This window comes from Martes martes (assembly GCF_963455335.1).
Source record: "Martes martes genome assembly, chromosome: 6".
In the NCBI taxonomy this organism is placed as follows: Eukaryota; Metazoa; Chordata; class Mammalia; order Carnivora; family Mustelidae; genus Martes; species Martes martes.
The window spans coordinates 127,232,649-127,304,737 of record NC_137893.1 but is presented as its reverse complement, the minus strand read 5'-3'; positions in this window follow the sequence as shown (position 1 = coordinate 127,304,737).

The following is a 72,089-nucleotide window of genomic DNA, read 5'->3' as shown; positions in this document are numbered from 1 at the left end:
CCCACCAGAATAGTCTGGTTTTTAAGCTTTTTCTTTGGGAAATGAAATACGTATAAACTTCGTACTTTGAGCCATCTATAGTGCTGTATTCCATGAGGCTGGAGAGAACGGAGGGAAAGCAGGAGGACGTTGGCCTGACTCAGTAAGGAGCTGGGTGGTTTTCTTATTCTGTGAGATTCACCATGCTCTTTCCCAGGCTGGGCTTCTGTATTACTTGCTCTTATACTTTCTTTTCCTTTTTTAAAAGATTTTATTTATTTATTTATTTGGGAGAGAGATAGAGAGACAGAGACAGTGAGTGAGTGGGAGAGAGAATCTGAGGCTAACTCTGAGCAGAGTGTAGAGATAGACAGTGGGGAGTGGTTGGAGGGGCTGGATCCCATGACCAAGAGATCATGACCCGAGCAGAAACCAGGAGTCGGCTTCTCAACAAACTGAGCCACCCAGGCACCCCTCTTTATACTTTATTTTCAAATTGACCAGTCTTCCTTCTCAGTGGGACAGTAGAACATTTTCCCTTAATATATGGTTCTCCTTTGCTTTCCCTCCTGAGTTCAAGAACTTGGCTAGGACAAGGGTTTTTTGGGATTAAGCTTTAAACACCAGAATTGCTATGGTCCTGTTGGGTAGAACAGATTTCTCCACTTGGCAAGACCCAAGTGGGGCAAGATCCACCTGGATGTGAGAACATGCAGGACTGAGAGGTCAGGGTCACCTCTCTGCTAGGCCCGTTGGCAGAATTCCCAAAGCACAAGGTTTCTTTGCTTCTTGTCTTTCTCCCCTAAAGGGAAGAGGACACTCTTCTGAAGAAGTTAGAGTCCCTGAAGGAAAACATGGCTACCTTTGGGCATCTTGTTCATAAGGACAACATCTTCTTCATTCAGCTTTCCCCTACTAGGACTTCCCTTTGATTTTCTACAGCCTATCACTCACTCAATGATTAAAGAGTTCATTCTTGTATATTTGAGGTTCTAAAAATAAGGACCCTGATGTTTAGGTTTCTGTGAAAGATTTTAATATGTAATTGTGGGAGACCTTAATTGAAAACTTGCATCTTTCCACTTTCAAGGAGGTTTAGGTCGTTTTTCCTTGCGTTTTTCAAGGAAACATTATTGGAGATAGTAAACCCACTCCTACCTTGTCACCTTTCAGTGGACCACCTGAACTAATAGGAAAATCCATTTTTGATTTGATTTCCTGGCAAGCTGCCCGTTTTTCTTAACATATACATATACACATCTCTCAGTCAATGTGCATGCTCTATGCTCATACATATGGTCTCCCTTTGGCTATTAAGTCTTTACTTATTTTACATATCCTAAGGCAGAATTAATCATCTCTGGTTTATCTGGAAGTCAAGATTGGTTTATTTATTCATTTAACAAGTGTCTATGATGTTTCCACTATGAGCAATACCTGAACACCATCAGAAAATGAGTGAATCACTTCCCTATGAATAATTCCCTTAGAGGTGAATATACTAGCTTGATGGAAAATTTCTCTCTGCACCTAAAGGACAGCAAATATATTCAGCCCCTTTGCCAGTGCCCAGAGTTTCATTGTTCTCCATGTACGTGGACCCAACCAGTCAGACCCCTTCAGAGGGTAACTCTCATTACACTCATTGAATATGACAGCAAAATGCCTTGCATTGGGCACTGGATGTGTGTTTGTCAAATAAATGTGTATCCCTCACTAAAAAGAGTTCACTTTCCTTCTAGAAATTGTGTTCAGTACTTTCCATAGCACTTATCCTAGATTATAGGTCAGCAATATTTCAAAAATGAGATGCCAAGTTGGAGACACACTGGGAGTGTGTGGAGGTACGTGCACAATGAGTCTCTAAATTGCTAGAGATTAGAAAGGGAGGAAAGGAAATAATGTGTTCACCTTACCAGCAGGATATGGAGGGCGGATAGTGACTTGCCAAGACAGCAGAAAGGATCTTTAGTATGGTGGCAGCTGCCTTGCACACTGCTAAGGAAATGATCCCACACGCTGCCTTTGAGGCATGTGCTAAAGTCTTCAAACCCTGAATTAGAGAGATGATCTCGCCTAGTAGCACCCATGATGCCAATGACCTGAACAGACTTTTTTCTAGGTGATAGAAAGTGCCATGTTTGGGGTCTCTATATGCTGCTTCTGCCAGCTCAGCTTCATGCCCTGTAAAAGCAGGGCACCCAAGAACCCTCTTCAGAATGTCTGCTCTTAAAATAATTCCTATGCAACTTGACTCTGTATTTTCTCTAACTTTCCTTTCTCTTCCTTTACTTCTGCTCTCTGCAAGATATGCCATTGAGCAAAGTAGGTCTCTATGAATAGTCTGGTGCTATTATTATCCAAAAGTAGTGGTGTGCTGATAAATGTTTAACAATCACCTCTCCAGGAAAAAAAATAAAAATAAAAAAAAGCCCTGGTTGGCAGTGCTTTGCTGATTTCCATAGTGTAAATATTCCCACCATGGCCATTTTCAAGCTACCCACCTCCATCACTGAGTTGGGAAGGGATGTGAACGGGCTGAAGCACAGCTATGACTAGGACCTGTCATTAGAGGAGCCCCTAGCCGGAAAGCTGGAGACCATGGGTCATATTGGAACTCTTCAGGGTTACAGAGTGGGTTCTGTGGAAGCAGGCTCAGGATGGGGTTTGGGGAGGAAGCTTGGGGCAGAGGGAGACGCCAAAGTATGACATGCGCCCTCCCAAGTTGTCCTGTGTGGGACTGAGACAGCCAGGCCTTAAACCCCTGCCTGGTTCAGTCTCAGAATAGACCCCAAAGAGCTGACAAGTGGGCTGACACACTGCCCACAGCTCAGTAGCAAGTCGTCCCTCAGAGGGGGACCTGGGAAGCGCATCTCAGTGACAACCACACCCAGGTACACCTAAGTCGGAGTTTGGAGCCCCTGCCACAAGGGTGGGTTTAGAACTTTCAGCAGGGGCCCCGGACATCCCCTTCCTGTCTTCAGAGAAACAGCTGAAGCATTCTTGTCCCTTACCTGGTCCTGGAACTCAGCTTTGCCTATAGTTTCCATCTGTGGGCTCATCCCGTCCCCCGTGGAAGGTCCCCGCAGTCTCCTTCCTGAATCCCAGGCAAGTTCAACTCTGCTTCGCCTTTGTAGCCCAGGCCTAGATGGTTCCTTGGGAGCCTGGCCTGCTTTGGGTTTCTGGCCTTGCTCCTTGGCGCTGGCTGCTGGTGGGGAACCTACACTCCTGGGCAGACAGGACAGGCCCTGGGCTCCCCGTTCTGGGTGGGACTCTGGCCCACGGGCAGGAAGCAGAGCTGCCTTGTGCTCTGGTGGGGCAGGCAAAGGTAGCCAGCCCGGTGAGAGGAAAATGAGCAGATCTGGCCCAGCGCGGTAGCAGCTGAGAGCGACCATGGAGCTCCTGTGGTTTATTCTCCTCGTTTACTTCTGAGGACACTGTGACACGTAGTAAATAACTGACTTGCCCAGAGTCCCACCGCTGGTTAGGGACGAGCTGGGACTAGAATCCTGCCTAGTGCCATTTTTACATGTCCTTCTTCCTGAAGTCTTATTTGTTCATTGAATTACAGTCCTTTCCCTCTCTCCAAGATAGTTTGTGTGTTTAGAAATGGCCTCATTAGCAGATTTTATATTCTCCTTGGTTAGCTCCTCTGAGCACTCACCCCGTTCTGGCAGGTGGCATGTCTGTTTGAGGAGGAATTAATCTGCCTGCCAATTGGGTGTTGGATTTACGTGCTAGCTGGGCCGCAGGGAAATCATCTGGAATAGTTAAGGGGGGTCCTCAGACTTCTCAGTGTACAAGGCAGAGGCATGGTTGGTGGCTTCTTTTTATCCCAAGCAAGTAGTCCTGGGCCTCAGGCTTTGTCCCTGAGGGACACAGGCCTGCAGCTTCCCCGCTCCCCTCCCAGCTGCTCTTCTGGACCCAGGCCCCTTGTTGCCAGGGCTCCCTCTTATATCTGTCACTTCACCCTCTTTCAGTGGATGCTGCTAGCAACCTCGAATCTAAAAGAACTAAATAATCCTGTTTCACTCCTTTAATGAGACTCTTTAGCCTATAACATTTATTATTTACTTTTAAAACTTTTTAGCTTTCTTTAAAGATTTATTTATTTGTTTTAGAGAGAGAGGGAGAGAGAACATGGGGTGGGAGCAGAGGGAGAGGGAGAGGGAGAGAATCTCAAGGAGACTCCGCACTGGGCACCAATCCCCAGGTGGGGCCCCATGCCAGATTGTTAGATCATGACCTGAGCTGAACCAAGAGTGGGTCAATTAATTGCACCACCCAGGCACCCCAAAACTTTCTTTTATCCGTAATTGTTCATTTCATCCCGCTTTCCATTATTTCATAATGTATTTGCTCTCTGTCTAATGTATTCTTTTTATTTACATTAATTTTTTTATTTAACCAACGTCTCCCCCTAAATGACAAACAAGAGGTCTAAGCTTTGTGGTGGATGGGGGTGGGGGGGTGGATCCCGGCTGCCAGTGGATGTCCTGAGCAGGGAGGCTGTGGGGCCCTGAGGATCCCGGAACTGTGCCATGCCCGTCTGGCCTGCTTTCATAGAATTCTCCTCTGCTTTGATTAAAAAACCACCAGAGAGGAAGAGTTGGCAAAGCTCCCAGAGCTACACATCGTGGGTATAAAATAGTTAAAGACCCAAGTTGAGAAGTGGATAGGAGGTGTGGTGTGATATTGTCAAATAAGAAGTATCACTTGAGTCAAGGAAGTCTGAGGAATGATGGGAAGTTGTTTTATTGGTAACAGTATCCAAATAGGAAGTTTCTTTCTTTCCAGCATAATCTCAGGGTCCTGTATCCATTACCCCCTGCCCCCCAAACACAGGACAAAGCAAAGAGCATGAACAGAGAAGCCCTTTCCCAGATCACATTCAGCTGCTGCCAGAACACCAAGGAGCCCGTGCCTGGGAGGAAGGGAAAGCATTGTGCATTTTAGCATCGTATAGGTCTTGCTTTCACCAGAGTCTAGAAATAGAGTTGATGGAAACTGCACTTAAAAACGGGGCTTTGAAGAATAGCAGACGATGAGATAAAAGGCTCTCTGCGACTGGTATTAAAAATCCAGAATCAAAGAAAGACCAGGCAGAAGGAGAGGATCGATGTATTCCAGCCAAACTAAGGCAGAGGCATTTACCCTAGGCAGGTCCGATTTCCCAGTGAGAGGGATTAAAAGTTAGTAATGACTTCACTGGTGTGTAAATTGTAGCTTGATATGTGAACATTATGCTTAAGTTAACTCTTCAGTCAATGGCATGGTTTTCTCATTCTTTCATGTTAAGTTCAATCATTCTTAGTGATTTCTTTTGTGAAAGAACTCTTATTAGTTTCCTAGGGCTGCTGTAAAGAATACCACAGACCAGGCAGATAGAACAGCCAACAGCCATTTCCTCTCAGTCCTGGAGGCTGGAAGTCTGTGACCAGGGTGTCGGCAGGGCTAGTTTCTTCTGTGGTCTCTCTCCTTGGCTTGGGGATGGCTGACCTCTCCCTGCTCCTCACACAGTCTTCCCTCTGCATGTGTCTGTGACCTCATTTCTTCCTCTTATAAGGATACTAGTCATGTTGGATTAAGACCCACCCTAATGACTTCATTTTAACTTAATTACCTCTTTTAAAGAACCTGTCTCCAAACACAGTCCCATATGAAGTACTGAGGGTCAGGATTTCAACATCTGAATTTTGGGGATATGATTCAACCCATAACAGGATATTTCCAGATATTGTTAAGGATGGATATCTGGTTGGCCTGTACCCAAGGAAAAATTTCTGCCAGGATTCTGGAGTCAGGGCTACATAGAGCAGATAAGCAATGCCCCTTGAAGAATACAGCCTTATCAAGGCTTATTCCTTTTAGAACCTAATCCAGTAAACTGGACACATCCATGGACATGAAGGCCCAAATTCCTCAAAGTTGAGTCATGGTCCTGACCTAGTGATAGGACATGACGGTGGTTCTAACCCTTCCCTCTACTCAGTCCCTTCATCAGGACATGCATGGTTGAAAGTCCATTGTCTCCATTCTCCAATGAAATCCATATTCTCTACAAATATTTCTTGGATTTAGTATGAAATTCTCTGGTCAGAGGCTGAGTTTTTTGTGCCTGGGGCTGATGGCACTTGGGTTGGCACTTGGCCGTTGAGTTTCCAGGCACAGTTGGGTCACTGAGATAAGGTGACAGAGCTTTCTCTGTTGATCTCTGTGCCCTTCCCTCCTGCTCACTACTACAGAACCCCAATTTAGTTTGGGTTTAGTAATATGCCCTTCCTGTCCTCTGATTTTAGGTAAGAATGAGGATGGAATATGGTTATGACCAATGAGGTATAAATGGAGGAGACCAGGTGTGTTTCCAAGGTTTCAGAAAAACAGTGTAAAGGGAGCTGATTCAGACAGTCTGTTCCTTTTGCTTTTTGCCATTCCTGCTTCTTCCTATCTAAAACATGGATGTGATGGCTGGAGTCCCAGCACCCATCATGCAAGCATGAGCATGAAGATGATAGAATGAAAATCTAGGCAGAACCTGGGTTCTTCATGATTTGGGGGACTGCCATACCAGTCCTGGCCTGTCCTTCTCTGATTTCTCATCACAAGGGAGAAAAAGAAGCCCCAAGGGCTGCTCGTGTCTCTAATGGCTTCTCCTGGAGCACAGTGTGAAGTGTCCTCCCAGGCATAGGCCACCCATGGTTTTATAAATCCCTACCTTATTTAAGACACCATTTTAGAGTTTCTGTCACCTACTGCCACATATTATTACTAACTGGTACAGGTGTTTTGCAGTCATTGGAATCATTCCTTTATTTTTCCCTGGATGCATGTATCGCATCTTCTGGAAACCTCCGCAAAAGGCTTAGATAGGAATCCCCCTGGAAAACACTGAGGGAACTCAGGTAAAACTGGGTTCACATATGCCTCCATCATTTATTAGTTGTGTGACCTTGGGGAAATTACCTCTCTGAGTCTCACTTTCTTAAGTGCTATCGTACAGGGTCATTGTGAGGATTGGCAAGATAATGTATGTAAAGCACATGGCTGCATCCTTGCCCCCAGGTGCTCAGCAGATGGCCCTCCTGTTACTATTGCATTACTTGTCCTCTCTAGAGGAAGACGCATATCATGTGTCCAGGTCTTTTCCCTTGGGCTCTCTTCCTGCATCTCTCTCTAGCTGCCTACAGGACACTTCTGCAGTCCATCCTATATCTGGGCCTCCTGCATATTGATTCAACTTGTCATTCCATGCCATGCCACCCAGACCACACCACACCACACCATGACACACCAGATTGTCCCACACACTGCCATGCCATTCTTGACTACACTGTACCATGCCTCACCATACCACACCACACTATATCCCATTACACAAAGCCAGACTGTACCACATTATACCACGTCATGCCATCCCAAACTATGCCACATCACACAATACCATATCACACCATATTACAACATGCCATGTCATGTGCTTATCAACGAGCTCCAGAGCTTGTCCCAGACTTATCCCTACTCATTTCAGGGGCCCATTCTGTGTTCCCCAGCATCCATTCCAGCTTTGTGCCCTTTGGTTGGGTGAACCTGGGTGATTTCCTTTTCTGATTTCTAAGGTCAGCTCCCACTCTGCCTTCTCCTTGCACTTTAGAATCCACTCCAACCTCAGGGAGACAACCCCTTCCCCCTCCCTTGCAGGGGATCTCTCCTCCACCCCCCCACCAGTGTTGGGACAACTGCTACTTTTTATAGGAAAAGATTTCCTTCTGTGTTAACATAAGTCTTCAATATTTAAATGTGATTTGTTATAGTTCAATGTTTAATTTTAAAAATCCAATGAATTATCTTAAGATTTATTAATGAGAGTTCATTTATATCTATAAACTTATATGTGTTTATACATACATATATGTATGTATATAAACATTTTTGAGAATTAGGGTTATATATATTCATATATGTAGAACAGTTAATTTCTTTATATAAGTCATGTTTATTTCCTGTACATATTTTTTTTCTCATTAAATAAATAGAAAAATAAATTCTATAAGAAAATTCACTCCATTCACTGTGTTCTTGTAACATTTTATACTTCTAGTTCTCTTCTCACTCTTCATATCTATAATGTTATGACCCGGACAATGTCCATGAGTGAATATACTCCATGAGAGTGACATTGTAATTTTTTAAAATTTAATTTAATTTTTTCAGTGTTCAAGATTCATTGTTTATGCACCACACCCAGTGCTCCATGCAATACGTGCTCTCCTTAATACCCACCACCAAGCTCACCCATCCCCCCACACTGTACCCCTCCAAAACCCTCAGTTTGTTTCTCAGAGTCCACAGTCTCTCATGACTTGTCTCCCCCTCCAATTTCCCCCAACTCACTTCACCTCTCCTTCTCCCAATGTCCTCTGTACTTTCCTTATGCCCCACAAGTAAGTGAAACCATATGATAATTGACTCTCTCTGCTTGACTTATTTCACTCAGCATAATCTCCTCCAGTCCCATCCATGTTGTTACAAAAGTTGGTATTCATCCTTTCTGATGGAGGCATAATATTCCATTGTTTATATGGACCATATCTTCTTTATCCATTTGTCTGTTGAAGGGCATCTTGGCTCTTTCCACAGTTTGGTGATTGTGGACATTGTTGCTATGAACATTGGGGTACAGATGGCCCTTCTTTTCACTACATCTGCATCTTTGGGGTAAATACCCAGTAGTGCAATTGCAGGGTCATAGGGAAGCTCTATTTTTAATTTCTTAAGGAATCTCCACACTGTTTTCCAAAAAGGCTGCACCAACTTGCATTCCCACCAATAGTGTAAGAGGGTTCCCCTTTCTCTACATCCTCTCCAACAGTTGTTGTTTACTATCTTGTTAATTTTGGCCATTCTAACTGGTATAAGGTGGTATCTCAATGTGGTTTTAATTTGAATCTCCCTGATGGCTAGTGATGATGAACATTTTTTCATGTGTCTGTTAGCCATTTGCATGTCTTCATTGGAGAAGTGTCTGTTCATGTCTTCTGCCCATTTTTTGGAAAACACAAGAAGATGGAAAATCATTCCATGCTCATGGATTGGAAGAAGAAACATTGTTTATTGCCCAGAGCAAGCTATACTTTCAATGTTATCCTGATCAAAATTCCACCGGCATTTTGCAAAGTGCTGGAACAAACAATCCTGAAATTTGTATGGAACCAGAAAAGGCCCCAAATTGCTAACGAAATGTTGAAAAAGAAAAGGAAATGTTGAAAAAGAAAAACAAAGCTGGGGGCATCACATTGCCTGGTTTTAAGCTTTACTACTTACACAAAGATACACTCGAAATGGATAAAAGACCTCAATGTGAGGCATGACTCAATCAAAATGCTGGAGGAGAACATAAACAGTAACTTCTTTGACATTGGCCACAGCAATTTATTTCAAGACATGTCTCCAGGGGCTCCTGGGTGGCTCAAGGGGTTAAGCCTCTGCCTTCGGCTCAGGTTGTGATCTCAGGGTCCTGGGATCGATCCCTGAATCGGGCTCTCTGCTCAGTGGGGAGCCTGCTTCCCCCTCTCTCTCTGCCTGCTGCTCAGCCTCCTTGTGATCTCTCTTTCTCTCTGTCCAATGAATAAATAAATAAATAATAGAATCTTAAAAAAACAAAACAAAACATGTCTCCAAAGGCAAAGGAAACAAAAGTGAAAACGAACTTTTGGGACTTCATCAAGATAAAAGGCTTCTGCACAGCAAAGGAAATAGTCAACAAAACAAAGAGGCAACCCATGGAATGGGAGAAGATATTCACAAATGACACTATGACAAAGGGTGATATCCAAGATCTATAAAGAACTCCCCAAACTCAACACTCAAAAAACAAATAATCATGTGACATTGAAATTTGATGATACCCCACTACTCACCTTCAGAGGATGATAATAGAGGAACTATTTAGCTACTGAACTAGCAAAGATTTTCCCCTAATATTTCTCCACTGATGAAATGCATTAGTGTAAGAATAAATGGAGTACATTATAATGATTTTTACATTGATAGAGGTCAAGTGTGCATATATGTTTATTTATTATTTGATATGAACTTAACATTTAGTGTTTTGGCAACATGGGTCCAGGATGCCATTCTGTCAGCAAAATTCCTAGGGGGTGGGTTCTGATAGGAACCTTGCACAGAAATGTTACCATTTGCCAAATTACCTTTCCTTGAAACCTTCAGAGCCCCCCGTGAATCCTCTTTCTATTTTTCATTCATTCACTTGGTTAGTGAGAAGTTTGAACTTGGGAAGAGGTGTGCTGTGAACACAGAGGAGAAAGTAAAGAACCCTTCTTGGGGAAGGCTTTTCAGAGGGGGTGACATTTGAACTGAGTCTTGAAGAATGATGGAATATTGCCAGATGGGGGCAGGGGATGGGGAGGAAGGTACTCCACATTTATAATTGCAAGTAGTAATTAAAGACACACCTTCCTTTTTTTTTTTTTTTCCTTGAATTACATTTTGCATTTATCCCATTTCTTCCTTATTCATGACTGCCCTAGTTCAGGCTCTAGAGTCATATCTTAACCTTGGGCTGCAGCCTCGGATCTCATCTGCCTGACCCCAGCACGTCCTGCATGTCACTCAGTATCTCGCGCAGTCCCTTGTACCTGCAGTGTTTATTGAATAATTTATGGACCAAACGAGTCATCATAAAATGCTGGTTTTGGTTCTGCTGTCTAAAAATGTACAGGAGAAAGCTTAAGCTCTCTATTTCTGGTATTTAGTGTCTTCTACATTCTAACCCTACCTGTCCTTTGTGCTTGCTTTTCCATTACATTTCTGCACCAACTCCCCTTTCCCACCCACCAGATCTGGTTACTGTTCCTTAAACTCACATGGAAAGTTCTGACCTCTACGCCTTTGTTCAAATGCTTCTGGACTTCTCTACAACTATCCTGATCTTAAACAGCCCTCAAAATCCCCCTTAAGATTTTTCCTCTTCACAAACCTCTCTTCTTTATCCCACAGCCTAGTTTTCATTCATTCTTTCCTAATCTTGTTTCCCTAAATTTTTCTGTTTTAAAAACTCGTAATTTGTATTATTTATTAGTCCATTTTGGATTTAGTCTTCTTTGTACTGTAAGCAAATTTTATGATTGCCTTGTCTTATAATGAACATGAACATGTGTATTAGTTTAATGGAAAGTTTGTAAGGTTTTGTTTATTTATTTATTTATTTATTTACAAAAAGCAGGCATTTGGGGCACCTGGGTGGCCCAGTCAGTTGAGAACCTGACTCTTCTTTTCCACTCATGTCATGATCGATCAAGCCCCGTGCCAGCTTCTGCCACGGAGTCTGCTTGGCCCTCTCGCTACCCCTGCTTTTCTCTCTATATATAAGATAACTCAATAAATAAGATCTTTTTTTAAAAAGCAGGAATTTTGTTTTATTTGTATGAAAGCAGGAATTTTACATTTCTGTGTATGTCTTAGGGTTGTAGTATTCAAACTGGAATGCAGAGCAGTACCCATCAGCAAACTTGTATGGAACTAGATGAGATAAGTACAGCAAATGGAGAGTAAGATTTAGAAATTTTCATGAAATGTGCCATTACCATGATATCTACATCCAAGCACATGTCCTGGGCTCGTTTGGTTGAATGGGAACTAGGCCAGATTGGGTGCTGTTGAATTCTTGTATTTAGTCCCATTTGTACAGATTGTACACAAGCCATGAATATAGGGCCATGCATCAGTCTGCAAGGATTGGGAAGAGCAGAGGCTAGGCCATCACCATAGAGGGAACCTTGTACACCACAGGTACATATGCTGTGCCAGTAGACTAATAAACATCAGTGTTCTGAACACTTCAACAGCCATGTTTTTCTCTTCTATCCCTGTATAAAGATCAGAAGCATCAACATAAATGCAATGCAAATTCAATTCACATTGCATATGTAACCCAGATGTTAGTTGGGCAACCCTGACCCTTAAGAATTAAGTGCGATTGCCTTATTATGCTACCAGTTATGGGAAGTCTAATGCTGTCTTCAAGAATTATGTAAGTTTTGGAAGGCTCACCAACCCACAGTCACCTCTGGCTCCAAATCTCACCACCCCATGCTCTCGTAACCTTGACCTAGATGGGGAATTCAGGCTTTTTGTTAATTTTCCCAAACTCTCTTCTCTCAGGTAGGGAAAAAACTCCATTAACTCTTTCGCTTGGGTAGCAGACTTTACAAAAGATTTGGAGATTCAGAACAATTTTGGTTCCACAGAGGTTCTCGTATTAAAAAGTTTATTGCTCAAGTATTTCACTACTTGTAGTGCTTCTGGAAGCCTCTCAAGAGCCTGACTTTCTGGACCTCCCATCCTCACCTTGGTTTTCTGTAGATGATATGATTAGTTCCTGTAATCTTTCCTGAGTCAGTGTTTTTGTGGGCCCTTGATCATCAAGGGCATTGACCTCCTCCTTGAGATATTGGTGAAGCTGTCACCACTTACTTCCTACATAGTAAAATTTGTAGCTTTATCAGTCAAACCAAAACTCTTATAATCATTCAGACTTCCTTTCCACAGTTTCACCAACATGCACTGTCATGGAAACTGAGTTCCACTAAGAAAGAGGTGATTCCCATCCTCCTCCTGCTCACTCGGGGGATTAAGTGTAGACAGTAGTTTCCTGGAAGTTATGTGCAGGTGTGATTGGTCCCACGTACCACCCCAGAGTTCCCTTGTCCCCCCTCCCATTAAATTCTTGTATAAAAATGAGGGAGAGTGATTGTTTTCCCCATTGTACCTATGAAAATCACTTGTCTTAAGTCACTGACGAATTCAACTGCTACTTCCTAGGGTGGGAAGTTCTCTTTGTCATCCAGTCATGTGTAGTTAAATATCCATGGGTTGGCGGTAAAAGAGAGAAGACATTTGCAGAACAGTGGGGAGCTTTTTGTGTGTGTGAGGTCACTGTCCCTTAATCTATGTGCTGCGCTTTGAGCAATGAAACTGGGTCAGTGAAAATTAAACCAACTAGGGCTTTCCCTAATTCTGTGAGGCTACTTTTCCTATTTTTCCTTATACTGATTTCTCACTATAAGACATTTCTCTGTTATATTTTCAAGACCTCAAGGACGCTGCCCAACTGTGGCATTATGAGAGCTGGGACAGAGCTCACTGACAGTCTTAACAATAGGAGAAAAGCCCTCAGAATATGGGGAGGTGATGTCATTGGGAGGCAGATAAAGGCGATGCTTGTGTCTGGAACGGGCCCAGAAGTGGAAGGGAGAGGAACACACGCTCACAGAGTGAGTCTAAATGGGAGAACATCCACTTGGAGCCAGAAGTCTCCAAATCCAGAGCGGGCCAAATAAATCTCTCCACAGACAGGCCAGATAAATCACTCCTGCCAGCCCTGAGAGAGGAGGGAGTGGGAGGGAAGGTGGAGCTGTGGCAGCAGCTGTCTCCCAGGAGTGGGAAGGGCAAGGGGGTGGCCGGAGCAGTTGGCCTCACCCAGGTGAGCAGGTGATGGGGAGCCTGAGCCCAGAAGAAAGACGGGAGGGAGGGAGGCAGGAAAAGGGTTTTGTGTGGCTCACACTACCAGTTCCTAGGGATAGCCCATGACAACCTCTCTGGCTTCTCCTTGGAGTGTCCCATGGGGCCTGCCTCCTCTTCCGCATTTAAAGGATCCTTATCAGTTTCTTGGGAGTAGGTGGCTGGCATGTTGTGCCAAAGTCTGACAAAAGAGGAATGTGTGAGCCAGATTCTGTGGTTTTCCTTCTGGGTGTGGCTGGGTGAGTTAAATGATGACCACCAACCCACCCCCACCCCCACTTTCCCTAGAGCCCAAGTACAAGTGTGTGAGAACATTCTTTGCTAGGATTTCTGCAGGAGGCAGGAATCTGGGGGCTGAGGTAAACAGAGCCAGGGCTGAACCTGGAGGTGGTGCATTTGGAGGCCTCTGCTGCTGCCTTCCTGCTTGAGAAGGCTAGGCTGACCTTTCAGGACCCCAAAGGTCCCTGAACTCAAAGGGGCTGAGTTGACTGGTCTGCCAAGAGTGGTCTGTTCATGCAAATATAATGGTTGGTAGGGCATTACCTGGAGAGTGTCCTGGCTCTACTGTCAACTGACTGCATGGGAATACACTCCTATAGTTGCTAACATCCAGAACTGGCAGCATACATCTGCCCATTGTATTGACACATATGGCCTTCAGTCCTTTGATTGGGGTGGGTCATGTGTCACCCCAGCTACTTTTCTTGCTGTCCAAAGCTCCTTCAATCCTCCTCCCACTTTCTGTGGACTCCTGTCCCTAGAAGGTGGGGTGGTTCATATCTGTGTCTCTGAACCAGCCCTGACGTACCTTGCAATCCCAATCCCTTGGGTCAAGGAGGGTGCTATCAACAAGGTCTTGTCCTCCTCTATGCTATGCTACTCCCTCAGAAGCAGAGTCTCTGCTTGGGGGGTGGTGGAGAGGAGGAGAAAAGGCAACAGGATTTTTAAAAAAAAGCCTCCCTAAAGCATCATCATATTGAGAATCCCCACTCTAAACCCACAGACAGGTGTGACAGACTTCTGGCCCACCACTACTCCAGTAGTGAAGGGAATGTATGTGAATGGAATGTCTCTGAGGTTCTCATGGTTTGGGGGAAGCCTGAAGGCAGCAGCCCAACTATTTTCCCAAGGAGCTCTGAGGAGTAGATTTTAGGACTCCTATTTGAGCCGGTAGAGACACGTATCTTTACAAGGTAATGTGCCCAAGACCACACAGTCGGTAGGTAATACAGCCAGAACTTGAACTTGGATCTTCTTGGTTTGTAGGTTTATACTCTATTTACCTCTTGGTCCGAGGTGAATTTTGAGCTGGATTTCAGGCTGGCATCAACATTTCTCAGGCAGACACAGGAGAAAGATGTGTCCCAGGCAATGAGAACAGGAGGGACTTGAATGCAGGGGTGGGTGGAATTGAATTTTGAAGATCCTCTCCACTCCTCAGCCAGGACCCATGGGAAGTCTGGGGATGCTTGAGGAGCAAAGCTGCCCAGGCAGGTGCAGCCAGTCTGAACCTACTGTGGCTCCCCCTGCACCTGCTGAGGATGGGTAAACTGAACACACTCTCCTGTGAGAAGCTCCCAGTCAGCCTTCCCTGTTTGGTCAACAGGGCTCACCCTTTTCTCTTTCCCCTGCACTGAAGGTTTCACACATTGCTAACCTTGCATACAATCCCATGGGGTTCTGAAGTGAATGTAACTGAGATTTCACAGGGCTCTCGAGAGCATCTTTGGGCCAAGTCAACTTCACGGGTAGGCTTTTTCTGGACTGTGCAAAGCTGGGCTTTCTCCCCCTGGCAAGGATTACAGGGCTAATATTTCAGTTGTTGTCTGTAAGGGGTTCCAGAATGTGGCTCCCAAACCCACTCTCCACTAATATTGAGACAGATACAAAATAAGAAGTTCCACTGAAAGTCCAAGCAGGGAACTAACTCACTCCGATGAACTTCGGGGATCAAAGGTGCCTTGTGGACATTCCAGGATGATTAAATAAGGGAAATGAGCATCTGAATTGAAATACAGAATGGATGTTAAAGGAAATGTAGCTCTAACTCCAGGCTCTGGAGGCCCTTCCCATCCTTCCTCCACCTCTCCTTCCCCCACCCCTACCTTCAATTATTGATTGGAGAGAACCTTGGGTGACTGGTTTTAATGAACAAGATGGGAATGATTGGAAATTAGCATCCCAATGGCTTGCATGCAAATACGTGCTTTTGAAGTGATTGCAAAATTTATTCTCTTAAACATTTTAAATCCTCTCTTACAATCTGGTTTTTGATGGTAAAACCTGACTTAAGACAATAAATAAATAGCATTTTTTTGTACCCCTTTTTGAATCCGACAAGGGAAAATTTCAACCTAGCCTGGGCCCAATATTCTCCAATTAGGAACTGAGGGCACTCACATTTAACTTGAAAGTATTTATGTAGTATTTTTAGGTCTAATCACCCAAACACTGCATGTATGGTATGGGAAATTGGGGATATAAAGAGATGAAGACAAAATCACTGGTACTGTAACTCTCTTCCTCTTAAATAGATGTGTGAAAAATTTTTGGAAAAATATATGCATAGTGGACTTACCATTCTGTAATTTTTAAAAACATTTAGTGATTGATTGAGAATGTTTCTCATGCCACTGCATATTCTTTGACAATTCTGCTTTTATTAGTAGTCTGGCGACAGACAAATACCTTCATCTGTTTTACCATTCCTCACTGTTCTATACTTAAGGTGATACAGAGCAAATGTTCATCCTTGTAGGTACGTCTTGTGAACATCTATGATTATTTCTTTTTTTAAAAATTTTTTTATTGTTTTTCAGCGTAACAGTATTCATTGTTTTTTCACCATACCCAGAGCTCCATGCAATCCGTGCCCTCCCTAATACCCACCACCTGGTTCCTCCAACCTCCCACCCCCCCACCCCTTCAAAACCCTCAGGTTGTTTTTCAGAGTCCATAGTCTCTCATGGTTCACCTCCCCTTCCAATTTCCCTCAACTCCCTTCTCCTCTCCATCTCCCCATGTCCTCCATGTTATTTGTTATGCTCCACAAATAAGTGAAACCATATGACAATTGACTCTCTCTGCTTGACTTATTTCACTCAGCATAATCTCTTCCAGTCCCATCCATGTTGCTACAAAAGTTGGGTATTCGTCCTTTCTGATGGAGGCATAATATTCCATAGTGTATATGGACCACATCTTCCTTATCCATTCATCTGTTGAAGGGCATCTTGGTTCTTTCCACAGTTTGGCGACCGTGGCCATTGCTGCTATAAACATTGGGGTACAGATGGCCGTTCTTTTTCACTACATCTGTATCTTTGGGGTAAATACCCAGTAGTGCAATTGCAGGGTCATAGGGAAGCTCTATTTTTAATTTCTTGAGGAATCTCCACACTGTTCTCCAAAGTGACTGCACCAACTTGCATTCCCACCAACAGTGTAAGAGGGTTCCCCTTTCTCCACAACCTCTCCAACACATGTTGTTTCCTGTCTTGCTAATTTTGGCCATTCTAACTGGTGTAAGGTGGTATCTCTCTTTTTTTTTTTAGTATCTTTTTTTTTTCAAAGATTTTATTTTATTTATTTGACAGAGAGAGAGATAGAATCACAAGTAGGCAGAGCAGCAGGTAGAGAGAGAGGGAGAAGCAGGCTCCCCGCTGAGCAGAGAGCCCGATGTGGGGCTCGATCCCAGGACCCTGAGATCATGACCTGAGCCGAAGGCAGAGGCTTAACCCACTGAGCCACCCAGGTGCCCCGTAAGGTGGTATCTCAATGTGGTTTTAATTTGAATCTCCCTAATAGCTAGTGATGATGAACATTTTTTCATGTGTCTGATAGCCATTTGTATGTCTTCATTGGAGAAGTGTCTGTTCATGTCTTCTGCCCATTTTTTGACATGATTATCTGTTTTATGTGTGTTGAGTTTGAGGAGTTCTTTATAGATCCTGGATATCAACCTTTTGTCTGTAACGTCATTTGCAAATATCTTCTCCCATTCCGTGGGTTGCCTCTTTGTTTTGTTGACTGTTTCCTTTGCTGTGCAGAAGCTTTTGATCTTGATGTAGTCCCAAAAGTTCATTTTCGCTTTTGTTTCCTTTGCCTTTGGAGACATATCTTGAAAGAAGTTGCTGTGGCTGATATAGAAGAGGTTACTGCCTATGTTTTCCTCTAGGATTCTGATGGATTCCTGTCTCACGTTGAGGTCTTTTATCCATTTCGAGTTTATCTTTGTGTATGGTGTAAGAGAATGGTCGAGTTTCATTCTTCTACATATAGCTGTCCAGTTTTCCCAGCACCATTTATTGTAGAGACTGTCTTTTTTCCACTGGATATTTTTTCCTGTTTTGTCAAAGATTATTTGACCATAGAGTTGAGGTCCCATATCTGGGCTCTCTACTCTGTTCCACTGGTCTATGTGTCTGTTTTTATGCCAGTACCATGCTGTCTTGGTGATCACAGCTTTGTTTAAAGCTTGAAATCAGGTAACGTGATGCCGCCAGCATTACCCTGATCCCCAAACCAGGCAAAGACCCTACCAAAAAGGAGAATTTCAGACCAATATCACTGATGAATATGGATGCTAAGATTCTCAACAAGATCCTAGCAAACAGGATCCAACAGCACATTAAAAAGATTATCCACCATGACCAGGTGGGATTCATCCCTGGGTTACAAGGATGGTTCAACATTCGCAAATCAATCAATGTGATAGAACAAATCAATAAGAGAAGAGAGAAGAACCACATGGTCCTCTCAATTGATGCAGAAAAAGCATTTGACAAAATCCAGCATCCGTTCCTGATTAAAACGCTTCAAAGTATAGGGATAGAGGGAACATTCCTGAACTTCATAAAATCTATCTATGAAAGACCCACAGCAAATATCATCCTCAATGGGAAAAAGCTCGCAGCCTTCCCGTTGAGATCAGGAACACGACAAGGATGCCCACTCTCACCACTCTTGTTCAACATAGTATTAGAAGTCCTAGCAACAGCAATCAGACAACAAAGAGAAATAAAAGGTATCCAAATTGGCAAGGAAGAAGTCAAACTCTCTCTCTTCACAGATGACATGATTCTTTATATGGAAAACCCGAAAGACTCCACCCCCAAACTACTAGAACTCATACAGCAATTCAGTAACGTGGCAGGATACAAAGTCAATGTCCAGAAATCAGTGGCTTTTTTATACACTAACAATGAAAATACAGAAAGGGACATTAGAGAATCAATTCCATTTACTATAGCACCAAGAACCATAAGATACCTGGGAATAAACCTAACCAAAGAGGTAAAGGATCTGTACTCGAGGAACTACAGAACACTCATGAAAGAAATTGAAGAAGACACAAAAAGATGGAAGACCATTCCATGCTCTTGGATCGGAAGAATTAACATTGTTAAAATGTCTATACTTCCTAGAGCAATCTATACTTTTAATGCCATTCCGATCAAAATTCCACTGGTATTTTTCAAAGAGCTGGAGCAAATAATCCTAAAATTTGTATGGAATCAAAAGAGACCCCGAATTGCTAAGGAAATGTTGAAAAACAAAAATAAAACTAGAGGCATCTATGATTATTTCTTAAGAGAAAATGCCTAGAAGTGGAATTGCTGATCAGAGGGCATGCTCACATACAAGGTCTTTCATCTATATTTCCATACTGGCTTCCAGGAAGGTCAGACCAATCAATGTTCTTGCTGGCCTTGAGTTTCTTTGCATCTGATGACACTGTAGACCAGATTTTGCAAAGATCTGCTCCTCTTTGAAACTTGGGTCCAAAATGAGGTACGCTCACTTATCTTTTCTCCCAGGCCACAGCTGCCCTCTCTTTTAAGTTCATGGGGTCATTCCTACTGCCCCTTCCCCAATATTTGGAGTCTAGTAAAATACACATAACATAAAATTTGCCATCTTAACCAATTTTAAGTATACAGCTCAGTAGCACTGTGTAATCCGTGATGTGGTGCAACCACCCACCACTCTTCACCATCAGAGCATTTTTGCCTTTCCAAACAGAGACTCCATTTCCATTAAATACTAAGTCACTATTCTGACCCCCTACCATCAACCCCTGGCAACCACCATTCTTCCTGTTCCTACAAATTTGACTACTCCAGGTATCTAAGTGGGGTCATATAGTATTTATCTTTAGTAATGGCTTATTTCTCTACGCATAATGTCCTCAAGGTTCATCGATGTTGTAGCGTGTGTCTGAAGTTCCTTCCATTTTGTGACTGAGTAATATTCCATTGTATGGATACACCACATTTCGTTGATCCATTCATCCATCCGTGGATATGTGTTTGGCTATGGTGAATCATGCTGTTAAGAATACAGGTGTCATCAAGTTCCTGATTTCAATTCTTTTGGGTTTATACCCAGAAGTAGAATTGCTGGATCATATGATAATTGTATTTGTAATTTTCTGAGGATAGTTTTCCATTAGTGGTTGCATTATCTCATGTCCCCACCAGCAGAGCACAAGGGTTCCCATTTCTCCACATCCTTGCCAACTCTTACAATTTTTTTAATAGTAGCCATCCTAATGGGTGAGATGCATTATCTCATTGTGGTTTTACTTTACATTTCCCTAATGATGAACGATGTTGAGCATCTTTTCATATGCTTGTTGTTCATTTGTGTATCTCCTTTTGAGAAATGTCTATTCAAGTCCTTTGCCCTTTTTAAAGTCGGGTTGTTTGTTTTTGATTGTTGACTCAGAGGATATTTTTAGAGGCTTCTGCAACTCCCATTCTCTGCTTCTCACACCCACCTCCTCCTCAGGGTCTGGCAAACTGCCCGTCCTGCCCTCATGGAGCATCTGCCCAATGTCCCGATGCCAAATGTAAGCAGACAAGTAAGAATATGACTCACCATGAGTCACCTGTATTATTTACATTTTGGGTCCCATGTAAGTATAGGTGTGCTCCATCAAACATATCAAGATGGAGACTTCCAGAACAGACAAACTAGGGAGTGAATCCTTAGATTATGAGTAAATTCTGGCTCTGCTATATAATTACTTTCAGAAAGAATTGCTGCAGATCAAGGCATTTAAAAATCAGTCATTTTCTGTGATAGGTTTGCCTTAACTTTAATCTGGTTTGTAATTCTAGAGTAACTTACCAAGTGTGCATGTCTTTTAATCTTGAAGGGCTCACCAAGTAGTTCTACCACTCAAAGCCATACATTCTACAGGTGCTCTATTAAAATGCTTTTAACTGGACTATGACTGGGACTTACAGTTTTTTCCAAGTTAAAATGACAGTGTCCACCTGGAAGGCATAGAAGATCCACATTCTAATGCGGTTTAAACATAAAACTTTTTTTCTAGGCAAAAGTCATGCTTGAAAGCAATAAATACTGTGAGTAGAGATGCATTTGTTAAAGCAGGGCTGAGAGACCTTGTGTCCTAGACCCAGTTATTTCTTTTGCCAATGTCCAATTCCATACAGCACTGAGCAACAGCTCCGAGGTTTCTGGAGCACAGCTTGAGGACTATGGGGTCAAGGGGTAGGGGATGGGACTTATTGATGAGGAAGGATTTAATACTGACTTTAGACTGGTTTGGGGAAGATAATTTTAGGCTGGGAGAGGAATGGTGGGCCATTACAGTGATTTTGAGCAAATGAGGTCCCAGGCAAGGATTTAGAAAGCAAAATAGTGAGCAGTGAGAAAGAATTAAATCTGTGGCAAAGGATGTGCCATGGTGCCCAGGAAGTTCTGAGTGGGAAGGCTTGGAAGAGCATGAGGGCGAGCCCACAGGAGCCACTCATCAGGGAGTGGCTAGTTTTTACAGGATGACCTAAGCACAGCTGTGGTGAGGAGGCTGTGTGTGTCCTGGGGCATAGGGTAGAGGGAGCAGAGAGCTAGTGGTACGTGTCGATTCTACAAGTCTGTGTGGATACAGACTCATCTATAATTGGTCAGAACTGTACTACACAATGTCACCTGGCTGAGGGTATGAGTAAAACAAAATCCAGGCCACACTTCAATTACCAAGCCATCACCCTGGTGCAAGGCTGCATTTCACAAGAGGAAGGGACATCCTTTCTAACTCACACAAAGACACTTCAGGAGTTAGCAGTGGCCCTGAGTGAATGCAGTTATTTTGTAGCTATAAATCTAGGGTCCTAGTCCTCTGCTCAAAGGATCTCAACCATCTTACATGAATGTCAATGTAAATAAAACCAGAAATGGAATATAACTGCACCATTCATTCATTCCAACAAATATTTATTTGGTGCCTTACCAAGTGCCAAGCACTGTTCTAGATGTTTGGGACATATCCATTAACAAAGTAGAGTAAGAGGTCTGTCCTTGTGGACCTTACATTCTCATGAGGGGAGTTAAAATAATAAACAGTAATGGTAAATTGAAATACATACAATGAGTAAATTATCTAGCATGTTGGAAGGTGGTTAGTGTTAGGGAACAAAGAAGAGGGCAGCCTATGTAGATCCAGAGTTCTGGGATGGAGGAAGCAGATTACAATATTAAAGATGTCAAGATAAGGCCTCATTGAGAAGAGGGAATTTGAGCAAAGACCCGAAGAAGCAGAAAGGCCAGGAAGAGCCTTCCAGGTGGGGGAAAGCGCTGGAGCAAAAGTCTGAGTGTGGGATGGTGCATGATTGAGGAAGAGCAAGGAGGCCAGGACCAGTGGTGCAGCAGGAGTAATGGGGGATTTGGAAGGGAGGAGAGAAGTTACAGGGCTGTCTGAGGACTTCAGCTTTTTCCTGAGTGAAATGGGAAACAACTGGAGAATTCTGAGGGTAATAAGACAATCAGATCTAGGTGTTAGCTGTGCTGAAAGTAGCTGATAGGGGGGTAAGTGTGGAAGCAGAATATCCGTCAGGAGGTGATTGTGGAAATTCACATGGAAGATAATGGGCACTTGGACCAGGGAGGTGGAAGTGGAGGAGGCAAGAAATGGTAGAATATAGAAGATATGTCAAAGGTAGAGCCAGTGTGATTCCCTGGCAACCATTCCTCCGCTTTCTGTCTCTATAGATTGGCTTTTTGCAGACATTTTATATAAGTTACATAATGTGTGCGCTTGTGTGTGGTTTGTTGAAGTTCATCTGTGTCGTAGCATGTATCAGCAGTTTCTTTCTTTTAATTGCTGCATACTGTTCTCCATTGTATGGATACACCACAATTTGTTTCCAGTTAACAGACATTTGGATTCTTTCCAGAATGATGTGGCATTCATGTATAAGATATTGTGTGGACATATTTTTATTTTTCTTGGGTAAATACCTAGGAGTGGAATTGCTGAGTTATATATTAAGTATATGCTTAACTTTCCAGGAAACTGTCACGCTGTTTCCAAGAGTTGCTGTATCATTTTACATTCTCACCAACAAGGTGTAAGGATTCCATTCTCTGTGGTTTCTTGCCAATACTTGAATGTAGAAGATGTATTGAAGGTAGAGCCAGTGTGATTCCTTGGCAACCACCCATCAGCTTTCTTTCTCTGTCTACTGTCAGTATTTTGGATTTTAGCTGTCTTAGTGGATTTATAATGGTATTTCATTATAATTTTAAATTACATTCTGACTATGACTAATGATATTGTGCATTATTTCAGATGCTTATCAGAATTCATGTATTTTTTCATTTTAAAATTATATCAACATTTCCTTTTTTTTTTTTTTAAAGATTTTATTTATTTATTTGACAGAGATCACAAGTAGGCAGAGAGGCAGGCAGAGAGAGAGAGGGAAGCAGGCTCGCCGCTGAGCAGAGAGCCCGATGCGGAACTCGATCCCAGGACCCTGGGATCCTGACCTGAGCCGAAGGCAGAGGCTTTAACCCACTGAGCCACCCAGGCTCCCTCAACATTTTCTTTTTTTTTTTTTTTTAAGATTTTATTTATTTATTTGTCAGAGAGAGAGAGAGGGAGAGAGAGCGAACGAGCACAGGCAGGCAGAGTGGCAGGCAGAGGCAGAGGGAGAAGCAGGCTCCCTGCTGAGCAAGGAGCCCGATGTGGGACTCGATTCCAGGATGCTGGGATCATGACCTGAGCCGAAGGCAGCAGCTTAACCAACTGAGCCACCCAGGCGTCCCTCTCAACATTTTCTTTTAAAAAAACTTTCTGTTTTGAAATAATTTTGGATTTACAAAAAATTACAAAATGGTACAGAGAATTCACATATCACCTATACACAGCTTTTCCAAATGTTATTATCTTATACGCAATAGTATAGTTGCCAAAAGTATGATATTAGCACTAATACAAGACTACTTACTGAATTACAGACTTCATTTGTTTTTCCCTGCTTTCCCCACTAATGTCCTTTTTTCTGTTCTTTTTCTTTAAAGATTTTATCTATTTATTTGAGAGAGAGGGAGAGAGAACATGAGAGGGGAGAAGGTCAGAGGGAGAAGCAGACTCCCCAAGGAGCTGGGAGCCTGATGCAGGACTCGATCCCAGGACTCCGGGATCATGACTTGAGCTGAAGGCAGTTGCTTAACCCAATTGAACCACCCAGGCACCCCTTTTTTTCTGTTCTAAGATCCATTCTAGGATCCCACCCTACAGTGAGTGATCATATCTCCTTAGTATCTTCTAAGCTCTAAATGTTCTTCATCTTTACTTCTCTTTCCTGACTTTGACACTCCTGAAGAGCACTGGTCAATTATTTTATAAAATTTTGCTTAATTTTAATTTGGGTTTTCTAGTATTTCACTGAAGTGATGTGCCTTTCTCAGTGGATCATATAAGGGATTACATGATGTCAATATGTCTTCTTATTGAGGATCATTATTGGTCTTATTATTATTGATCATTTGGTTGAGATAGTGCATGATGGATTTCTCCACTAGAACTATTTTGCCCACTATAATTAATAGGTATCTTAGAGAAGATATTTTGAGACTAGGCAAATCTCTTGTTTCTCCTAAAACTTTTCACCACTAATTTTAGCTTCCATTGGAGTCTTGCCTGCAATGATGTTTATGGTATCCTTCAGGTGGCAATTTTGTACTCTCTCTGTTCCCTATATATTTATTATTCATAATTCTTCCATTACAAAAATCTCCCTCATTTATTTGTTATCATAACAGTGTGGGCTCATGGATATTTATTTTAATCTATGGCTTATAGTTCAGTAGTATCATTATTTATTTTCTTATTCATTTTTCCAGGTTTGACCACTGGGAACTCTTTCAGATTGGGTCCTGTGTCCTTTCAACTGGCCACCATCCTTTTTGAGCACTTTCTTGTTTTTGGGCATCACAAAATGCTCCATGCCCATCTTGTGTTTTCCCCACTCCAACTCTTGAATCAATGTCTTTTCACAGACGCTCTGGTTTCTTTTTCATCGGAGATTGGTATTTAGAAAGCAAAATCAGGTACTAGGTGTGCTCATTGTCTCTGGGTGTCATTACTTGCGTGTCCTCTCAGTGGCCAGATTTTGGAAATACATGTATATATATTTACCCTTACCCTTGCAAATACATACACATGTATATTTGTTTAAAAACCCTGAGTTCATACTCATACTTCTGACTCTTATTTAACACCCCAGAGTTTATCTTAGTCTTCCTCTTATCTTATTTGTAACATATCCCTCCAACAGTGAGAGACCTGGCTCTCATAAGGCAGGAATCCATCAGAATCCTAGAAGAGAACATAGGCAGTAACCTCTTTGACATTGGCCACAGCAACTTCTTTCAGGATATGTCTCCAAAGGCAAAGGAAACAAAAGTGAAAATGAATTTTTGGGACTTCATCAAGATCAAAAGCTTCTGCACAGCAAAGGAAATAGTCAACAAAACAAAGAAGCAACCCCCAGAATGGGAGAAGGTATTTGCAAATGGCAGTACAGACAAAGGGTTGATATCCAAGATCTATAAAGAACTCCTCAATCTCAACACACACAAAACAGATAATCATGTCAAAAAATGGGCAGAAGACATGAACAGACACTTCTCCAATGAAGACATACAAATGGCTATCAGACACATGAAAAAATGTTCATCATCACTAGCCATCAGGGAGATTCAAATCAAAACCACACTGAGATACCACCTTACACCAGTTAGAATGGCCAAAATTAACAAGACAGTAAACAACAACTGTTGGAGAAGATGTGGAGAAAGGTGAACCCTCTTATGCTGTTGGTGGGAATGCAAGTTGGTGCAGCCACTTTGGACAACAGTGTGGAGATTCCTCAAGAAATTAAAAATAGAGCTTCCCTATGACCCTGCAATTGCACTACTGGGTATTTACCGCAAAGGTACAGATGTAGTGAAAAGAAGGGCCGTCTGTACTCCAGTGTTCATAGCAGCAATGGCCACAGTCACCAAACTGTGGAAAGAACCAACATACCCCTCAACGGATGAATGGATAACGAAGATATGGTCCATATATACTACAGAGTATTATGCCTCCATCAGGAAGGATGAATACCCAACTGCTGTATCAACATGGACAGGACTGGAAGAAATTATGCTGAGTGAAATAAGTCAAGCAGAGAGAGTCAATTATCATATGGTTTCGCTTACTTGTGGAGCATAAGGAATAATATGGAGGACATGGGGAGATGGAGAGGAGAAGGGAGTTGGGGGGAAATTGGAGGGGGAGACAAGCCATGAGAGACTGTGGACTTTGAGAAACAAACTGAGGCTTTTGGAGGGGCAAGGAGTGGGAGGTTGGGTGACCCTGGTAGTGGGTATTATGGAGGGCACGTATTGCAGGGAACACTGGGTGTGGTGCATATGCAATGAATTCTGGAACACTAAAAAGAAATTTAAAAAATAAATAAAAATTTAAAAAAAGATTAAACAAATAAAAAAAATATGTACTTATTTGTTCACCCCTAATATGCACATAAAGTAGTTTCAGAATTGCTAACCCATGACCTTCTGAGAAACAAATTTATTAACTAAAATACAGCATTGTATTTTAACAGGATAATAAAAGTTCTTTTTGTCTTTAGCCTTAAAATATATGCACAAAATGCTGTTTTCCAAAATAGCAAAGTTTCTTTTCTTCTTAGATTCTTTTATTTCCTGTTCCCTTGAGCATGGTTATTTTATTCATTTGTAATATAGTTAACTTTGTTTATTAAAATTTTTATTTCACTTTGGGTTTCTCTTAGATTATGATTGATTTCTTTTAATTTTACACACAGTAAATTCACTCTTGGTAGTGTAGTTTTACAGGTTTTCACACATGGTAGAGTCATGATTCCATTCTTATATCATGGTTCCCTTCTGCTGCCCCCACTATAACTAACCTTACTCTACCTCAAGCCCAGCCCCCAAAACCCTTTGCTTAGTTCTTCATCCATATAATTTTGCCTTTCAGAGAGTCATATTATGGATTAATGTAACATGTAACCTATTGGTTCTGGTTTCATTCACTTAACAAAATGCATTTGCAAATTATTCCATTGTGTTGCATGGATCAGTAGTTCCTTTTCATTTCTTAGTAGTATTCCACTCAATCCATTCATTGGTAGAAACATGTGGGTTGTTTACAGTTTTTGACTGTTACAAATAAAATTGCTATAAAATGCATACAGATTTTTATGTAATACATCTTTTCATCTCTCTTAAGTAAATACATAGGAATGGGATTGCAGGATCGTGTGTTAAATGTGTATTTATCTTTATAAAATACTGCCAGACTATTTTCTGAGTGGCTTTACCATTTTGCATTTCCAGTCACATGTGTGAAATATTTAGTTTTTTATACTCATCAGCACTTGAGATTATCAAGTGTTTTAGTCATACTAATAGGAGTGTAATGATATCTTATTGAGTTTTTAATCTGCATTTTCCTAATGATGTTGAACATTATTTGGTATACTCATTAACCATCTTGCTTGAGGAAGTGCTGTTTAGATCTTCTGCCCATTTTTAAATTGGGTTGTTTTATCATTATATTTTTGAATTGAAAGTGTTAGTTATATATTCTGGATCTTCTGTATTCAACTTCTTTTATAGCTTTTCTGACAAATATGTAAATAATATTTCCCAGTCTGTAGCTTATCTTTTCATTTTCTTGATGGTGGTTTTTGAAAAGCAAAGTTTTTAATTTTCATGAAGCCCAGTTTCCCAAATTTTTATTTATAGATTGTGATTTTGTCATCATATCTAAAAATTCTTTGCCTAATCCAAGTTAACAAAGATTTTTTTCTGTGTTTCCTTTTAAAGTTTTACTTTTAGCTTTCATGTATGTGTATAATCTGTCTTGAGTCAATTTCTGTATATGGTATGAGATAAAGGTCTAAGCTCATACACACATGCATGCGTGTGTGTGAGATATGGAATTTTCCTGCAAGCATTTGTTAAAAAACAAAAACAAACCCAAAAACTATGCTTTTCCTTAACAAATAACATGGAGGACATGGGGAAATGGAGAGAAGAAGGGAGTTGAGGGAAATTGGAAGGGGAGGTGAACCATGAGAGACTATGGACTCTGAAAAACAACCCGAGGGTTTTAAAGGGGTGGGGCGGTGGGAGGTTGGGGGAGCCAGGTGGTGGGTGTTAAGGAGGGCACGTATTGCATGGAGCACTGGGTGTGGTGCAAAAACGATGAATACTGTTATGCTGAAAAGAAAAAAAACAAAAACTAAAACAACAACAACAAAAAAACCCTATGGTTTTCCTATTGAACTGCCTTAGTACCCTTATAAAAATAAATAAACCATAAAAATAAGAGTTGATTTCTGCTCTTACACCAATACCACACTGTCTCAATTATTGTAGTAACACAATTAGTTTGAAAATCAATCAGGTATAAGTATTCCAACTTTTTCTAGTATTTTCTTTTCAAAAATTTTTGACTATTCTGGGTCTTCAAACTTCTATATGAGTTTTAGGGTCAACTCATCCATTTCTACAAAAATGCCAGTTGTAGATCAAATTTAGGAAGTTTTGCCACCTTAAATATTAAATCTTTCAATCCATGAACATAGAATGTGTTTCCATTTGTTTATTTTTCTTTAATTTCTTCAGGTTTTGTAGTTTTCTGTGTACAATGTCCATCACCCAGCCACCCCCCCCCCCGCAGCAATCCTGTTTGTTTCCTAAAATGAAGAGCCTCTTAACGTTTGTCTCTCTCTCTGTGGTTTCACTTTTTTGTTAAGTTTATTTTTAATTATTTTATTATTTCTGATACTATTATAAATGGAATTATTTTAATTTTATTTCAGATTGTTCATTGCCAGTATAGAAATACACTTGATTTTTGTATATTGATCTATTATTCTGCAACATTTGTGTATTATGTATGTATGTATGCCTGTATTTGGATTTCTTTAGATTTTCTATTAAAATGATCATGTCATCTGTGAATAGAGATAGTTTCGCTTCTTTCTTTCCAATGTTAATGCCTTTTACTTCATTATATTTTCTAATTGTGCTAATTAGAACCACCAATACGATGTTGAATAGAAATAGCAAAAGCAAATATCTTTGTTTTGTCCTCGTCTCAGAATGAAAGGTTTTTTCATAGATGTCTTTTATCAAGTGAGAAATGTATTTTCTATTTCCAGTTTGTTGTGTACTTGTTTATTATTTTTTATCATTAAAGGGTATGAATTTTGTCATGTTTTATTATTTGTATTTCTTTAAAAGATCCTGGGTTTTTGTCTTTTATTCTTTTAGTATGGTTTACTTGTTAATTGATTTTATACTAAACCAACCTTGTATTCCTGGAATGAAGCCCACATTATTATGGTGTATAATCCTTTTTATTTTATGGGATTTGGTTTGCTAGTATTTTGTTGAGAAATTTTGTATCCATGATTGCAAGGAATAATGGAATGTGGGGTGTGTGTGTGTGTGTGTGTGTGTGTGTGAGATCCCTTAATCTAATTTTAGTATCAGGCTATTTGACTTCATAGAACAAGATGGGAACTATTCTCCTCTCTTTCATATTCTGAAAGAGTTTGTGAAGGATTGGTGCCAATTATTTTTGAAAATTTTAACAGAATTTAGTGGTGAAACCTGAAGCTTTGTTGTGAGAAATTTTTTTTATTTACTAATTCAATCTCTGTACTAATTACAGGTTTATTCAGATTTTCTATTTTTTCTTCAATCAGTTTTGGAAGTTTGTATCTTTCTTGGAATTTTCCCACTTTACTAGTATACTATTGTTCATATTAATATCTTACAGTTATTTTTATTTTTTAAAGATCAGTAGAGATATTTCCTCTTTCATTCTTTTTTTTTTTTAAAAGATTTTATTTATTTATTTGACAGAGAGAGACACAGTGAGAGAGGGGAGTGGGAGAGGAAGAAGCAGGCTTCCCGCCAAGCAGGGACCCAATGTGAGGCTCAATCCCAGAACCCTGGGATCATGTCCTGAGCCAAAGGAAGACACGTAAGGACTGAGCCACCCAGGCACCCCCTCTTTCATTCTTGATTTTAGAAATTGAATGTTCTTTATTTCTGGGTGAATATAACTAAAGATTTGTTAATTTTATTGATCATTTTAAAGAACCAAGTTTGGTTTTATTGATTTTCTGTATTATTTCTCTACTTATTTACTCACTTATTGCTCTATTAATTAATGTTCCTTTTTTAAAAGATTTTATTTATTTATTTGGAGAGAGAGTGACAGAACACAAGCAGGGGGAGCAGCAGAAGGAGAGGGAGAAGCACAGGGAGAGGGAGAAGCAGGCTCCCCATTGAGCAGGGAACCTGATATGGGGCTGGATCCCAGGGATCATGACCTGAAGTGAAGGCAGCTGCTTAACAACTGAACCACCCAGGCACTTCTGTTAATTAATGTTCTAATCCTTATTATTATCTCCTTTATGCTTGCTTTGAATTTAGCTTGCTTTTTTCCTAGTTCATTAAGGTGGAAGCTTAGGTTATTGGTTTGAGATCTTTTTTCTTTTCCAGTGTTAAGATTTTAATATCTAACATTTCCCCCTGAGTACTGGTTTCATTGCACCCCATAAATTTTGGTTTGTTGTGTTTTTGGTTTATTCATTGCAAAGTGTTCTCTAATTTCCCTTGTGATTTCTTCTTTGGCTTATTGGTGACATAGTGTATGTTTTAATCTCATGTATTCACGATTTTTCCAAATTTCCTTCTGTCATTGATTTCTAATTCCATTCCATTGTGTTCAGGGAACATCCTCTAAATGATTTCAGTCTTTTAACATTTACTGAGACTTGCTTTTTGGCCTAATGTATTATCTAGCCTGGGGGATGTTACATGTGCACTTGAGTATAAGATAAATTCCGATGTTGTTGTGGAGTTTTATATGTGGGTGAAGACTCCAACTACTATTGTTGATTCTCTACTTCTCCTTCCAATTCTATTAGTTTTTGCCTCATCTATTTTGTGTCTTTGTGGTCACATGTATCAATATTTTTTAATTGTTTCATCATCTTGATGGATCAACCCACTTATCATTACAAAATGTCCTTCTTTCTCTCTCTAGTGAACTTTTGTCTAAAAGTATTTTGTGCAATACTGGCATAGATACTCCAACTCTCTTTTGGTTATTGTTTGCATGGTATATCTTTTCCATTCTTTTACTTTCAGCCTATCTCTGCCTTTTTACCTAAAATGTGTCTCTTATGCACAACATACAGCTGAATCATGTTTTTGTTTTAAGAAAAAAAAAATCTATTTTGAAAGGAAAAGTGAATTGGGGGAAATCGGAGGGGGAGATGAACCATGACAGACTGTGGACTCTGGGAAAGAAACTGAGGGTCTTGGAGGGGAGGAGAGTGGAGGGTTAGGTGAGCCTGATGTTGGGTATTAAGGAAGGCACGTATTGCATGGAGCACTGGGTGTGGTGGATAAACAAGGAATCTTGGAACTCTGAAAAAATAAAATTTAAAAAATAGAGATGTAAAAGTAAAAAAAATCTGTATTGCTGATCTTTGCCTTTCACTAAATTATGTAATCCGTTTACAGTTTATAAGGTTACTGATAGAATGTATACATGCCAATTTTCTTCTCTTTCTATATGTCTTATGTCTTATTTGTTCCTCTGTTCCTCCATTACTGCCCAATACTGTGTTAAATAGTTGTTTTCCAGTGTACTACTGTAATTCTTGTACCATTTCTTAAATATACATTTTTTATTTTCTTATTTTCTTAGTAGTTGCCCTGGGACCATAGTTAACATCTTAATTTATTACAGTCTACTTTGGATTAATATGAACTTAAGTTCAATAGTGCAAAACAATTTGTTTCTAGACACGTCCATTCTCTCCCCCTTCCTATGTGCTGTTATTGTCCTACAAATTAGTTCTTTAAAAAAAAAAAAAGATTTATTTATTTATTTGAGAGAGAGAGAGAGTGAGAGAGAGCATAAGTTGGGGGAGGAGCAGAGGGGAAGGGACAAGTAGACTCCATGCTGAGTGTGGAGTCCAACATGGCACCAAATTCCATGACCCTCAGGTCATGACCTGAGACAAAATCAAGAGTTGGACACTTAGCAGACTGAGTTACCCAGGTGCCCCCAAATTACCTCTTTATACATTGTATACCCATCAACACAGATTTATAATTATTGCATTATGTCATTATCTTTTAAATAAGATGAAAGAAAATGTTTTCAATAAAAAAATACTTTCACACACTCTTTTTTTTTAATTTTTAAATTTTTTAATAAACATACAATGTATTTTTATCCCCATGGGTACAGGTCTGTGAATCGCCAGGTTTACACATTTCACAACACTCATCATAGCACACACCCTCCCCAATGCCCATATCCCCACCACCCTCTCCCGTTCCCCCTTCCCTCAGCAACCCTCGGTCTGTTTTTTTAGATTGAGTCTTTTATGGTTTGTCTCCCTCCCGATCCCATCCTCTTTCATTTTTCCTTTTCCCACTCCCCACCCCAACCCCCCCACATTGCATCTCCACTTCCTTATGTCAGGGAGATCATATGATAGTTGTCTTTCTCCAATTGACTTATTTCGCTAAGCATGATACCCTCTAGTTCCATCCACGTCATCGTAAATGGCAAGATTTCATTTCTTTTGATGGCTGCATAGTATTCCATTGTATATATATACCACTTCTTCTTTATCCATTCATCTGTTGATGGACATCTAGGTTCTTTCCATAGTTTGGCTATTGTGGACATTGCTGCTATAAACATTCGAGTGCACGTGCCCCTTCGGAGCACCACGTTTGTATCTTTAGGATATATACCCAGTAGTGCAATCACTGGGTCATAGGGTAGCTCTATTTTCAGTTTTTTGAGGAACCTCCACACTGTTTTCCAGAGTGGTTGCACCAGCTTGCATTCCCACCAACAGTGTAGGAGGGTTCCCCTCTCTCTGCATCGTCGCCAGCATCTGTCATTTCTTGCCATGTTCATTTTAGCCATTCTGACTGGTGTGAGGTGGTATCTCATTGTGGTTTTGATTTGTATTTCCCTGATGCTGAGTGATGTGGAGCATTTTTTCATGTGTCTGTTGGCCATCTGGATGTCTTCTTTGCAGAAATGTCTGTTCATGTCCTCTGCCCATTTCTTGATTGGATTATTTGTTTGTTGGGTGTTGAGTTTGTTAAGTTCTTTATAGATTTTGGATACTAGCCCTTTATCTGATATGTCCTTTGCAAATATCTTCTCCCATTCTGTCAGTTGTCTTTTGGTTTTGTTGACTGTTTCCTTTGCTGTGCAAAAGCTTTTGATCTTGATGAAATCCCAATAGTTCATTTTTACCCTTGCTTCTGTTGCCTTTAGCAATGTTCCTAGGAAGAAGTTGCTGCGGTGGAGGTCAAAGAGGTTGCTGCCTGCGTTCTCAAGGATTTTGATGGATTCCTTTCTCACATTGAGGTCCTTCATCCATTTCGAGTCTATTTTCATGTGTGGTGTAAGGAAATAGTCCAATTTCATTTTTCTGCACGTGGTTGTCCAATTTTCCCAGCACCATTTGTTGAAGAGACTGTCTTTTTTCCATTGGACATTCCTTCCTGCTTTGTCGAAGATTAGTTGACCATAGAGTTGAGGGTCTATTTTTGGGCTCTCTATTCTGTTCCATTGACCTATGTGTCTGTTTTTGTGCCAGTACCATACTGTCTTGATGATGACAGCCTTGTAATAGAGCTTGAAGTCTGGAATTGTGATGCCACCAACTTTGGCTTTCTTTTCAACATTCCTCTGGCTATTTGAGGTCTTTTCTGGTTCCATATAAATTTTAGGATTATTTGTTCCATTTCTTTGAAAAAAAATGGATTTTCATAGGTATTTTCATAGGTATTTTCATAGGTATTGCATTAAACATGTAGATTGCTTTAGGTCACATAGACATTTTCACAATATTTGTTCTTCCAATCCATGAGCATGGAACATTTTTCCATTTCTTTGTGTCTTCCTCAATTTCTTTCATGAGTACTTTATAGTACTCATGCCTCTTTGGTTAGGTTTATTCCTAGGTATCTTATGGTTTTGGGTGCAATTGTAAATGGGATTGACTCTTTAATTTCTCTTTCTTCTGTCTTGTTGTTAGTGTAAAGAAATGCAACTGATTTCTGTGCATTGATTTTATATCCTGACACTTTACTGAATTCCTGTACAAGTTCTAGCAGTTTTGGAGTGGAGCCTTTTAGGCTTTCCACATATAGTATCATATCATCTGCAAAGAGTGATAGTTTGACTTCTTTGCCAATTTGGATGCCTTTAATTTCTTTTTGTTGTCTGATTGCTGAGGCTAGGACTTCTAGTACTATGTTGAATAACAGTGGTGATAACGGACATCCCTGCTGTGTTCCTGACCTTAGCGGAAAAGCTTTCAGTTTTTCTCCATTGAAAATGATATTTGCAGTGGGTTTTTCATAGATGGCTTTGATAATATTGAGGTATGTGCCCTCTATCCCTACACTTTGAAGAGTTTTAATCAGGAAGGGATGCTGCACTTTGTCAAATGCTTTTTCAGCATCTATTGAGAGTATCATATGGTTCTTGTTCTTTCTTTTATTAATGTATTGTATCACATTGATTGATTTGCGGATGTTGAACCAACTTTGCAGCCCTGGAATAAATCCCACTTGGTTGTGGTGAATAATCCTTTTAATGTACTGTTGGATCCTATTGGCCAGTATTTTGGTGGGAATTTTCACATCTATGTTCATCAAGGATATTGGTCTGTAATTCTCTTTTTTGATGGGATCCTTGTCTGGTTTACTTTCATACACTCTTGTATTTAACTATGTAGTTACCTTTATCAATGTCCTTTATTTTTTTAATTAATTTTTAATTAACATATAATGTATCATTTGCCCCAGGGGCACAGTTCTGTGAACCATCAGGCTTACACACTTCACAACACTCACCATAGCACAGACCCTCCCCAATGTCCATAACCCATGTCCTTTATTTTTTGATGTGAATGCCAGTTATTGTGTAGAATCCTTTCATTTCAGCCCCAAGGGCAGATTCTCATTGGGCAGATCATATAGAGATGAATTTGCTCAGGTTTTGTTTATCTGGCAATGTCTTAATTTCTCCTTATTTTTGAAAGATGGTCTTGCTGGATTAGAAAAACTGACAGTTTTTTTTTTTTTCTCTTAAGCACTTTGAATATGTCAGCCCAGTGATTTAGGGCCGCCATGGATTCTGATGAGAAATCAGGTGTTAATCTTTTAGAGGATCCCTTGAACATGATTAGTCACTTCTCTCTTGCTGCTTCCAAGAGTCTTTCCTTGCTTTTGTCCTTCAGAATTTTGATTTTAACGTGGCTAGGTGTGGATCTTTTTGTGTTTCTCTGCAGCGGGCATATGTTGAGCTTTTTAGATGTGTATGTTTATGTTTTTCATCAAATTTCATCAAATTGGGAAATTTTCAGCTGTTATTTCTTCAAATATTCTTTCTGACCTTTTCTTTTCTCTCTTACAGAAAGATAGTTATCCAGAAATTCCCCAATACCCTCGCCCGTGGTGCATGCCAGCACATACCCGCTGAACACAGGAGGGCCTTGGGGTCTGGCCCATCCTCCCCTCCCCACCAAAGGGACACAAGAAGGGGGCTGCCCTTGCCAACTTCAATAAAGAGCCGTTTAGCAGCCCCGCCTGAGGCCTGGACTGGAGCTGAGGTGAGGTTCAGGTTGGCCGCCCAGGGTCCTGCTCTCCGATGCTATGCCCTGTTGGCCCCTGGCTCAGGATGGAGGCTGGGCTGCTATCGCACTGTGAGGGACAGGCTGACCCATCCCCTGAATATGCTAAGTGCTTGGCACGTGAGGATCCATCCTCGGAATGTTCCTGGTGTTCAGCAGGTGCCAATATGAGCTTGCCAAATGCCAAGGTCTCATCTGTTGACCTGCCCTTGCCATGTGTTTGGGCTTGGCATGCCAGCACCGCTGCTTGGGTCATGGCTAAGTGTAAATTCCCTTGGCGACCATCAGTTTATGCTTGATGCACCCCGAGGTGTTTGGACCTGCGAGGCCACCCTTGGGAACCAGTGACGGTCCGGCGCATCCCCATCTGGGAACATGCCGAGTGTGTAGTGCTCGCTACCCTGTGCTGGCTGTGCGAGGCTCAGCTCACGCCAGGCCATGTGGTCACATGCTACATGCTCAGCACATACTGGCTCGTGGGCATTACACACTAGGGACTCGGCACACACCAGTCCCATGCTGTGTGCTCAGCACATGCCAAATCCATGCTAAGGGCCCAGCATGTGTTGTGGGCTCAGGACAAAAGAAAAACAAAAAGTCTCTCTGGGACTCTTACCGAGCATATATTGATATGCTCAATAGTGTCTCACAGATAGCTGGAGTTCTGCTTATTTTTCTCTATTCTTCATTCTGTTGATTTCTCAGAGTCATCTCAATGAACCTATCTTCAAGTTCTCTGGTTCTTTCTTCTGCTTACTCAAATCTGAATTTAGCTTCAGTAGTGAATTTTTCACTTCAGTATTGTACTTTTCAACTCCAGAATTTTTATTTGGTTCTTTTTTTTTTTTAAGTCTAACTTTTCATTGTTTTTCTCTATTTGGTGAGATATTATTCCTATACTTTCCTTTAGTTCTTTAAACGTTTCTTTCTTTAGGTCTTTGAACATATTTCAAAAAGTTAATTTAAAGTGTCTAGTAAGTCTAACATGTGAACTTCTTCCAAGACAGTTTCTATCACTTGATTTTTTCCTATGTATAAACCATGCTTTCTTGTCTCATTGCATGTCTTGTACTTTTTTTTAATAGCCGGAGAGTTAAAAATAATATAATGTGGTACCTCTGGAAATTAGATTCTCTTCCTTTCCAGCAGGCATTGTTGTTGTTGTTTTGTTATTGGTGCAGAAGTTGTTGTCATTGTTGTTTGTTTAGTGATTCTCCCAAATTAATTCTGTAAATTCTGTCTTCTTTGTCTTGTGTGGCCACCAAAGTCTCTGCATGGTTAGCTTATTGATCAGCCAATAATTGGAAAGAGAGTAAGTCTTCTATCTTTTGCTGAAGGGTGCAGGACTCACCCAGATAGTTTACAACACAGACTTAGTCTTCACTTCCTGCTGGGTATAGCCTCAGGGTGAACCCAAAAAAAGCATAGGGTCTCCTCAGTCTTTCCTGAGCATGCACATAATTCTGAGCAGGACATAGCTTTGTATACCCATACAGACTTCCAAATTACTAGTAGTTTATTGGAGTTTTTCAAAGCCTTCTGTGGACAACTTATTCTCCAGCTTTTCTTTTAATTTTTTAAAAATTATTTATTTGTCCCAAACTCTTGTTCCTACCTCAGGCAACTGCAATGTTAAATGATTGTCACTGATTTTTTTTTTCAACAGATGGCCTTGAAGAATGGTTGTTTTGATTGGGCAAGCTCTGAATAAGGTCAAATAAAAACAAGCCTTGTGAGTGGGATCTTCCAGGGAACCACCAGGCAAGTCAATAATGACAATTTTCTGGGAATAGGATTTTGAAAGGGCTGCAACCTTTCCAGTGACTGCTGGAATGATAGATTTTACTGCAGTTGTGGGCTGCTGAATTTTAAGTCTTCCATAGAGCCAAGGAGAGGGGAATGGCAATAGGGTAAGTTAAAAATGCCAGAGAACTCACTGTTCTTACAGAGATTCAGCTGTTTTTCTTGAATAAACACTCCTGAACTCCTCCAAGCTTTTGGTTAATCTCCAGAGTTTTGAGAAAGTTGATTTTGATACTTTTTGCCAGTGTTCTCATGTTTTTTATGAAGAAGAGGATTTTGGGATGGCCTTACTCTTTCATTCCCATTTGTACCACCTGAGTTGACTTTTTAACTATATTTCATGAATTATTTTCTTAATGATTGTTCTAGTGGCTACAATATGCATCTTAACTTGTTACTGTGTACTTCATGTTAGTGCCTACTTAATTCCAGTAAAATATAGTGACTTTGCTTTACTATAAATCCATCCTTTTCTCTCCTTTGTGCTTTTAGTATTTTACATCTATATTATATATAATAATACATAACAGTAAAACACTGACAAATATATTGCGTAAAATACCTATGTTTGTCTTAAACCTATCAATAGTCAGGAGCAAAGGTGCTGTTTTTCATTACCTGATAAAATTAACTGGCTGACCAAGTGGCAGGGGATTGAAACTGCCTCCAGCAGTGTGTTTGTAGATGCCTACTGTTCTTCCCTCAAAGTTTTAGCAGCTTTTCATGAATAAATATCTCTCCGTTTGTTGTTTACCTTTGGTAAACTTCCAGAGCCATAAAATTGTTGTTTTAAATTATTTTGCCCAGTTTTATACTCGTTTTTGAGGAAAAGATTTGCTGACCTCTTTATTCTGCTATAACCAGAACTCCATATCAGCAGAGGATATATTATTTTCATCTTTATTAGATAATGCCAGGTGGTGTTTCAAAGAACTTTTGTCAGTTTACGCTCCTACCAGAAGTGTTTGAGAATCCCATCCTTGCCAACACTTTATTTTATCAGTTTTTAGAGTTTTAAGCTCACTCTTTCCGTTCATAATGATATTTTTAGATGAACAGATCATCAGATGAGCAGTCAAATGAATCAATCTTTTCTTTTGAACTAACTGATTTCCGACCCAAGGTAATGAACACATTCTCCTACATTATCTTCCGAAATCTGTATTGTTTTATTTTATTTATTTATTTATGTTCTCATTACAGCTGAAATGGACTTTTATGTACAAAGGAGGAATAATTTTTTCCCTTTTCTTTCCTTTGTGAGTATTCAATTAACTTAACATAATTTGTTGAAAAAATTACCTTTTCCCCACTGTTTTTGTTTTTAATCCTTACTTCCTCAAGTTTACCAATGACTATCAAAATTAATGTTGGTGTATTCATGTTCAAAAAAGCATAATCAGAGGTTTTTTTTAAATTTACCTTTTCTAATAATTAATGGAAGAATATTTTTATTTTTAATTTCAGATTTTCCCTTCGCATGAAGCAACAGGTATAGAAATAGTTACAGAAATTCTCTAAAAGTGACCTGTAACTAATAAATAAGTTTTAATAAATCTAAACAGTATGCAAAAGGTATAATTTAGGCATCTACCTAATTGTATCCCAATGTAATACTGTGTTTTATTATTTTATTCTTTATTTCTAAATAAGTCAGAATAAAAGAATAAATTTCTTTTATTATTTATTATTTTATTCTTTATTTCTAAATAAGTCAAAATAAAAAGAATTTCAATTTTAAAGATATTAATCAAATTTTGTAAAATATTTTATATATTGACTAAAATTTGCATTAATCAAGCACAAACCTCATGCTTCTTACCCTTTTTTGTTGTTTTAAAATTCACTTATTGGAGCATCTCAGTGGTGAAGTCAGTTAAGCATCCAACCCTTGATCTCAGATCAGGTCTTGGTCTCAAGAGTTGTGAGTTCAAGCCCCATATTGGGCTGCATGCTGGGTGTGGAGCCTACTTGAAAAAGTACTAATAAATGAAATAAAATTAACATATCAAAATTCCAAACCATCTCATAGAATGGTAAAATTTGAATAATGCAGGTTCTATTTCTTTGTCTTAAAGTGATAATACATATCGTTGCTTATTTTAAATCTGTTATTTAAACACAGGGATATGTAGAACTATAGGACACACAGATAGCAATTTTGAATTATTACAAATTTACCCTTGAAACGATTCTACTACTGAGATTTCAAAAAATTAAATTTCCATGTGGAATACAGTGTTTCTTTTTTCTTAAAAAAAAAAAAAAACCCAAAACAAATAATCCAGTGAAGAAATGGGCAGAAGACATGAATAGACATTTCTTCACAGAAGACATACAAATGGCTAACAGACACATGACAAAATGCTCCACATCACTTGGCATCAGGAAAATTCAAATCAAAATCACATTGAGATACCACCTCACACCAGTCAGAATGGCTAAAATTAACAAGACAGAAACACCAAATTTTGGTGAGGATGTGGAGAAAAGGGAACCCTCTTACACTGTTGGTGGGAATGCAAGTTGGCACAGTCACACTGGAAAACGGGATTGAGGTTCCTCAAGAAGTTAAAAATAGAGCTACTCTATGACTCAGCAATTGCACTACTGGCATATACCCCAAAGAACCAAATGTAGTGATCCAGAGGGGCACCTGCACCCCAATGTTCATAGCAGCAATCTCCACAATAGCCAAACTGTGGAAAGAGCCAAGATGTCCATTGACAAATGAATGGATAAAAAAGATGCAGAATGTATATACAATGGAATATTACTCAGCCATCAGAAAGGATGAACATTTACCATTCACATCAATGTGCATAGAACTGGAGGGTATTATGTTGAGCAAAATAAGTCAATCAGAGAAAGACAATGATCATATGGTTTCACTCTTATGTGGAATATAAGAAACAGCACAGAGTACCATAGGATGAGGGAGGGAAGACTGAAGGGGAAATAATTAGAGAGGGAGACAAACCATGAGAGATTCCTAACTATAGGAAACAAACTGAGGGTTTCTGGAGGGAAAGTGGGTGGGACGATGGGGTAATTCAGTGATGGACACTAAGTAGGGCATGTGGTGTGATGAGCACTGGGTGTTAGAGGCAAATGATAAATTATTGAACACTACACCTGAAGCTAATGATGTACTATATGCTGGCTAATTGAATTTAAATAAAAAATTAAAAAACAAAACAAAACAAAAAACCCAACTTTACATTAAGGAATAACTTCCATCCAGCAAAATTAACTCCTTATTATACAGGTCTGCAAATTTTAACAAGTATATTTTGTTGTATGACCACCATCACAATCAAGATATAAGACAATAGGAAATGAAATTGCTACCTGCGAATAGATACCTGCACCTCATGTTTACTGAAGCTTTATATAAAATAGCCAAGACATGAAAACAACCTAATTGTCTATAGATGAATGGATAAAGTAATTGTGAGATACACACACAAACACACACACAATGGAATATTATTCAACCATAATAAAGAAAGAAATCTTGCCATTTGCATAACATGAATAAACCTTGAGGGTATTATGCTAAGTGAAATCAGTCAGAGAGAGAAAGACAAATACTGTAAGGTTTCAGTCATATGTGGAATCTAAGAAAACATCAAGCTCAGAAACAGAATAGATTGTTGATTGCCAGGGGATGGGCGAAAAGGGTAAATGTGGTCAAGGGTACAACCTTTCCATTACAAGATGAGTAAGTTCTGGTATGTACTGTACAGCATGATGAATAGAGTTACCATATTATAGTGTATCCTTGAAAGTTGCTAAGCCAGTAAATCTTAAAATTTCTTAGGGCATGCATGCAAAAGATAACTATGTGTGGTGATGGATGTGTTAACATTACTGTGATAATTATTTTGTAATATGTATGTATGTATATCAAATCATCACATTGTATACCTTAAATTCACACAGTATTATATGTCAATTATGTCTCAATAAAGCTAAAACAAAAGTATGGAAGAGTCCCGTTGGTCCACCTGTCTTACATGTTAGTAAACCTTCCCTCCTACCACTGCCCTTGGTGATCCCTGATCTGTTTTCTGTCCCTATAGTTGTGCTTTTTCCAGAATGTCATGTAACTGCACTCATTTAGAGTATAGCCTTTGAATCTGTCTCCTATGATCCCAGCGCATTTGAGACTTTTCCAGGCTTTTGTGTGTAGCCATAGTTAATTTCTCTATATTGCTGACCAACTTTCCATTGAAGGCTTAAACCCGAGTTTATCCACTTTCCAGTTAAGAGATGTTTGGATTATTTCCAGGTTTTGGCAATTATGAATGAAGTCACTATAAACTTTCATATATAGATTTGTGTGTGGTTTTTTTTTTAATTTCAGTTGGGCAATTGTATACAATGTCAAGTATTCCTAAGTACTTGATATCTTTTGAGGGAAATGGTATCTTAAAAGTTTTTTCAGGGGCGCCTGGGTGGCTCAGTGGGTTAAAGCCTCTGCCTTTGGCTCAGGTCATGATTCCAGTGACCCGGGATGGAGCCCCGCATCTGGCTCTCTGCTCAACAGAGAGCCTGCTTCCTCCTCTCTCTGCCTGCCTCTCTGCCTACTTGTGATCTGTCTGTCAAATACATAAATAAAATCTTAAAAAAAAGTTTTTTCATTTTTCAAATTCAAACTCTTTGCTGCCGGAATAGAGAAATACAACTGAGTTTTATATATTGATAATCTATGTAGAAAGTGTGCTAGATTTATTTAATTCTAAATATTTAATACTGATTCATTTGGGACATTTATGTACAATGGTTTGTTGCAAATTCCATTTTTTTTAAAGATTTTTTATTTATTTATTTGTCAGAGAGAGAGAGCACTGGCAGACGGAGGTAGAGGGAGAAGCAGGCTCCCCGCTGAGCAAGGAGCCCGATGTGGGACTCGATCCCAGGATGCTGGGATCATGACCTGAGCCGAAGATAGCTGCTTAACCAACTGAGCCACCCAGGTGTCCCGCAAATTCCATTTTTAATAAGATCTTATTTATTTATTTATTCAAGAGAGATGAGCAGCAGGGAGAGAGAGAATCTTAAGCAGGCTCCATGCTCACAGCAGAGCCCCACATGGGGCTCGGTCTCATGACCCTGAGATCATGATCTGAGCTGAAATCAAGAGTTAGACGCTTAACCAACTGAGTCACCCAGGCACCCCATCCATTTTTTTTCTAAATTAAGGAATTTTTTTTCTGCTTTTAATTGGCTAGAATTATTCTTTTAATTTTTTTTAAAGATTTTATTTATTTATTTGTCAGAGAGAGAGCAAGAGAGCGAGCACAGTCTGGCAGAGGCAGAGGGAGAAGCAGGCTCCCTGCCGAGCAAGGAACCCGATGTGGAACTCGATCCCAGGACCCTGGGATCATGACCTGAGCCGAAGGCAGCCGCTTAACCCACTGAGCCACCCAGGCGTCCCAATTCTTTTAATTTTTAATGTACATGAAGAATATTGATTCTTTTTTTCCCCAAGCATTTCTCAGAAGTCTTGGTGTAGGCACTGAGAAGGGAAAAGTTGGGTTCATTTAGCATGGAAATACAAAGGATCAACAGAGGTAAAGATACTGGCAAAAGGGTGGTTGAAGTGATGAGACATGAGATTCAAATTACAGAGGGAGACAAAAGGCATGAGAAAGGAAGAAGAGGGGCATGGGTGCACACGTGCCTAGAAGAGGGTTAATGAATCAGGAAACCCAATAAGTTTGAAGGCAGGATCATAGTTGGAATGAATGAATGAAGGAGAAAGAACAGTGACTATAGTCGGTACCTACTGGAACAATAATTCTAACTCTGGGTGCATATTGGAAATATGTGGAGAGCTATAAAAATGGTTAGGTTTCTGTGGCCCACTCTGAGTCAGTTAAATTAGAATTTCAGAGGGTGGGGTCTAGGTGCTGGTATTTGGTGAGCCTGTGGTTCTAGTGTATGTCCAGGGTGGAAAATGCTGCACTGAAGGTCTGGTGTGGTAATTCCACGAGTGCAATGTGAGGAGCTCAGGGTGGAGGAGGAGATAGTGCATGGTTGGGGAAAATTGCAACAGGATGCCAAAAATCATGACAGGCTCCAAGCTGCTCATTGTTCGATGGGCGTCCACTTTGGTCCAGAGTTGTTCAGCATGTGCACAGGTGTGCAGTGGAAGGATGAGAGGTAGGTGCCAAAGTCTCTGTGGGATGAGAGGAAGTGCCTGGCAGCTGGAAGATGACAGTGGACTGGTGGCTTTTAGAAAAATGTAGATAAATATTAGTCTGGAAGCACCAGTGACTCTGGGGGATGGCAATGACTCTGGAGCATCCTGAGGTACATGGGAGAGGGCCTAAGGGCAGCCTCTCCATTGGAGGTGGCTGTAGGGAACATGATCACAGAGCAGATGGAGGGTCTCCTCAAGGTCAGGAAGTGTGGGAATCATTCTGAAAATATCAATCCACTGTCCAAAATCATACCATACACGACTACACTATATAGCCAATCGTGTTTTGTGCTAGACCTTGGCTGTTGGACAGCTGAATGCCACAATGGGTCCCACCTCTGTGAAATGCAAAGACCTTCACAGATCTGGTGGCTACCATTATGTTCTCTTTGCCTTGAATCTATTGCTGTTTTCAAACTTTATTTTTCCTGGGATTATATGCATCTTTGTAAGCTGCCTGAAACATGTGTTTGGCATGGGGTAGATTATAAGTAAATGCATACAAAAGGTTCTTTGCAGTACAAAGTGAATCAGTACAGGCTTCTTTCCAATACGTAGCTTCCCCAGTGTATTTAACTTACTCTTCTGTTTGTACATCACTTTTGTAAAATAGATTTATTATGCAATAAACATTTTTTGATTTGAGGTAGTTTTCTTTGTATAAGTAACAGAACATTTTAAAGCAAAGAAGAGAAATAAAATTGCATATGACCTCCTAATATTAAAAGAATAAGCTACAGGTTATATAGCAGAACAACTTGCTCCCTCTTCATTTCTGGCCAAGAAGATGCTGAGTCTTAGGTTTGGTTTGTCAAAACTGGCAAAGGATTATTTATAAAGGTAACCACAATGACTGACATGACGTTTGTACCACCTGATTTCAACACAGTTGAATGTAGAGCTCCCTGACAAATTAGGGAAAAACCTAGCATATTTAGGGAGGTTTTTTTTTTAATTTTTATTTATTTTTAAATGTCTTTTCATTGTTCCAGAACTCATTGTGTATGCACCACACCCAGTGCTCCATGCAATATGTGCCCACCTTAATACCCACCACCAGGCTCACCCAACTCTCCACCCCCCTCCCCTCCAAAACCGTCAGTTAGTTCCTCAGAGTCCACAGTCTCTCATGGCTTTTCTCCCCCTCCAATTTCCCCCAACTCACTTCTCCTCTCCATCTCCCCATGTCCTCTGTGTTATTTCTTATGCTCCACAAATAAGTGAAACCATATGACAATTGACTCTCTCTGCTTGATTTATTCCACTCAGCATAATCTCCAGTCCCATCCATGTTGATATAAAAGTTGGAATTCATCCTTTCTTAATGAGGCATAATACTCCATAGTATATATGGACCACATCTTCTTTATCCATTTGTCCATTGAAGGGCATCTTCATTCTTTCCACAGTTTGGCGACTGTGGCCATTGCTGCTATGAACACTGGGGTACAGATGGCCCTTCTTTTCACTACATCTATATCTTTGGGGTAAATACCGGTAGTGCAATTGCAGGGTCATAGGGAAGCTCTATTTTTTATTTCTTAAGGAATCTCCACACTGTTGTCCAAAGTGGCTGCAACAACTTGCATTCCCACCAACAGCATAAGAGGGTTCACCTTTCTCCACATCTTCTCCAACAGTTGTTGTTTACTGTCTTGTTAATTTTGGCCATTCTAACTGGTGTAAGGTGGTATCTCAGTGTGGTTTTGATTTGAATCTCCCTGATGGCTAGTGATGATGAACATTTTTTCATGTGTCTGATAGCCATTTGTATGTCTTCATTGGAGAAGTGTCTGTTCATGTCTTCTGCCCATTTTTTGACATGATTTTCTGTTTTATGTGTGTTGAGTTTGAGAAGTTCTTTATAGATCTGGATAGGGAGGTTTTTGTTTTTGTTTCTGTTTGGTTTTTGATGTTAATTGAGGACTGGACACAGATCCAATGCCTGCAAATGTGTGGCTTGGGTATCCAATAGTTCTGATTGTTACTTGTAACTGATTAATGCTCAGAAAAAACAGAACACACTTATTGAGGACCTGAATTCTGGACGTGGTAATTACTGATCTTTCCAAGCCTCTGTTTTATCATTTGTGAGATGGAGATGGTAGTAGCATCTATCTCGTGGAGATGGGATAAGAAGAAAAGAAGATGACACATTTGAGTCGTTAAGCATAGGGCCTGACCCTTATTGTAATACTGTTCATAGATGTCAATTTGAAAAAAAATAAAGTCTTTCCCTTTGATCTCACTCACTATACTGTGTTGTTCTGGTTGTTTCAGTGAATTTATATGTGTCTCTTTCAAAAGATGAATTCCTTAAAAATGGAGTATCTCCCTGTTATTATGTCCCATGGTGCTGAATGCAGTAGACTCTGACAGATTAATCTGGTTCTCTGCATCTGTATCTTAGTACCTGTCACTGGCATGTTTGAGCCAACATGCTTAAAGAAATTCACCAGGCAACTGCTTGTAATGTGAGATCTACAGTCCAATTTATAGATCCATCTGCCTTAGCATGTTCATTAATTGCTTTTTTTAGTTTCTCAGTTGCCTTTTTTGTTCATAAATTTATTTACTACGTTCCTAATGTGAAGGGAATGTGAATATTCTGGATGTTAATAGGGTGTTTTCAAAGCCAACTTAAAAAAAAAAAGAAACTTTTTTTTTTTTTTTTTTTTGGTTTGAGTTGTGTGGTATTTGGTGAAGCAGAATATCTCTGAGCTGTCCTCAACACCTTTGGGAATTGATGGTGGTGTCTGGCTGGTGGAGACGTTAGGTTTTTTTTCCTCCTCCTTAATAGAGTGTTCCACTGGGAAATTTTCTAATTTTCAGGACTTGTGGGGCTTTTTTTTTTCTCCATCAACAAATGTAATCATTAAACCCTAAAAGCAGAAACATGAGAAACTGAGTAAAAATTCTCAGAGCGATCTCTAGAATCATGAGTACAATCATGAGGCCTGTGAATGTGCACATACCTCCATGGTCTGTGGCTTTTGATTCTGACCTGCCTTTGTACTTATTACTCAAAGCTAGTGGGGAAAATTCTATTTATAAGGAACAAGGCAGCTGGCGTGTGTAGTGCTGGTTCCCAGGCTCACAAGCGAAGGCAGGCTTGGCAAGGTGGCTAATTTGGCTAATGAGGAATACAACTTCCTGAAACCCTTTCTCTGTTCAAAAACGGGTGTGGAAATGTAGTGGCTGGTCTTTCTAAGATAAATACCTACGTTGCTAAGAAAGCTGGATCAAGCTTTTGGGATTTTTCTTCTTAATTTTCCTGATACTTCACTTGCCTTTAATGACACATCATATCACAGACTTTAACCTGAATTCTGAATCCTAGTGAAATATTTTGGCTAGGAGTTTCATTCATGGATTCATGGCATCATGTTTTGTTGTTAACTGTGGTCTCTCATTAGTCTTTTAAAAATAATATTTCATGCTGTTGGTTTTAGCGAAAGGTTTCATGGCTCTATGAATTTACTCATGCTGTCTTTTCAAATTTATTTTTTAAGATTTTATTTATTTATTTGACAGAGAGAGATGTGGGGCTTGATCCCAGGATCCTGAGATCATGACCTGAGCTGAAGGTAGAGGCTTAACCCACTGAGCCACTCAGGTGCCCCACAAACTTATTTTTTTTTAAATAAAAGATGTGATACATACATATGGTAAAACAAAACAAAACAAAAAGCAAAACTCAGCAATATAAAATAATGTAAGTGAACAAGCAGGAACGAGTCTTTCTTCCACCCCAGCCTTTAATCTGCCAAGGCTCCCTCCCCAGAGATAGCTATTATTACCAGTTTGCCTTGTATCTTTCTGGAATTTTCCACATATATGCAATCATATATATGTTTATTCATTCTAGGCATACTGATCTATATCTTGTTTCTCCCACTTAATGTCATTTTCCCATATCAGCTCTTATATATCCTTTATTCTTTCTCAATGCTATTTGTCTTGTCTTTTACATTTTAGTTTAATTTTTCAAACAATGAGATTTCATTTCCATTTTTCCCTCCTGTCCTGACCAGCCACAGACTGCCACACCTGGGACAGTCCTATGCACTCTCATTCCAGTGGCCCTGGGAACATCTCCTGGTAACACAACATTTTTATTTCCTTGCTGACACTCCCGAAGCTCGTAATTCCCTAATTAGACCTTCATCTCTTTGATTTTAGTTTTGCTCAACGACTCAAATGCAAATGTTCCTGGGAATCTTGTGTTCTTTTTCATCCTGGTCTCAGTACCAATGTATTTCTCAGATCCTTTTCTGGAAATAAGTTTAGCAGGGATAGAAAGCTGACCAAATGTGGGTCCCTGGGAACTGGGGATGAGGGTGTGAGGAAAGAAGAAAGGGATGGGATGAATTAGCTCACTTTCCAATTTTTTTTTTTTTTTCTGTATCACATTCGTCTTCCCCAAATCTCCTCAGGGTGGGTGACACCATAAATGGAAGACAAAGTCTGTGGAGGCTTCTCTTTTATGTTTTACTCATTACAGAGCTTATAAGCTTAGGAGAGAGTCCTACCATGGTAGTAAAGCATATGCATTCCAGTCTGAGCACAGGTTCTTTCTATCTGTGAAAATAACAAACAGGAGTAAGGAACAAATATATAATGATTTGTATATCACTACAAGGTTATTATTTTTTATATGTTAATGCTACTAATTGTTAGGCAGTTATTATGTGCTGGGCACTGGGTCAAAGAGTTCTTCATACTTAGTTATTTTTATGTAAGCCTTAAGATGATCACCCCATGGAGTAGGGTTGTTACCCTCATCTTATAGATTAAAAAACTAAGGTTCAGTGAGTTTGATGTGCAAAAGATATCCAAGGGAGGGCTATCTTTGAATTCATTTTGAGATCAAGAGTTCCTAGTTAGGGTACCTCTTGGACCCACTGAGGTGGACCATGGACCTGGCTTGGAAAGTGTCTAATACAGGGAAGACACTGTCAGCAGACAGGATGCACATAAGAACACATATGTAAGCATGGTGCAGTGCTGGACAGATTGGGGTCCTGGACATGCCAAGCCAAAATACACACACATGGACCCTCAGAACACAAAGAATAAAGTGCCCTCAAAATTACCAAAATCAGAAGGAAGGAAGGAAGGAAGGAAGGAGAGTTGGATGTCGTCATATCAGCACATGGTATGGAAATGGTGCTAGCAATAGCTAACATTATTAAGTGCCCATCAAGGGTGAGGCAGCAATCTAAGAGCATTACGCATGCTACCTCACTTATTCCTCATAGTAATTTGATGAGTAGATACTATTATTACCCCCATTTTACAACAGGGAAACCTGAGGGATAGTGAGACTAGATAACTTACTCCAGATCACTCAGCTGGTAAGTAGTAGGGTCTAGATTTGAAAATAAGCATTTAGGCAGAAGTCTGTGTTCTTGTGTGGATGTTCCTCAAAAAATTAAAAATAGAGCTACTTTATGACCCAGCAATTGCACTACTGGGTATTTATCCCAAAGATACAGATGTAGTGAAAGAAGGGCCATATGTACCCCAATGTTCATAGAAGCAATGTCCATAATAGCCAAACTGTGGAAAGAGCCAAGATGCCCTTTAACAGATGAAGAGATAAAGAAGATATGGTCCATATACACAATGGAATATTACTCAGCCACCTGAAAGGATGAATGCCCAACTTTTGCATCAACTTGGATGGGACTGGGAGGAGATTATGCTAAGTGAAATAAGTCAAACAGAGAAAGTCAATTATCATATGGTTTCACTTATTTGTGGAACATACAGAATAGCATGGAGGACATTAGGAGAAGGGAAAAATGAAGGGGGGGAGAAATCGGACTGGGAGATGAACCAAGAGAGACTATGGACTCCGGAAAACAAACAGAGAGTTTTAGAAGGGAGGGGGATAGGGGGATAAGTGAGTCTGGTGATGGGTACTAAGGAGGGGATGGTTTGCATGGAGCACTGGGTATTAAATGCAAGTAACTAATCATGGAACACTGCATCAAAAACTAATGATGTACTGTATGGTGACTAACATAACACAATTAAAAAAAAAAAAGAGTTACCAAAAAAAAAAAAATCTGTGTTCTTACCCTCCAGGCTATGCTGTCCCCCCGTGCCCCCCCCCCCATACCATTTGTTTGCAAACTCCCTCACCTTTTCTGCCTCTTGGTAAGATCCTTTATGGTGATTTTTTTTTTTTAAGTTCTAATTGGCTTTATTCAACAGTTCATGAGTAGGGTGGCATCCCATCTCACAAACAGAAAGGATCTCCACTGCCCTATCCTGCCACCACCCCACTCCTTCCACCAGAAAGGATTTTTTTTTTTTTTTGGTTGTTTTTTTTTTTTTTTTTTTTGGTATGCTCCTAAGGCTTGGATTATGTTTATTTATTTATTTAAAAAATGTTTTTTAAATTTTTTAAAATTTCTTTTCAGTGTACCAGAATTCATTGTTTATGCACCACACCCAGTGCTCCATGCAACACGTGCCCTCTACAACACCCACAACCAGGCTCACCCATCCTCCCGCCCCCACCCCTTCAAAACCATCAGATTGTTTTTCAGAGTCCACAGTCTCTCATGGCTTGTCTCCCCCTCCAATTTCCCCCAACTCCCTTCTCCTCTCCATCTCCCCATGTCCTCTGTGTTATTCCTTATGTTCCACAAATAAATGAAACCATATGATAATTGACTCTCTCTGCTTGACTTATTTCACTCAGCATAATCTCCTCCAGTCCCATCCATGTTGGTACAAAAGTTAGGTATTCTTCCTTCCTGATGGAGGCATAATACTCCATAGTGTATATGGACCATATCTTCCTTATCCATTCATCCGTTGAGGGGTATGAGTTGGTTCTTTCCACAGTCTGATGACTGTGGCCATTGCTGCTATGAACACTGGGGTACAGATGGCCCTTCTTTTCACTACATCTGTACCTTTGCAGTAAATACCCAGTAGTGCAATTGCAGGGTCATAGGGAAGCTTTTTTTTTAATTTCTTAAGGAATCTCCACACTGTTTTCCAAAGAAGCTGCACCAACTTGCATTCCCACCAATAGTGTAAGAGGGTTCACCTTTCTCTACATCCTCTCCAACAGTTGTTGTTTACTGTCTTGTTAATTTTGGCCATTCTAACTGGTGTAAGGTGGTATCTCAGTGTGGTTTTGATTTGAATCTCCCTGATGGCTAGTGATGATGAACATTTTTTCATGTGTCTGATAGCCATTTGTATGTCTTCATTGGAGAAGTGTCTGTTCATGTCTTCTGCCCATTTTTTGACATGATTATCTGTTTCATGTGTGTTGAGTTTGAGAAGTTCTTTATAGATACTGGATATCAGCCTTTTGTCTGTATTGTCATTTGCAAATATCTTCTCCCATTCCATGGGTTGCCTCTTTGTTTTGTTGACTGTTTCTTTTGCTGTGCAGCAGCTTTTGATCTTGATGAAGTCCCAAGAATTCATTTTCACTTTTGTTTCCTTTGCCTTTGGAGACACATCCTGAAACACTGGCAGTAACCTCTTTGATATCAGCCACAGCAACTTCTTTCAAGATATGGTGATTTTCAAGGCCATCGTAAGTGGCCCGTTCTCTGTGAGCTCTTTCCCAATCCTCATTTCTTCCTATCTCTGGCCTCTAAGGCATTCATTTTTCCCTTCCATGTGACCTCAGAGCACTTGGTTCATATGTACTATTGATGCATTTAGGATGTTATGGTTATTTATTTATTAATTTGTTTGAGAGAGAGAGAAGATGAACAGGGGGAGGGGCAGAGGGAGAGGGAGAAGCAGGCTCTTCACTGAGCAGGGAGCCCAACATGGGGGTCAATCCCAGGACCTTGAGATCATGACCTGAGCCGAAGCCAGACACTTAACCATCTGAGCGACCCAGGCACCCCAGGATGTTATGTTCTCAGTGCTAGATTACAAGTGTCTTGATTGAAGAAACCATGTTTCATTTACCCTCAGTGCTTGAAACAGCACTAATGACTGTGGTAGATGTCCCTCCCTGTTTCCTGCCTGGCTTTAGACTACAATCTACTTTGGTGCTGTTTGGGACCCCCATGGCATTGCAGACTGTGGAAAGAAGGGGAAGGTACAGGAAATTATGTCAGTGGTTCATGGGGTCCTGGAATGCTGCTTGTTGTTTTTCAAGACCCAGCAGAGGTTGGAGGAACCTGATAGCACCTCTGGTGACCACACCCTTTGCTTCTTCCCTCGAAATAGGTGTTGTCTTTACCTCAGTGACTTCACTCACCTTGGAAACAAGTGTCTCTCTTCTCTTCTGTTTCTGTCTGCGTTTTACACATGGATGGTTGACTCTCTTCAGCCTGGAGTCAAACTGTTGAAGAGGAGATCTGACTGCCCTGGTTAGTCACTATGCAGTTCAGAGTGTCTCTCTCAACCTACTTCTCATGTCTGGCTCCCTTCCAGACCACTAGCCCTTTATATGTGTCCCAGGCATCTATTCCTGGATTTGGTGAGTCTTGGTAGAAGATGGAATTTTCCTGGTGTGTGTGTGTGTGTGTGTGTGTGTGTGCATGCATGTGCACACGGAGAGAAATATTTGATACAATTTCTACTTAGTTGAATGTCCAATTTACTAATCTTCAAACCCATCAACATTCATCTCAATATTCAGACACTAGCTACACAATGATTACATGAAAAAGAACTCACACATTTAACAAATTAGATCTTCCCCACATTTAGATATTGATTACAAATTTCATTTAGGTGCTTACGAATCTAATATTATTAAGTGCTCTGGTCATTTCAAATGACTGAAGAAGGAGACAAAACTTGCAAGCAGTATTTCAAAGATTACAAAGCTAATTGGTACTTGATTTAAAAATGCCTACCCCCCCCCAAAAATGCCTACCAGTGTGCTAATAATATGGATTCAAATTTGCTACTCCACTTTATTCCTTTGTTTTATTCTTATAACCACCCTTACCTATTACTGTTTCATTACTCACCGGGACTGATAATGAGCCAGTACTTTTGTGTGAATGAGAGAGCAGTGGTCATCCCTTGAGTAAGAAAAAAAAAGAAAGAAAGTGTATTTCTCATTAATAATAATTACAAGTAATACTTGCAACAAAGTCATCTTAAGCGAATTACACAAATCAGATTACTGAACATAAAAGATGGTTCAAATTTTAAATTATAATAATTAGACATTTTTGAGTTAAATTCTTTGTTTATAAAATAGTTACATGTCTTGCTGTCATGGAAACCATTTTTGTGGGACATTTTCAATTTTTACTACTTTCAATATTTTGCTTTCTGTAGAAATGGTTGCCATCTTTTATAGTCTTTCTTAGGACATTGTAGACCTTAAGTCATTTTAAAATGTATTTTAATGTTGAGATGCTTTTGTTCTTCACTGATGACATATGTTGGCAAAATTAAATAGAATCTGAGAGCTACCAAGTTTTGTAAATATATCCCGCTGATTATTGCTGGAAATGAATTGCAGGACTTGAGTAGGAGACATCCTAGGTTTCAGAAAACAAGTTAAGAAGTCCTATCAACATCCTATCCCTCCCTATATTCCTCAGTCAATTTCAGGGGTGCATTTTTGTGTAGTTGTCCCACACGCTTTTGTTGCTATTCTTTTTACTATGTAAGTTACTGAAAACATTGAAAGGGTCATGTTATCCTATGGATTTAAAAAATCTTTCTTTTGTTTCAAATATAGAAGAAACTGCTTTTAAGATCTTTTTATTTTGAAATTTCAAACATATAGAAAAGTTGAAAGAATAATACCATGAATACCAAAAAACCTTTTACCCAGATCCATCAGTTGTTAACATCTTACCTCATTCACTTCTGTCACCCTATTATTTGTTGAAACATTTGAAAACTGCAGATGTCATGCTGTACCCTCTTATTTGCTTCGACTCGTACATGCTAAGAACACTGACATTCTCCCACATGTCCTCAATGTCATGATCACACCTAAGAAATCCAGTAATTCAATATAGCCTCATGTACACTTCATATTCAGATTTTCTTAATTGTCTCCCAATGATCCCTTGTAGATTTCTCTTCTAGAATTCAATGGAGTTTCATTCCTTGTATTTGATTATTACATTTCCTTACTTTTCTTTGATCTACAACATTCTCCTCCTCTTTTTTGTTGTCCATGATACTGACATTTTTGAGGAGTTCAGGCCAGTTGCTTTGTAAAATGCACCACAATGTGGATTTATCTGACAGTATCCTCACAATTAGATTCAAGTACAACAGTTTTGGCAAGAATACCTCTGAGGTGAGGTTTGAATTTCCCACTGAGTCACACCAGAAAACTTATGATGTCAGCTTCTCTCTTGGAGATGTAACATGTGACTAAGAAATCAATTTTGGAAATCAGCTTGGATTGTAATTGGACAGAACATGAAATTTTCAATTGAGATGAGTCTTCCTTCTAGAATTTTCTACATTGGAGAAGTTGGCATCAACATCAAGAGACTCTGAGGTTTGGGATGCCTGGGTGGCTCAGTCGGTGAAACCACTGCCTTTGGCTCAGGTCATGATCTCAGGGTTCTGGGATTGAGTCCTGCATTGGGCTCCTTGCTCAACAGGGAGCCTGCTTCTCTCTCTGCCTCTGCCTGCCACTCTGCCTGCTTGTGCTCTTTCTCTCTCTCTGACAAATAAATAAATAAAATCTTAAAAAAAGACTCTGAGGTTCATTGAGTGTCTTCATAAATGGAAGTGAGAGAGAACATTATGGGATATCTAACAGATGGGCATGGCAGACGGGAAAATAGTAAGTGCGAAGGCCCTGCAGCAGGACTGTGGTTGGCATGCTTGGGGAGCAGCGAGAGGCCAGGGCTGAAGAGCCATTTTCAGGGAGGAGGGTTATGGATGAGACCCAAGAGTAAGGAATCAGATCCTGAAGTCCTGGAGGCCCCTGTAAGAACTTTAATTTGTGGCTCGATGTGATGGGAAACCACTGAGAAGTTCTCAAGAGAGAGAAAAGTGGTCAAACTTACCGTTTTTCTTGTCATTTAGAATTTTTTGTACTTATTAAAAGAATCCTTCAGGGCACCCGGGTGGCTCAGTGGGTTAAAGCCTCTGCCTTCGGCTCAGGTCATGATCTCGGGTTCCTGGGATCGAGTCCCTCATCGGGCTCTCTGCTCTGCAGGGAGCCTGCTACCCTTCCTCTCTCTGCCTGCCTCTCTGCCTACTTGTGATCTCTGTTTGTCAAATAAATAAATAAAATCTTAAAAAAAAAAAAAAAAGAGATCCTTCAGACCAGAACAGATTTTTGTGATATACTCCTCTTGTGAATACATAAAATGGGAAGCCGTTAGTGACAGAAATTGGATAAAGTATTTCCAAGACAACACAAGTACATCACAACTGCCACCTGGCTGACAGCAAATTAAAGACCATCCTGACCTCAGGGATATTAAAATGTAAAAAGATATGAGAGGAAACACCTGTGTACCAGCACTTTGCTTTAGAAATACAGTCCCTAGCTCTGCTGACACACTTGTGTGTGCCTCTTTGGTCACATCTCCCTCCTCCCGGTCCTGCAGACGTCTCCACTCCGGGCTCCTATGTTTCCTGTGCCCTCATTTCTCCTCTGTGATTCCAAACATGGGCCCTTGACATACATTTTCTGTCTGAACTGTTCTGTGTGTTTTTGTGTTTTCTTCTGTGACTTGCTTTTTCACTCAACATTTGGTGAGGTGTAGCCTGGCTTCTGTGTGGGGCTGTGCTCACTGTCACGGTGGTCTGTGTCCCACTGCATGTGTTTCCCTGCTTCCTCTGTCCTTCTGTTCAGGGACGTTGGTGCTCCCAGGGTTTGCCACCACAAACTCCTTTCCTGTGAGCGTTTCCCACTGGTCTCCCAGAACATGCAGAGCGTTCCTCCAGATCATGGACTTCTGGAGTCGCTGGGGCTGCATGAGAGATGATTCGGTTCTGTCTGCTGACGGTTCAGATGCACCCCCTCCCTCCCTGACCATTTCAAGGGGACAGGAGTCCTGTCCTTGCTTGTGGCCTGAATGTCTGCGGTCAGGGGCCCTGGGACAAGGAAGAGGAGGAGGAGGAGAGGCAGTGTGGACGGGTCTTCCCGCCAGCAGTCCAGGGAGGCAAAGCAGGGACAGGGAGGCCAGGTGGGGCCCTGACACTGGCTCTCAGACCAGCTGGAGACTGGGGACTTGGGCAGCAGCGTGGCGACATCATGGAATCCACAGTGTGGTCACTGCTGGGGTGTGGGACACGGACTCCCACCGAGGACGTGTTCCATTCAGGGGTTCTTTGACCTTGGTTCCTTCACAGACCCACAGTAAGGACAGTGGAGTGGCTCTGGGGACAGTCTGACCCCAGTCGCCGCTGTGTCCAACTCTGGCTCCTGTTACAGGGTCCAAGGTCACTGCCTCTAGTCCCAGATGTGAGCCCTGGCCACCCTCTACTGTCGCTTTGCTGGCCCGTGTGCAGTCACCCAGCCCCCAAGCCCACAGTGGGCCCATGAACACTTTGCCCTGGACTGGCTTTGACCTTCCTCGAAGAGGAGCTGGTGCTGCTGGTCTGTCACCAGCAGAGACTGGATGGGTGGTGTCAGCAGCCCCCTTACCCCCTGGGGCTGGGGAATGGCCAGACTCAGGGGGCAGGGGGAGCTGTGGGCAGGTGAGCCGTTTCAGCTTCCCCTGGGTTGCTCCAGTCTTTCCCTTTATTATCGCTGGTGGGGCAGCCGGAGGATGACTTCAGGGGTCGTGTGCACTCCTACCCTGTGGTTGAGAGGAGCTCCCCATTCGGGGGTCCCCATTTCCCCCTGCTTCCCTCCTGGGCCTTGGCTCTGGGCTGAGACTCCTGGCTTCTGCCGCAGCTGCTCCTGTCGCCTCCCTCTGCTAGGGGTCCCGTGGCTTCCGCTTCTGACCTTCAGCTGTTTCCGCCCAATGTCGTGCCCCATCTTGCCGCCCCTGTGGAGGGCCTGGTGTGCAGCCCATGGCCACCATGTGAGGACCCCTGGCAGTGCTGCCTCGGCCCCTTCCTGGGCCTGGGTGGCTGCTCTTGTCCCTGTTGCCCTTGTCCATCCTGTGTGGGCAGAAGTGGGGGCCCGGGGCCCACGGCCGCTCCTGCTGTGGCTCACGTGTGGACCCATGGCCATGTACTCGGTGACTGCAGGTGGGGTGGATTCACTGGGCGTCCCATGTGCAGAGTCTGTGTGGGGGCATGTGGAGTCTCTCACTATAGTGCTCCCAGAAAAGGTGGACCCAGACACCTTGGGAACATGACGATTCCTCAAGCTGACCTGATCTTGACCCTTCTCAGGGCTGCTGGCTTCTTTCCAGCCTCTGACACAATCCAGCTACATCCATCGAGTCCCTGGCTGGCATGGCCTGGGTTCTGCTGCACTTACCTCGAGGTCTCAGGAGCTCACGAGGTCTTTCTTGGTGACTGAAGGGGACACAGCTGAGGACAAAAGGCACAGCCAGCGGTTAAGGGTCAGGCATTGCTCCTGTTTACCCAAACCATGGGCAGACCAGGACCAAGTCCTAGGAAAGGGGCCTCTTGTCCCATGGCTGGTCGCTTGCAGTGTGCTGCTCATGGCGGGGGCCGGTTGGGCCAGCAGCATGAACCCGTGTGGGCAATGGGGCTTGCCATGCCTTGTCCGTGGAATTCACATCAGTCTCTTCTCTGCTGATCTGGAGAAAGTCAAACACCAGTAAGCACATGAATACATCAGTCTCCCTGGCAGGGCTGTCACTGCAGGTCCCCGGGGAGGTGCATGGTCACGGGGCCTGAGTGATGCGGCAACATCCATCCACTGCTTGTGCTACTTGTGCTGTTCTTTTTTTTTTTTTTTTTTTGCCTTTTATTGTAAGGATAGCTCTGTCCCTGGTACTCAATTCATGTGGAGGTTTCTCAGAATGCAGCCCAAGCAAGAGGAGTGACTGCAACCACTTGTGTCCCTTGGGGCTGCTGCCTGGGCTCAACATCCCCTTTTACTCAACCACTTTTCTCCCCTTACTGTCCCCTGTGATCTCCCACCAACACTAGCCCCTTTGTCCTTGTGTTCTTGTCCTATAGCTAGCCGAGGGATCACTGTCCCCTCCTCCAAAATGCACCATCACCTCCACCGGGGGCAGACCCACCCTCTCAGGGGAACAGATGAGAGCCCCACTTACATTTTAATAGCCTTGCAGTGGCTGCTTCCTGGGGAATAGACGTGGGGGAGTGAAGTGAAAGGGAGGTTATCTGGGAGGCTTTGCAATAGTCCAGGAAGGAGATGAGGGCGGCTCACACTCAGAGCTGGGTGTGGTGCTCATGGAGGTGTTGTTGGTTGGGTTGAAAATCTATTTTGAAAAGAGATCAAACTGAATTTGCTGGTGGACTGGATGGGGGTGGGTGTCCAAAGTCAAGGATGACTCCAGTATTCTCGCCTCAGTATATGGGTGAATGGTGGTGGTGTTTGCTGGGACATGACAATTGGAGGAGGCACAAGTCAGAGATGATGTGGGATCCGGAACTCAACATTGGACAACTGAAGCTTGAGTTGCCCATTAGACAGCCAAGGGAAGCTTCACTCAGCCTTGGCAGCCTGAGATGCAGGGACGGGTGCAGAGTGGAAATACAAATTTGGGGCTCTTCAGTGTATAAATGACATTTGAAAGCATGAAGGATTAAGACTACTTAAGTGAGTGCAGATAGTGAAGAGGTCCTAGGATGACCCCAGGGGCACCTCTAATCCTGAGAGGTCAGGAGATGAGAAGACCCCACAACAGGAGTCTGATAAGGGGCGCCATCAAAGTAGGAGAAAGTCAGGAGGGGGTGGTGGCCTGGAAGCCAAGCCAAGCCAAGCCAAGCCATTTCAACTCAGAAATGCTGTGGGTAGCAATGCAAGTTGTCCGCCACATTTGGCCATTTGGAGGGGCTGGAGTCTCTGTAAGAGCAGGGCTAGGAGAAGCCCTGGCTGGCGTGGGCTGGGAGGATGGAACTGAGAGCGTGGGGTGGTGGGTTGCATAGCACTCTGGAGGGGTTTGGAGCTGAGAAACAGGCTGTGAGTTGTAGAGGAAAGGGGATTAGAGGAGATTTTAAATACTTTAAGAATCATCTCTTCAACTCGGTATAATTGTACTTATTTTATTTTAAACACCTCTGTTGAGGTATCCTTTGCATACCATAATATTCAACCCTTTTAAATGTGCAACTCAATGACATTTAGTAAATTTGCCCTTTTATTCAACCATCGTTGAATCAAAAAATTGAAAAATTGAAAAAAATAAAATCTAAGCTCATCTTAGAATATTTCCAACCCTCAAATAAAACCCTTGTACCCATTTACAGTTAATCCAGTTCCTTCTTTCAGCCTCAGGCAAAACACTACTATAGTTTTTGTCTCTATAGATTTGCCTTTTCTGGGAATTTCATAGAAGTGAAATCATACAATATTGTCTTTCACATTGAACTTCTTTCACTTAGCATAGCACTCATTCGTGTTGTAGCATGTATCGTTATTTTTTTCTTTTTATTGCCAAATGGTATTCTATTGGAAGGATATACCACATTTTGTTTTTCCATTCACCATTTGCTGTGCATTTGGATCGTGGAAGTTGGTTACTGAAGACAGGGGATTGTATGGATGTGCTTAGGCTGCCATAACAAGATACCACAGCCTGGGTGGTTAAACCACAGAAATTTATTTTCTCACAGTTCTGGAGGCTGGAAGTCTAAGGTCAAGGTGCCGGCAAGGTTGGTATATGGTGAGACCCTTCTTCCTGACTTGTAGATGCCACTTTCTTATTATGTCCTCATGTGACCTTTCCTCTGTGCACAGAGAAAGAGAGAGAGAGAGAGAGAGAGAGAGAGACCTGGTGTCCCTTTCCCCTCTTATAAGATGGCTGTCCTATCAGATTATGGCTCTACCCTTAGGACCTCATTTAATCTTAATTACCTCCCTAAAAGCCCTATTTCCAAATGCAGTCATATTGCAGGGGTTAGGGCTTCAACATGTGAATTTGGGGGTGGGGAGCATGATTCAGTCCATAATAGGGAAATTACATCATATTTCTGTGCTGAATGAGAATGATCTAAGACAGGGTTTCTCAACCTTGGCACTCTTAACCCCCCCTATATCCGAGTAGCACTCCTCACTGGTCATGACAACCAAACATGTTCCTGGGCATCTTCAAGTGTTTCTTGGAGGGTGAGCAATCACTCTTGGCTGAGAAACACTGATAGAGGAGTAAGAAAATTGATCATTCAGGAGAAAGAAGAGATAACTGCAAGAGCAAAGTCCTTGAATAGGCAAGAGGAGATGGGATTCAGCAGTGAGTGGCCCTGGATGGCAGCAGAGAGAATTCATCCACTGGGGCAGGAAGGAGGACACAGAGGCAGGTTGGGTGGTAGATTTGCTGATGGAAGGAGGTGCTAGTTTTCTCCTTACACTTGTCTTTCTCAGTGAAATCAACCATCTGTGTGGGGGCAGGATTGTGTAGGACATACATGGGTTCTGGAGAACCAACCATGTTTTATTGAGAGCATTCCAAGAGAAAAAATTATTTTCTTAGGAGCTAATAACTGCTGCATTCTTCTTTCTTTGAATGCACAGCACATTGTTTAACCCACCTACCATAGTTCAACACATGTTAGAGTTCTTGATGTATGCACACTATGTGATTGTAAATTACTCGAAGATAGGAAGTGTCTCGTGTCTATTTGTATGTCCTACAACAAACAGCTCAGTCCACGGTACTCAATAAATGTTGAATTAAATGAATTTTCATCAGAACTATGTAATCTTTACCTTCTAATGAATTTGCCTTATAAAAATAGTAACACTCCAAGAACTGACTGGTAGAACTAGAATGTGGACAAAAACATAGATGCACTATTAGCTATGATTTGGTAAACATTTCCAATTTCTTCCAAAATAGATTATATCAATAAAACTGTAATATAAACCTGTACCTTTCAAACTTCAATCTCCGTATGAATCAGCTGATAGTGTTGTTAAAATGAAGATTCTGACTCAGTAGCTCAGGGGTGGGGCCTGAGAGTCTGCGTTTTTCACAAGTTTCCAAGTAAAGGGGATGCTTTTTATCCATGGACAACAATCTGACTAGCAAAGTTCTAGGTTCACAAAAGATTGCGTTGCATAAGGAATTGAAGAGCTTAGACAAAGAGCTAACAAGGTCATTGCTGAAGGTGGGAGTGCATTCTCAGGGAGGCAGTGGTAAAAGAGAGATCATACCTCACAAATACCATGTGACTTCTTCAAGTGGGGTGAGGGGACTTTAAGAATCAGCATCATGTTATGGGTTCAGAATCCAAAGTGGCCTTGGTAGCTTGGAGACGTGGAAAAAAAACAATAAAAGCAAAGCTCAGAAGAGACAAAGGGCATTGTGTTTGTAGAGGAAAAAACCCAACCTGTTGAATCTGTGGTGAACAATGATAGGGTAGATGCATGTAGAGCTGAAAAATATCTAAAAATCATGTGGCTCTTGGGTTGATCATGAACTGGCAAGAGAAGTGCTCTGGTTTTGAAATCAAATAGAAGAGTAGACCACAGAATCAGAAACCACAGAGCAGGCCCCATTACATTTAGCACTGTTCAGAACCTGGACAGAATACTGCATCTAGTGTTGAGTTGTATGAATCGAGAAAGATGGAGAGAACCCAGAAAAGTTCAGGTGAGAGCTTCAAGAATGATTAAAGGATTGAGAAATAGGATTTAGTGGTTAGAGGAGAAGGTTGCATGGTGATTTAATAATAGTGTTTTTTTCCAAAAAAGGGATGTATTTTGCAGGGAGTGGTGAGTAGTACTTCCTTATTTCTCTTGATTGACTAAGACAAAATACCTTTGATCTGCTCCAAGGGTGATTTTGGTTGGATATGAAAATAGTCCCTCATAAAGAGGGAGGATTGTCAAGCATTGGAATTTGCTATCTAGGGAAACTCTTGAATATTTTCCTCTTAGAAGACTTTTCCTGTTGGTTTGGAATTTTTAGTGGAGCCCAACTTGAAGACAGAGGGATGGCATAGCTGAAATTGTGAGTGCTATCCACCATTGGCGCTCTGGGCCCCTGAGGACCAAAATGGTTCATAAAGTTGAAGTTGGTTACATTGCTTCTCAGGAGGTCCTGGGGATTCCTGAAGGTCCCAAGGATAAGGGATTACTCACTGGTGTCATTGCTGAGAGCTGCTAAGCCTGTTGAGCACAGTCAATGGGACAAGGACTATGGGGTATGTGTGGTAGAGTTCAGGTAGGGTCCCAGGTGCTTCAGAGTTGTGATCTCTGGTCTGGTGTCTGAGAGTCAGCCAACAACATCACCCCAGTGAAGTGGAGTCGTACCTGGTGGACAGCTATCCTGAAACACAGAGACCAAATCAGTGTTCCATGGCAGGATTTACATACAGTATATTCATATGGGTACACAGAAAGTAATGCACATGTATGAAATGGTCAGATGGGTGAAAAACAGGGTGTGGTGTGAGATGGAGAGCTCATTCTAAAGGAGATAACAACTTATCAGACCCAAATGATTGCTGCTGTTCAGGAGTGATGGCCCCCACCTCATCAGATCTCCTGAGCCTTCGAGAGAAGTCACATGTTTAGGTATTTAATACAGATACCTTAATTTAAAAATGTATCTGCAAATAATATGGGGTGCCTGGGTGACTCAGTTGGTTGAACATCCAGCCCTTGATTTCTGCTCAGGTCATGATCTCAGGGTCTTGGGGTTGAGCCCTGCATCTTGCTCCTAGCTCAGCAGGGAGTTTGCTTGAGGATTCTCTCTCCTTCTTCATCTGCCCCTCCCCCTCTAAAATAAATGAATAAATCTTTTAAAAAATGCATTGGTAAATAATAATATTCTGGAAATCCCCACATGGGCCAACATCGGGCAGACCAAGCAAACGCAGCTCTATCTGGATTTGATCTACAGGCTCTGGGTCGGATGCCTCCAGTGTAAACTGAGAACTGATCTGTGACTCATAAGAGACAACCAAGGGGAGCTCAAACCCAGAGGGACAGTGCCAGCCACAGTACCGTGGTTTTGCCCACGTGGCTTGCCCAGAGCCAATATTACAGAGGTTCTCTGGTATGATGACTTTTATTAGTTGGGTGAGGTACTTAAACCAGATGTTTCACTCTGAATTAACTGGATAGGGACAGCTGTGTAGATGTGTCTTAGAGTTCACCCCTAAGATGTCACCCAACTGCCTATTCCCACGTAAAAGACACAAAACAATGTCCAACAATCAGAGAAACCCAAGCTTCTGTCTGCTAACATCATCTTCCCTTTAGGTTTGGTCATTGTCATGGCAACATGCATCAGGCTGCTTCTTGAAGACCTGTGGACATGTTTGGGATGACAAAGTCCCACCTTGTCAAGAGCAGGCTTTCTGAGCAAAAACAGGTAGAAGCTGGGAGCCACTCATCATCATAAACTGAGCGCCTTATGGAAGAAATGCTGCCAAGTTCTTGCTCATAGGACATGTTGAGGTGGTGGTTGTTGGCTGCCCCTCTGGGTATAGAGTGCACTGGGGAGGAGGTGTGGCAGGGGGAGGAAGCTAAGCTTGCCTTCTCAGGGCTCTTGCACACAATGGTGATGCACTGGTTTTTGTTTGTTGTTGTTTTATTTTATGAATGGCCATTAAATACTAAGATTTTACCAAGGACCGCTTCTTGAGGTCTATGGTGGATCAATAGTTTGCTGGATGCTGGAAGTCCAACGTCACAGGAACTCCATGATTCCTGCTTCCAAATTATTTGCCTCGGGAGGAACCGGACAAGTGAGACAACAATTTCTATTCTGCTTGGTTCTTTAACACAGTTGGAGTTCATGACAATGGAACATTTGAAGTGTTTTATTTTTGTTTGTTTTCTTTTCCACGTGTTTTATGAGATCAAAATGAGGCAAAGAACCTGGTAGGATGTCTCTGAGTGTTCTTTTTGCTATTGGGAAAGAATTTCGTTTTATTTCTGAGTTCAGTAGAAATAATTGTAAATTTGGATCTGAACGGAATGCTCTCACAAATGACAGGTTCAAGAATAATTCTATCATGGTTACATAGTTTTCTTTGGCCTGAAAAATATCTAATTAGTTAAATGCTAGCCTGTTGCTAAAATGGACATACCAGTGGATGATCTTTTGGGGAGAAATTGCTCCGCACAATTACATAATTATAGAATTATTTCTTTATTCATGAAATACCTGAGTGTCTAGACATTGACCTGTATATTCTAAGGACATAAAGTCTTTGTTCTCAAAAGTATATAGTAATAATAACTGTTATTATTATTATTGTTGAAGGCTTATCTTGTGGCCAGATCCTATACACACAATTTTGTTTAATTGTCCCAACAACCCTTTTTGAAATAATCAAGGTTATTATTTCCATTTTATGGATGAAATCTGAGACTGTAAGAAGATGCCTAAGGCCACATAACTAGCAAGTGGCTGGACATGGATACTTTGCTATCAAGGTTTATAATTTAACCACTGCTCTATCCTGTCCCCTTTAGGTAAAAATGAGAGATGAAATTTGCACACAGGTAAAAACAAAGCATGTCTGTCTAACGGCTCCAATCAGATGTAACCTCTTGTTCTCAGAGACAGATTTTTCAGCTATCCTTGAAACTGACAGTGTTTATCCTCTGACGGGGATCTTGACTTCTGAAAACAACCCAACGTCCTTGGCACCAAGCCTAGTGAATATGATGTTTAATACCACCTGTAGTCTAAAATGTGGTGAGACTGAAGTATTATCACTGGCTTGAAAATGTTGCCAAATGAAGTGTTTAGAAATATTTTATTTGATGATAGAAGGAAGTCTCAACTCTCTGGAGGCAGCTATTGTGAAGGGAATTTGAAGATGCATGCATGGTCCATGCCAGTGAGGGTTTTCCCCTTTTTGCTCCAGTTTCTTCACATCTCTGGCCCTAAAGGACTGAATGACCTCTCCACGTGCTGGGCACAGCATTGTGGTTCCATAAGCAGTGTATTGATGGATGGATTGCGTGATGGCATGACATCATGAGAGTCAGAGAGTTCCGACTCACCTCTTTTTTTATTCTTTGGAGCAAGGGCTGGGCTCCGGCCCAGGGTTCAAAACTTCCAGATTAGCATGTGGTTCTCATAAGTATCTCCTGCAGCTCCCTCTTACTCACAATGGCTGGGAGTCAGGGCTCTTTCTGGACTTCTGAAGCTGCTCTAGGATCATGGCAAAAGGACAGTGCTCATTGTAGACTTCCTTCCCTCTGCATCCCACCAGAGAGAAACAAATACTTCAAGTGGCAAGCCAGATGTGAAGTCTTTTGCTTCAAAAACTTCTCTACAGGTATGCCTTACTTGGGATGTCAAAGCATCTACCTTCTGTCCTGACTTTTTGTCAAAAGTTCTTAATCTGTGATTCACATGGCTTATGGAAAGTTTCTTAGCCTTCCAAAACTTTACGTCTTCATCTGTAAAATGGTGGTGGTGATGGAGGTGGGGTCATAATGATATCTATCACGTCCAATTGTCTATATGAAATATACATATTTGGCTGCTTGACTTGGCTGGAATCCACCTTCTAATTTGGGCAAGCAACTTTTCTGAACCTGTTTCCTTATCTATATAATTGAAACAATGCTTCATATGTTATTATTTTGTTGTTAAGGATCAAAGGAAAGAATATATGGACCGATTTAATTCAGATTCTGAAATACAGAAAATGCTCAATATTAATTGTATTCTCTTAGATATCCATTGATAGCTTTAGAGGGAAACAATCCATGAATCTTCTGAAATTATACGCAAATATTTATGTATGTATTACATGTACATTTTCTGGACAGGTTTCCATAACACTCATCTGATTCTCAAAGAGTTCAAACCTTTTCCCTCCAGACCAGTGAAGTTGATAACCATTGCTCTAAATGCTTAGAAATGGAAAACTCCCAAATAGCCTAGTCACAACCTCCAGAATGGGGTTGAAAATCGACCCTGTCCATGTTCTCTCTCTTGTGATTGAACTTAAAACCTTGATGTTCATTCCATTCTCAGTCTATGTCCAGCTCCCAAGCCCATGAATTTTCTTGGTGGCCATTTATTTTTTGGGTGTCTATTGTGTATTGTGACCATCTGCCTTTCTGATGAGACTATAAGCTCCTTGAAGGCAGGCACTTGGACATTCTTGTGCCCCCAACAAAGGGAGGCTAAGCAGAGCTCTAAACAAGGTGGGTACTTTGAAAACCCATCTAAGATGACTGAAGGTGATGTAACCAGAGGTCTGGGTTCATCAGAGCATGGAGAAACCTCCAGGAGCCATCACTCTATAGCCCGAATTGAGAGAAGAATTGAGAGAAGACTTGAAACATTCAGACCCAGATTCCAGTTTTAGGCTGAACTAATTTCCATTCCCTGGTGGGACAACAAGTTTTTCTCCAGTGTGATTGCTGGTACAGGTTGGGACAGGTTGGTGAAATGCTGAAATAACAACTTGGCTCACAGATGCATTGGCTAGCTTTGCTTAGGCAATTTTCATGGAAAGAGAAAAAGGTGGAACAGGTAATGCCTGTTCTGCATTGAAAAAATATATTAGTAAGTTGGGCTAAAAGGATATCTTTTTCTTGGCTTGCCTAAATGATTCAGGGGAAATTGGTGGCTTTTTTGGCCAGTAAATCTGATGTTACCATAATATTCTTCTCAACTCAGGAAAATGGATTTTGGAACTTAAGAATTTAAGTAGAGGGAAAAGAGCTTTTTAAGGGAAAAGAGCTGTTTAAGCACAATAGTTTAAATAAAAAGTGAACGCTACTAACTTGGGTAAAATTCAGAGCAAGCATTACCTTTTCTGTTTTTATCTCTTCCTACCCTTTCTTCTGAGCCATAGCAGTGAGAGGACTTATTTCTTGTTATTTTTTTCCCCTAGGATTTATATCTCACAACAGAAAAGGTAAAGTAGCTCATGAAACCCTTGACTTCCCTACATTTTTTGAATTATAAATTAATTTTCCCATTAAGAAGCCATGTAAACATTCATAAGAATCTGAAGACCAAGAAAAAAATTCACTTAAAGTCTGACCACCTATAGTCATGTAATTTCTTACTCACCATTAACATTTTTAAAGTATACCTTCCTTGTGCATATAACTTAAATATTGTAATGATAGTTTATGTATAACTTTGTATCTTGTAATTTCCACTTAACCATTCACCAACACATATTTCTTGATGAGATGTGGTCTTTATAACCATCATGGTTAGTGGTTGTATAACATTTTATTGAGTATATATACCATATTCTCCTACTGATGAATATTTAGACTGTTTCCCTGGTGTGCCCTTACATCAAATGCCACAGTGAACATCTCAGTGCATGAGCGTTTTCTGCAGTTTGAATGATTTTCCTAACATGGTTCCCAGAAGTAAAGTCAGAGTCTTGGATCAGTGAGTATAAAGGTTTCAATGTTCTTGATGTGACTTCCCCACTTCTTTCCAAAAGGTTTGTACCAGCTTATCCTGGCGGCAGCAGCAGATGAATGTTTCAGGATTTTCAGCAGAGTTTTTATTTAAATGGTCATATAAACTACCTGAACTGGTCTCCCAATGAGCTATGACCCCTAGGGAACAGGTAGGAAGAGATAGGAATACCTCATGGGTCACCAAAAAGTCTGGAATCATGACCTCACCTTCTTTCCTCCAAGAGGATCCTCTTTGCCTATGGATCAAAGTTGCAGCATTCTAAAGCACTAAACCAGAGAAGGAAGGGGGAGACTATAATTCGGGCTGCAATTAGGCTCTTGAGACAAGCTGTTACCCATTGTTGCTTCTTGTGTGGTCTCCTGAATGAGGAAGGGAAGCCTCTGTTTTGTATCAGCTCTCAGTTGTTCTAGGACCACTTTATGGGGCTAGTGGTCCAAGGCAATCAATATTTATTGTTCTGCCAATTATATCCATAGATATGTAGTACTGCATCCCAGTACCCAGAAGACTGTCTGGAGAGAGAAGGCATTCAACACGTATTTGTTGAGTGCAAGAATGAATGAATAGTAGAATGGGAACTAGCAGGGTCCTTATTTCTCTTGAGGCTTGTGGCTGACATTGCTGTTTACCAACCAAACATATATTTCCCTCTTCTTCTTTATCAGTTGAACTTCCATTTTATTGGTGGCTACAGAGTACCATTGAAATGGCTCATTTCCCCAGGATCCTTGCATCTAGGGAAGGTGAGTCTGAGGGCCATGTGACACAGTTTGGATCAATGTGTTGTGCAGATGTAATCTCAGAGTTTCTGAGGAAGCTGTTTTTCTTCTTTCTTGTTTTTCTTCTCTTTCTTTTTTTGTGAGCTTGGAAGTGGAAGGGCTATCTTACCACCAAAAGATGACAAAGGTGAGGATGAAGTCACGAGCTAAAGAAGACAGAGAATAAAAAGACGGCAAGCTGGGATGTCATTGTGTGGTTGCTGCAGCTGCCCCAAGTATAATATTTTTGAGAAAGTTAAAGCCTTTCTCGATAAGCCAAGGTGGTTGGGTTTTAGTGACACATAGCTGAATGCCATCCTTCCTTTTCAAGGAACTTGAGACCCAGGGAGTTTCATCTTGTCCAAGGTCACAATGACAGTGTGGGACAGAAATAGGACCAGAATCCAGGTCTGCTTAGTTAAACCAACCCTCTGATTTCCCCCAGCACTTCTCTCTGGTGGTACCAGTTTTAGATAGGAAGTGCTCTCAAAAGTACATTGAGATTAAATGCATTTTCAAGTATTTTTGGAAGAGATTTGATAACTATCTTGATAAATATTGATTTCTGACAGATTTGGTGGAGAAAGCATATGTGAAGACACTTCTGAACACAAGAGTTTTATTTTTCTAATATACGCTGTAGTCTAACTGTAAGCTCTTCATCAAGGGCTATTTACTCAGTAGAAGAGAAAATAAAATACCAAGAGTGTTTTCTTTTCTTTTCTTTTTTTTCTTAAGAGTTTATTTATTTGACAGAGGGAGAGTGAGCACAAGCAGAGGGAGCAGCAGGCAGAGGAAAAGTGGACTCCCTGCTCAGGACCCTGGGATCATAACCTGAGCCGAAGGCAGACTCTTAACCTACTGAATCACCCAGGCACCCCAAAGGATTTCCTTCAGATTCCCATTACCTATGTTAACTCTGCCCTCATATTCATAGAAAATTGGAAATCAAATCTGATAAATTTGATTTGGGATTTGATATTTCAAAACTTTGACAAGGCCTTCCCTATGGTTTTTTTTTTTTTTTTTTAATTTTTAGAGAAGTCAGAAAAGGCTGGGGCTACAAGTGCCAGTGTGTATTTTCTTGATCTCTCACTGTGTTAAAGTATGGGCCCTTTGGCAATATTTCTTGAAGAGTTGCTTTTAAATGACATTTGAAAAGCATCTACACTGTTCCCATAGTTTAGTGCCTGGGTAAATAGTCCTTTACTTTATGGAAGTGACTTATGGAAGAGAACAGATAAAAGAGATAATGAGGGTCAAGTTCATGTGGTGTCTTATTTGCTGAGATGACCCAGCAGGGAAGCATTTCCATAAATCAATGTTTATAAACCACAGAGAAAACTGCTCCTGAGTCTTGCACTTGGTGCATTTGTCAGCAACAGGTAATTTCCCGAAGGTAGGATAAAGCAAACCAAATGTTTTAGTCCATTCTTTGGGAGTCATACTAAATTTTGGAAAACAGTGTAAGAATGTGGTGCAGACAGTCCCATTAACACCCTACTCTTTACTATGTTCATTAATCAATTTCAATTTTTAAAATGTAGTTGCAATCATTTGCACTGTTAGTGTTTGTATATTAATACATACGTCAGATAACTTCTTCCAACTGCATGTTTAGTCAATCTGTTCTTTTCTTATTCTTCACTGGCCACAAGTCCAAAGTCATGGGACACTGAATAACTCTTTACCTTTGTCCTGTTCTTCCACTATACCTGAGAAATTGTGCCAATAATGAGATCATGTTCGGGAGTGACACTGGTGTTGCTCCTGCCATCTTGCTCTCAGCCATGGACACAGTTAACATGGAGAATGGCAAAGTGGACAAGTAAAAAACCTTGAGGACATACACCACTGATCACACTGCATCTGGAACATGGCTTGTCTCTGGATTCCCAGTTATGGGGGACAATAAATGTTCTTCTGGTTAAACCAATTGAATCAGTTGTCTATATGTGGCAGCCAAGAGCACTGATACATTTAGGAAGGGATGAACAAACCCTTGAATCAGCCCAGCCAACCATCTGTGATGTCACATTATCTGGCAGCCCACAGGAACAGCCTGTCCAAACCATATCCATTCCTTGCAACTTAAAAAATGACAATTGTTGGTAGCCCTGCAGGCTAGGGCCACCAGATTTAACAAGTAAACACAGAGAATGCCCAGTTAAATTTGGATTTCAGATACACAAGGAATAATTTTTATAGCATAAGCATGTCCCAAATATTGTATTGGACATGCTAATACTAAAAAAATTTTTCCTTGTGTATCTGAAATCCAAATTTATCTTTGCATTCTGTATTTTGTCTTTCAACCCAACTGCAGACTCCTAGGAGAACTTCTGCGGTGCTTGAAGGGTGCATGGGTCCTGGCCATCCTGGGGTCCTAAAACCATATTTGTCTGGGACTCATTTTTAAAGGCCATTCTCTAGGTGAGCCATTTCCCAAGTTAATGAAGAATGACAGTGTTTCTCATTGGACATCGGGCCCTTCCTTGGTGGGGCCAAGTGAGTCTTCTGCTTCCTGTCCCTCCTTCTCTGCTCCACTCTTCACTTTTTGTCACATGCCCTTCCCCAATTTCCAGGAACCTAGAGCTTTTCCTGATGTTCTTCAGCCACAGGAACTCTATTGGGCTCCAGCATTACTTCTTTCTTCCTTCCTTCTGCACAACCTACCTTCCCCTCAGGTGACCACCAGGGGACATGAGGCTGTGAATGGCTGACAGATGGACCAGTCCCCTCTGGGAGTATCTGCTCTTTGGCTTCTTTGCGGGAATGCTTCACCGACTGGTCTCATGGAAAGCAGCATGGAAAAGTGAAGCCTTCTGGGCAGTAAGTGGGCGTTTTATTGCCCCAGAAACTCTCAGCCTCTGGCATCTGCTTCTGCATTCTAGCATCTTACTCTGCTGATGATCTCGGTTTGTGAGCTGATCGGGACCCAAGTTCAACTCTGGAGTCGTTAAAGGGGGAATCGTGTCCTCTCCATAGCAACCTCAGCCAGCCCTTCACAGAAGTGAAGGAAGTTTCCTTATCTCTTTAGTTGAGATGAAAGCACATTCTTAAAAAGAACTTTCCTTGTTAGAAAATGGAGGAAAATTAAAGCAAAGCCAAGAATCCAAAGCATATAAATGGCTGTTTGCAGAGATCACTTTCTAGTCCCCAACCCCACCATCACAGAGCAGCCTTCTTGGCACTTCACGAGGATATCAGCCTTGGACTTTATGCATGTCTTCAAGTCTCCTGGACCCAATGAACACCCTGAGATAAAATCAGGTTGTGCTTTCTGAGGTGTGACTCTCACTTGCTCCCTGTACCTGTTCCCACCTCCTACAGTGGGTCCCACTGCACCACCCCAGCCCTCAGGGACCCTTTGAGTGGAGGATCCACCCTCCTGTGTAGAGGAAGGACTTCCCTTTCTTGCTCCAAAGGATCCCTCTCTCTGGTCCCCTGCCCTTTTGGGCCTTTCAGTCCTGCCCTGGGAGTCCCCATGGCTCCATCTCCCTTTTGATTTGTCTGGCTTGGTCCTTCCAGAGAGGGCTTGCCTCCTCCCCAGAAAACGCCAGGGCTGCCTGGAAGTCATGCAACCCCGAAAGCAGCCTCCATCTCTCCTGGGTTGAGTCTCATCCTCCCAGTTTCCTGCCTCAGCCAGGAATAAACTCCCCTGCCTTCCCATGTCTCTCATCAGCCCCGCTCTCCTGTGGCCCACCCACTAGGTTCCCCTACTTTTGGTTGGTGAGAAGTTCTGGCCCTCGGTTCATTTGTTGCAAAGATAAAGATCTCAATTACAGATGTCATAATCTTCAAAGAGCAGCACTGAAGTGTTATGTTATTTGGTTACTAAACATGTCTGGCTCCCTTCCCTGGGGTGATAATGGTACTAAGACAGGGGCAAGAAAAACCAGTTTGGCAACAAGAGAAGTTGGGAGATTCTCCAGAGTTCTAATTCCCATTTGACTACCATCTATTGAACATCTACATAGTGATCTAATTTACTCCTTTTGAGAGTTTTTTTTTTTTTTTTAAGATGAGGAAACTGAAACTTTTATGTATCCCTTACCCCTGACCCATGGAGCTATCACACTCACGTGTGTCTTCATTACGGACTGAATTATGTCTCTCCTCAAATTCATATGTGGAAGCCCCAGTGCTCAGCTCAACACCTCAGCGTGTGACTGTAATTGGAGATACCGGTCTTTAAAGAGTAATTAAAGCAAAGTGAGGTCATGGGTGGGACCAAATCCAATGTGAGTGGTATCTTTATAAGAAAAGGAGATCAGCACACAGACACTCACAGACGGAAAATCATGTGAGGACA